The 67090-nt window shown below is 40.2% G+C and overlaps 4 protein-coding genes across 4 annotated transcripts in view; 2 read left to right on the top strand and 2 right to left on the bottom strand.

Moving 5' to 3' along the window:
• slc18a2 (solute carrier family 18 member 2) overlaps positions 1-1033 on the bottom strand; it is a 41948-nt gene extending 40915 nt beyond the window's left edge. The window contains exons 1-2 of the mRNA XM_023430555.2: positions 960-1033; positions 662-844 (exon numbers count right to left, since the gene is read on the bottom strand). Of these exons, the coding sequence (XP_023286323.1) occupies positions 662-794 (133 nt within the window). The 5' untranslated portion in view covers positions 795-844; positions 960-1033. The remainder of the gene's footprint in view (positions 1-661; positions 845-959) is intronic.
• A 6808-nt stretch (positions 1034-7841) lies between these two features.
• On the bottom strand, positions 7842-17602 carry kcnk18 (potassium channel, subfamily K, member 18). The gene is made up of 3 exons (XM_023430546.2): positions 17186-17602; positions 16828-16974; positions 7842-10666 (listed from the first exon to the last, which is right to left on the bottom strand). The coding sequence occupies exons 1-3, from the start codon at positions 17412-17414 to the stop codon at positions 9831-9833; spliced, it is 1212 nt and encodes a 403-aa protein (XP_023286314.1). The 5' UTR covers positions 17415-17602; the 3' UTR covers positions 7842-9830.
• Positions 17603-49756: 32154 nt separating this feature from the next.
• vax1 (ventral anterior homeobox 1) lies at positions 49757-57929 on the top strand. The gene is made up of 3 exons (XM_023430549.2): positions 49757-51041; positions 52770-52957; positions 55889-57929. Exons 1-3 carry the CDS (start codon positions 50828-50830, stop codon positions 56426-56428), a joined length of 942 nt encoding a protein of 313 aa, XP_023286317.1. The 5' UTR covers positions 49757-50827; the 3' UTR covers positions 56429-57929.
• A 7448-nt stretch (positions 57930-65377) lies between these two features.
• The window catches only part of atp6v1ba (ATPase, H+ transporting, lysosomal, V1 subunit B, member a), a 34936-nt gene continuing 33223 nt past the window's right edge, over positions 65378-67090 (top strand). The window contains exon 1 of the mRNA XM_023430587.2: positions 65378-65563. Coding sequence (XP_023286355.1) covers positions 65455-65563 — 109 coding nt within the window. The 5' untranslated portion in view covers positions 65378-65454. The remainder of the gene's footprint in view (positions 65564-67090) is intronic.

Genomic DNA, 67090 nt, shown 5'->3' with positions numbered 1-67090 from the left:
GAAAACAAAAGAAGCTCAGTAACTAATGAGATATGAGGCTTAACAGTACAGAAACGTGTGGGCTCACTATTTGGCAAGCAACAGGTCACTGTTGCCCTTTTTATCTAATGTGTTACAACAGCGTATAAATGATTTATAAAGTGTTAAAAAGCTAATTAATAAACTATTTATAAACCATAAATCCTTTATAAGGATAGTCTTATTGTAAAGAGGTACCCTTATATTATTTTAATAAGGAGCTAAAACCAGATGTGGTAGTATGATAGTCATTGTAAGGCAGAGCAGATGTGAAGCAGAGATTATGGGATTTTAAAAGTAAATGCAATAAATGAAAAAGTGAAAAATCTGTGTTTCTTCATCTAGACTTTGTAGCGCAGTTTAGCAGAAACTCTGATATTAGTGTTGATCTTGTCAGTTGACTTCAAGGTTGTTACTAATCATTGACCCGGGGCGAGCTCCAACCGCCCACTGAGCATCAGACAACAAGCGTCAAACAAAACAAAACAAAACAAAACAAAACAAAACAAAACAAAACAAAACAAAACAAAACAAAACAAAACAAAACACAACAAAATAAAACACAACAACAAAACAAAACAAAACAAAACAAAACAATACAAAACAAAACAAACAGAGGTGAGAGAAGCAGTAGTGCACCTACCGACTACAGTCAGCAACATGTTGTCCAGCAGCAGAGCGACGAAAACGATGAAGAGAATCAGTTTCCTCGACTGTCGCTCCTCTCTGAGCCATTTGATCAAATTAAACTGCCGAAGCTCGTCTAACCTTCCCATGATGTTAGTCCCGATCACAGCAACAGGGGCGACAGCGGGCGGATGTGCTCCTGCAGAGGGAGAGGTGGCATCAACGGATCAGTAACTTTTAAAAATCTCCCTGTCTGAGTGAGAAACGATCCACTAACTGTTCACACTGCGGCCGCTGCGGTTGGGAAACCTTACCTTGGACGCACAGGGTTCAACAGCAGCAGCAGAGATGGGAGGAGGAGATGCTGTGTGTTTCTACTGACTGGACCCACTGCTGACGTCATTCAGCCTGGCTCCCTGTCAGACCTGCCTTCAAACAGTCAAACCAGAACCAGTGGATTAGAGAACATCATCAGTGTTGCACCAGTAGACCTGAGGTAGTAAACAGGATCAAAATTGGCCTTTAATGATGATATGAAGAAAAATACTGACCTCAATTAATATTTCATAGATCACCGACTTTACTGGAGATGACCACCTCAAAATAAATCTGCTGTCACGGGTATTCATTCATGATTTACCTCCTGCCAGGGTTCATTAGAGAAATGTCTTACAAATTCCTGTTTCTTTGCTTATTGACATAACGACAGATACCTAGGATAATAAATAACATAAAAGACAAAACAGTTCAACACATCAGTTATTCATAATCTTTCATAAAAATGTAGCTGAATTGAAACACTGAAAACCTGCAAGAAAATAGTTAAAACCCAATCAATAACTGCATAACAATGACAGGTTTAAAAGTAAAAGTAATGGCAGAGGTTGAATATAGATTATTGTATGTATTTCACAGCTGAACATCATTCCTGCTGCAGAGTTCACTGACTGTATACCAGTCTGGTACACAGAACCATCAGGATTTACTGGGGCATAGTAATATATAGTAACATATAGAAACTATCAACAGTTGATATTAATATCATCCATTATCTCCAGTATTTTATATTGTGAATGCCCCTTTCCTGTGTCCAGAGACTGGATAAGTGTCTCTTTGTCTCAGAGCTACAGGGAGCTGCATCAGTGATGAGGGAGACGAAGCAGTAGTGCTGTAAATGGTGTGAGTGACGTCATTATTGATAGTTTGTCCAAAAGTTAGAATGAAATCACTTTTAAACAGAGTTGATGCATTTACAGTAAATATCATTATATATAATATCAGACTGACAAACACATCCTGTGTCTGATGAGGCATCAACACTCAAGATGGAAATTATTATTATCACTTTGCTAATTAGATTTTTATTTCTGTGTAGTTCAGAGATTTTTTTGTCATTTTTTCTAAACTAATCAACTGCATCAAACACATCACCTCCTGCTCCTACATGAGGGAGAGGACCTCATCTTTGATGACAGCAGAGGACTGTCTTCAGTTCAGTAGCAGGTCTGGTTTACACTGTTCTAAAGCTAGGCCTGTACATCAGCCATGTACTGACGAGTTGGAACAGGATTGTTTCTGGTAGCGATGTGCTGTATGGACACCACGGATGAGAGATCCACAAGTAAAAACTCCTAATGTGTTTGATGACAGTGATTCAGTTCAGTGAATTCAGGTGTTGTTCGTACATGTGGCCTGCTGAACAGGCTGACACTGAGGATGATGAGGGTGGGGAGTAAAAAACACTGACTTCAAACAGGTTATAACATGGAGTGAAATTGCAGAGTTTCTGTGGGTTTGTCACTTCAACACATCACAGGATGTTATTCGATCCACTGCACCAACAGTGCAGCTTTAAGGTATCAGAGTGGTCTTCTCCCAAAGACGGCAAAGGAAAAGAAAATGAAGGCATACGACTGAACTGATGTAATGGAAACCAAAAGTAGTTGGCACAGATTAAGAGATGATCAAGTCAAGTAGCAATCAAGTGTTTCCTTACTCTTTTTGTTTGGATTCGGGTCATGGATAGATCTGAAGGAGACCAGTTTCGGGCTGAATTTATTGGGATTTGAACATTAGCTAAATCACATGGAAAAGGTCATAATAATATTCAGGAGAAAGATTGCAGTAGATTATTCCAGCTTCATGATTCTGGTGTCATAAAGGAATTTTTTTTATCTAATTATATGTGCTTGCTTTCATGGTTTTTCTTCAATAACGATGTTTTACTTAAATTTCCCCCTGAAAGCTTCAAACAGCAGCAGATCCCTCTGCCTGTGAAGCAGATGTAAATCTGAGGTCGATACAGTCTGGCAGCAGCTGCGAGTCGCCGCTCTCACTTCCTCATGCTTTTACAGCAGCACCATCTTGTGCTCTGTGAACACTACTACAACAGGGCTCTCACTTACTGGGGGCCTCATATAGTAAACAGCCTAGGATCCAGACTGAACATGTATGTGTGCACAAAAGCCAAAAATGTTGTTCACAATGCCCCCATGAAATCTCCCTTTATGAATCACAATCAACTTGAAAATGTGTGCACTTTGATGAGCCACATGCTCTGCCCACAACACACCCACAATATAACATAAATAGTCAGATCCCTCATGAAACTGATCTACTTGTTGTTCCTGTGAGAATGGAGTTTGAGGCTGATGCTGCAGCAGCAACAAACAGAACAATTTACAAGATGAAACAGTGATCAGACATGGAGGAGGACGTCAGAATGTGGACCTACTAGCAGAGACACAGAGACACAGAAGCTCAACTCTTGCTATAACTTTAAACTTATAATCTGTAACTTTTCCACATTAAGATGTCTAAAAACAATGTTTCCATCAATTCTCAAACCAGAGAAATCTGTGACTTTAATCATGCTCGACACTCTATTTCATTTGTTGTCTGTCAATGACATCATATCCTGTGCATGTGTCAGTCATATGATTCTGCGTCACCCAAGACTCCCTTGTGTGGAAAAGGGTTTATCCATATCTTGTACCAGAATAGAAAATTTGATGGAATTTTCATGTGCGTCAAAAAATATTTTATTTTTTGATTTTTATTATGAAATTTTATAAGGGTTAACCTTTGAGAACAGTGGAAACTAGCTGAGATGTCATCAACTTCTTTTTCAGGACAGTCAACCCAGGTTGACAACAAAACCCTCTTACGTCTTCTGTCAACTTCTAAACCAGAGAGATGGAGACTGAGGCGAGAGAGGGACCAGTACTGTGGACAGATTTATCTAGCAATAGTCTTACTTGTACACTAAACTCAAGATATAGATTAATTCAATTTTCTACATCTCTTCTTTATCTCGCCCCTTCCAACCTACATGGATTTAACGGCAATTTCCCATTCCCATTGTTTTGGATGTGTTTTAGTAAAGGGCAGGTTCTTGGGATGGGATCTGTGGCACTTCATCCTAACTCATGGAGCTTCTCCTCCATTACACCCTGAGATATGTCTAAGAGCAATCTCTCCAAATCTAATCCGGTCATATCTGCCCCTGTTAGTGAATCTTTATTTGGATTCTGTTTATTATTTCCTATTTTATTTTTATATTATTTACCTTTTGTATCTGTTGATTGTTTTACTTCCTGACATCTATTTTCTTCCTGATTTAGCTCCTTTGTTTTCCTTGTGTTTATTTCTGTTATCTGACCTCATGGACTCCTTGCTGCCAATATCCACTTGTACAATTCTTTTTCTCATATCTCATCCCTCATTTAAGAGCAACTTCACTTATCCAACTTGCCTCTGCATCTTTCTGCAATTGGGTCCTTTTCCCTGCAAACCATAACAGTACAAATTGACCAGCTATGACCAGCAGACTTCTGAGGGTGATATTAGTAAAGTTATTCGCTGCTTCCGATGACTTCACAGCTTAGTGTGGGGGAGCGGTTTTTTGCTTGTAGTGTTATGTATGAGTCGGATTACAGTGGGTATTTGAACCAAAGATCTTTATATCAATCTAACATATTGCAAATGTCAGAACTATTGGATTCTTTCGAACACTTCCAGCCTGACAGTCGTCCTATGCTTCAGTGCTCCGATTCCTCCAGTACCATCAGGCCCAGTCAGATTTGAGGAATCCTCTATTTGTGGGTCAGAAACACAAGAGAGAGCAACCCAGTGAACCCTAGAGGGTGCAGAGCACCATCAGCTCTGAGACATCCTCACCCACTAAGTGTTTAAAAAGTAGAATTAATTTATTCAGTATGAAGCATTTGCAGTGAGACACAGTTTGCCCTAAAAGTAACTTTTTCTTTAATTACTGTACTTATGTATTTCCATTTTAAGCTTTCTACTTTTACTCCATTTATTTGACAGCTCTTTTACTTTAACTACGTTTTGCTGCTAATACTCTGAACTTTTACTTTACTAGGTTTCTATTTGTATTGAAGGCTTGTTACATCTGTATGCATACTTTTTATTAAAGTGAAGGATCTGATTACTTCCTCCACCACTGCCTACATATACTATACCAATGGCCACCCAGCAGATGTCACCATCTCTAGTCACACACAAACTCTCTCTCTTTTTCAATTTTGTGTTCTTCGATTGATAGATTTTTTTTAATGCATGAAACATTCAGATGATTGTGATTCATTGATGGAAGAAGCTAAAGAAGCAATAGATACTGTTACAGGCTTTATCAGACAGAGTAACAGGTGTTGCAGCACAAAACACCACAGGTAAGACTGTAATGACTTATTCGCAGGAATGAGGATGAGCAGCAGTATAGCTCAGGTTAATAAACAGATGAGTAGTCGCTTGTGGTCTGGGGTGGGCCCCGGGGAGAGCCGTGGGTCAAGTGAGTAAAGCACGCACGCACGCACGCACACACACACACACACACACACACACACACACACACACACACACACACACACACAACCACGAAAGTTCGTGGGGAAGCAACAGGACCATTAGGGAGCAGGCTGGAGACATGGTTGAGCGAGCAGGAGGATCAGAACCAGGTGAGCAGTCAGTGGGGGTGGACGAATGTATTAGGAAAATACAGCACATTCCTAATACCATCTTTGGGGGTCATAAAACTCTATCTCACTCCTACAGAACTTGTGGCGCCTACACTTCTGTATGTGCATTCGCATTTTTCTGTTCATGTCTACTTTAACTTGGCATAGTGCCATACAAGGTAGTCATGTCAAGAGTGATGGCATTTGTCAGCTGGCCCATACAGCAATCTGTTGAGTTAATACAGTTAAGGGGGAAATGCAGATTAAAATACCAATCACAATTCTTCCCCTCCGGGAACAGTGTCATGAAGAAGATTTCCCATAGATGTCAAATGTCAAACAGCTGGAGTTGACAGAGGAGTAACTGCGTAGTAATGTGGTGGTGTTGACACAGATTTGTTTGGTTTTAAGGAGCTCCCGCTCCGCATTGAACAATCCAATGTCTGTTATGGCAGAAGGTGAGCTACAAATAATTGAGCAGGTGATCTGTAACCTTCAAGTCAGAGTTAACAAAAGAAACTGTGAAAAAATGGTGAACAAAGAAAAAAAACGTTTCACCATCAATTTGCTTCGAGCATCAATCTCCAAGCTGAAGCATGAAGCCAACACAGAAGAACCAAAACCTGCAGTTCCTCTAATGACCACTAGAGTCTGGCTCCAACAGTGAGTCAATCCCCATAGACTCCCATGTTAAAATGCCCAACTTTAATTTACTTTATATAACTCACCTGTTTTATTAAAGCTTAAAGTTCTGCATAATTGAGGGCGTCACATACTGTAACAAACTCCTCCTAGTGAATTCATCAGATCGACATGATGGTTGCTGAGTGTCATCTTAAGACCTTTGTGAAGGTAATTGCGAAGCTTTGAATTTTAGCTGTAGAACCCCCTGATGACGTGGCGAATTTCGATCCCTCGTCATGAAAAATCAACTCGCTCTCATTCCAACACAAATTGTCCGAACTGCCTCAAACTTTCTGTGTTTGATAAAAGTCCCACCCTGAACACACTCGTATGCTCATATTCAGTGATACTCATAGCGCCCCCTTTTGGAAACAGGAAGTGCCATGTTTCACACTTTGATATAGTGCTCTCAGCAGGTTGAACATATCTTGACCCAACCATGGTCAGGAAATGCTTAACAACTTGATTATGCACTGTGGTCAAACAGTGACTTTTCTTGGAACAGCCTGCCTGTGGCGGTACGGTGAATTTTGATCCTTCGCCATGAAAATTCAAATCGCTATAACTCCAGCATTTGATAAGAGTCCTGCCCTAAACAGACCTATATGTCCATATTTAGTAATTCATAGCACCACCTCATTTCAACATGTGATATTGATTTCTTGTTCATTTATTATTCCTAGAGAGTTGACCTGGCCCAAAAAAAAAGGATCAGAAAAAAATTTGTTGCAGATGCTGATACTTCATGGATGTCAATTTTAAATTTTCACTGAAGGGCGTGGCTCTAGCGGCGAGTTAAATACGAAACAGGAAGTGGCTTTATGTCTGTGACATATTGTGCAATTCCAAGATCATTGTTGGTTCATTCTCCAACAATGCAATTGTACATTGCAGAGCTTTTGAGTTTTCGTCAAATGACCTGCCCGTGGCGGCGTGGAGAATTTCAATCTTTCGCCATGAAACAGGAAGTTGCTATAACTCCAGCATGCAGGCTGAAACAGGCAGAAATTTTAAGGGTTTGATGAGACTCCCGCCGTGAATACACCTGCATGCTCATATTTAGTAATACTCATAGCGCCACCTAATGGAAATATAGGAAGTGGTTATAACTCTATGATACTTTGTCCAATCTTCCCCAAATTTCACGTTTGATGACAGTCTCGCACTGAAGACATCTACATACTAATATTACACTATAGTAACAGAACCACCTGCTGAAAATAGGACATAACTGTAATGTGACAGTCATATCATTGACATATCATGACATTTTCAGTATAGGATCTGATACAGAGCCTCATGTGTGCCTATTATGTGGTCTCTGGCTCCACCTAGTGGTCACAATTGAGAATACATATAAAAACCCTTTTAATCTTTTCTGCTGCCACACAGTCTGTCTTAACCCATGAGCGCAGTGTCCAGTGGTCGTTTTTTGAGACTTGTAACTTTGCTATTGCTGTGGAGACCTGTGATCTCTGTATGCTTCAGTCCATTTGCAAATGCTATGTTGAATAAAAACCACAAAGACAGCCCTGAGTTTATATCTTTATTAAGATTTCAACAACACTTTCCATGTGCTTTACCTCCATGCTGACAGGCTTTGTTGATTAAACAAAGGGACGGTTTCAGCTCCAAAGCCCATTTGAAGTACAAGGGGCTCTACCCGTTGCTTAATGTTTACGCCATCAACTGCATCACTACAGTGGAAAAGAGGGTTGGTACTAGACAGTGTGTAGGGGTGCATTTGTACACTGTTCAGGAAAGGGTATATTGAAGAGACAAGCGTGGACCCTTTCAGCTGCACCACCAGTGTCTACTTTCTGAAAGGCTAGTAATACTTTCGATTACAGGCATCATTTCAGAACAAATTCAAAGACATCTTCATTCAACACGCTTTAAATGAAACAGTTGGTGCGGTCTTTTGTAGATGGTTTTGCCAAGATTAAAGGTTTGAAATATGTGTGGCACTTTCTAGGTTGTCCATCTTGTTCTCAACCTCATGACACCTTTCCTCTGACTGGTACCACCTTTAAGGAGTTGAAAGTGACCTGTAAGGATAAATGACAGATGTTACAGTCTGATCAGGGGGTCAAATCGATCGTCATACGTGGGTGGAGATGAAAAAATCCCATCAGGGGTTGAATCACATTCCCCAGGCTCTGTCACCCTGCAATGATTTGTTAGGTGGTAGGATGTGCACCGTGAGGTTGAGCTATATTTTCCTGTTTGACCTTACGGAGCATCTGCAGGTAAGCTCCCACCCTCTGTTGTCTGAACGCCAAACTAAATTTTCAAGAGGGTCACATCTGGGCACAGTGATGGGGTCAGAGCATTGACGGAGGTTTTGGTCACTACTGAATTGAACAAGATCTTGGAGATGGGTTATTGGGTAACAAAGATCATGTCATGCGTGTGTGTGGCACTTTGATAGAAAAAGCAATTCAATATTCAACTACATGCACACAAGGGGGGCCCCATCTGAGTAAAAGGATCAAAAAAGCAGGGAGAAGTAAATCAGTATCATACTAAAAGGAGAATTTGCTTGGACGCCATCAAAACCCAGATAAAATGTCTAGATTGTGTCTCCACAGCTTTTCGGGTAAGTTTGTGCAGAGAAGTATCAGACCCAAACCAAACTAGAAACTTTGGAAGTTTTGAAGTGGAGTTACAGCAATCAATGTATTGCAAACGAGGTGGATGTCGTCTTCATAGCAGCTACAGAGTCTACAGGCATACAGTTATTTGGAACACTTTTCTATTCAGCCTGGTCGATGTCACCACAGATGGGGGTCTTGACTCAAATTGGGAAATATACTTGTGGGAACTGATGGATGAGTTGGGGGGTGACAGCATACAGGAATTCATGGTGGCAGGTCCCAAAGGTTAGGCATATCAGTGGGTGTTAAAGGGAATGGCATTCCAGCACCTTCAATTAATAAGCACCGTTGCACCTACATACCATGGAGGGACTTGCCATTGAGATAATGCAGCCCTGAGCCCCTTTCTCTAACCATAACCATCTGAACTGAATGCCTAACCCTCACCATAACTTGAGGGTTAATATTACAGTCTAGAAAATGTAATGATGTTAGTTTGACACTATGTTATAATGTGAATTTAAAAAAACCAACAAAGCTGAACTTAAAAGGCATTTTATTGAATTTTTCTAGCAGGTGGTAAGAAATCCAGAGTAAACACTAAACTACTGTGTCCGTCCACTGTAGTACTTTAAAGCAGTACAATTGCTGCAGCACAACTAATAGTCATTCCTTGGCAAGATACTGTACCTAGATATGCAGAATTTGAAGTTCCTTTTGACAGGAATCATTTTGAATATTGCACTGTACTGGGCAAAAGCGTTTGGCACATGCACATTTTTTATTTTGCTCATGCTTGTAACCGAACAACCAGCACAAAGAGTGCACTGGACAAGTTCCTTCAGACTCCGGTCTGGGCCTGTTTCAAAGCCAGGACTGTGAGCTTGCACAACTCTTGGACATGAGGCAGAGATTCTCTGGTCATTTAGTCATTCTCTTCATTTTTGAAAGTTTCCACGTTTCCCCTGCTGATGAACTTGATGCACTGGCGGTAGCAGCTAACAATTCGTGTTTGGCTCAGCTTAAAAGCCATGGACATGATGGCCATGCCAACAATGATGAAGAGTGAAGTAAGCATGAAGTACTTGGGGTGATTTGGCACAATGTCACCAAAACCTATGGTAGTGAGCGTGATGAAGCAGAAGTAGTAGGGGTCAAATCCCTTGAATTCTGTTTCCCACAACGGCAGAATCAAACCGAAAAAGAAAATGTAGGCAAACACAATGAAAAGGATCAGCACAAAAGGGACATCCAACATTTCCATTCCATCCCCTAACCCTGTGAAGTCCCATATGGTGTATCCTTTGGGTGGTGGTGGCAGCCGGTCAAGCTCTGGGCAGGAGAGGGTCCTGAGCAGTGGGCCCTTTCTGAGTAAATTCTCCCTGGCCAGAATCTTCTCAAAGATCTCCTTGTTGTCCTGGAGCTGGATGGACTTGTGCCGTACGTCTGCCTGGCTGTGCATCACCTGCCGGATGTCGAGCGGTTCACGGATCACAACATCATGACTGAAAACAAAGGTACCATCGTTTAGGGCCCAGTGGCTCGACTCCACCGTCCTCTTATGAGCCTTCCACGGTGAACGGGTGCGGGAGAGGAGGATTTTGCAGAGGGTGTGAATGTGGACGTAGGCTCTGGACATAAGCCGAGCAAGGAAGTCTCCTACATCGAGGATGACCAGAAGCATGAGGGGGATGCCCACCATGGCATAGAAGACACACACCACCTTACCAGGCAGGGTAACCGGATAAATCTCCCCATACCCTGCAACAATATTAGAGAAAATGGACACTTTAGTAAATGTAGGATTTAAAGACAAAGCCATGTTAATCTAACCTCAGCAATCACATCAAAGACTATTGAACAGATCTGCAAATATGAATTTTACTTTTAATTTCATGAACCAAAATTCTAACAAGACATATTCGTCAACAACCAAGACGAAACTGATGTCTGTGTTTAAATCCCTGAACAATATTGTTGAAAAGCTACAAAGTCTCTGGGAAGAATATCACAAACTTGACACCTTAAAGTTCAGGTTATCTGGCGTGGGGTTGTGTGAGGTACTTACGTACAGTCAGTGTATTACCTGCAGTATATTCAGTTCAGAGAAGCAGCAGGAGCACTGATACAGAAGCTAAGTGATGAGCTGCTGTGGACAGGGTCAGCAGAAAAACGTATTGTAGCCACTTAAAAAATACCCACAGAAAAAGACTAATATCAGTTTAACTGTTCAATGTATTTTGAATATTTTCACCACTATCAGTTGATTTCAACAGTTTTTTTTCTGTGGGTATTTTTTAAGTGGCTAAGATAAGATTTTCTGCTGAACCTGTCCACAGCAGCTCATCACTCAGCTTCTGTACTGCTGCTGCTGCTTCTCTAAACTGAATCTACTGCAGGTAATACACTGACTGTAGATCGGTACCTCACACAACACCACGTCATATAACCTGAACGATCACTTTATGGTGCACCACACAGATATTGAGGTAATGTGAAGACTTTAAATGGTACATTCATTTTAAAGCTGAATTAAGCCAAATACTAAGGATGGTAATGTTATGTATTAGCATCTCACAACAATGGGGCATTGCTACATTGCCTGCACATGGAGAATTAACTTAATTGAAAAGTTAATAGCCTACCCAGCTAAGTTGGCTAACCTTTACCTAGATAAGTTTGTTTATTTTGCAGTGTTAAACATGCTATCGTGCTGAAATGAAGAGCATATTATATGAAGTTTGTGTTGTACAACCTATAATAAACACTAACTGTATGAGAATAACGCAGTCCAGTGCAACACTAGCACTAAGGCCTACAACATTACAGAATAAAATCACAGTCAAACAAATCAGAAAGTTATCAGAGTAGAACTTATTGCAGCGCTGTTGTACAGGGATTGCATTGGATTTGCTAATGTTGTTGCATCTTTTACAGACTTAATTGTTTAAACCTCTTTCATGTATGTAATTGCTTGAATTAATCGCAGAAACCCTCTCTGCAATACATACTGACGTCTTGTTTGATGGCTGTTTGCAGATTTTAAAACTAGACTAAAATGTTCACAAAATTATTGTCAACTAATCTTCCAATAAATAAAAATACAGATAGATAGTAAAGAATTTGAGGCATCCAATGTATTCAAGGTTCCAATGTACATGCATGGTAATGAATTAAGAAATGCTGGATTTTTTTAAACGACGAATTGTTTCCCATTGGAACTTAAATGATCAATTTCATTTTTCAAAAGTAACTAACAAGACAACACAGAGGAGAGTGGCTCTAACCTCTAACAACTTCTAATGAGCTTTTTGTGGTGATGTAAACATTATTCTCCTCTGAGAGAGGACAACGCCTCCTGTTGCTGCTAAGCCATTAGCCATTAGCTGGCTTCCCTTAACCACTAACCATGTATATGTAGTATGTAGGTAGCAGACTGACTAATGTATCTTCACAAGGCTTCTCCACATTAAATCATTTCGGAAAAATCAACTCCAGATAGTAGACGTAAATAGATAAATTAACAAAGTATTTAAAACATAGAGAAGAATTCTTTACAGAAGAAATTTCAGTCTAAACCAAAGTGATGGAACAACTGAAAATACTGTATTATATATAAGTCATTTTTTGCAAGTCCAAGTCCAAGTTAAGTCTCTTATGGTTATAATAGGTGTACTATCATCTGCTGCTAACTGTCTGCTTAGACACACTGCATCATCATTGCTGCTTTATTTTTTAATGTTATGCAAGAAAATCAGGGAGGGAATGACATTCAGCTCTTCAGATATTTGCTTAATATAAATGCGCCACATATGTAAAAAAAAAACCAAAAAAAAACTAGAAGATGTGTTCAGTAGAGTGCAGAGCAGAGAACAACAGACACCAGGGAAGGAGCAGAAGTAACAACCAGCCCGGGACTTTGGACTTGGACTGACCCACCAAAAGTCGTCTGGAGACACCATCACATACGGCCAGTGTCACACTTTATAAGAATCATGTAGTAAACAGAGGATAAACAACAAAGAAAATAGAACAACGGCACATTAAACTAGTTCTTTTTTCACTTTACTGTGAATAAGTTTGCAGCTATAGAGAGTGTGAGGTCAGAGTTCAGACTGAACAGTACAATAGTAAATACAACATCAGACATATTGAATTTTAGTAGTTGTTCTCCTTCTTTAAGTTCTGTAGATCTGAGACTGTACACTGAGGACTTTAATTAAAGTATTAGAATAACTGATGAAACCAGAGCAGAAAACAAAGCTGTACAACATTATCCTGCTAAATAAACTAAGAATAGATTCCTGTTGTCTTCTGCTTAACGCTTACTCTATGAAACTCTGCTGCTCTGCCCGTCTGTTCCTGTGTGGGACTGAACTGAATCACCACGACACAGCGCTATCCATCTCTCTCCTTCTCTCTCTCTCTTGCTCCAGCGCGGCCCACCAGGAATCTTCTAGATTACCAACTCAGTGTCCGACATACACCAAGCTTAATAGAAAAAAACTCAAAGTCATAGTAAATGAACTTCATCTTCCCCAGAATTGACTGGGTTCTTCCCTGGCCCATGTCCCATCCCTCCACCAAGTTCAGTGCATTCGGTTCAGTAATTATTGTGTAATCTTGCTGACAAATAAAGACACATGGGTGAACACATAACCTCCATGGTAGTAATAAAATAAAGATTATTCCCAGATCTGGAGTTGCCATCGAGTCTCACTATGTGCAACTTCACTGCGAATGTGTGGAGTCTAAGTCCCAAACTCCAGTCCTCATCTCTGGTCTATACTTGTTCTTATCTATGTTTTTAACTAGTGCCTCTAGGTCTCTGCTTAGGGCCCCTAGAGGCCCACAATGCTGAACTATGGAACTATGGAAGTGCCTGTACTTTGTTGAGATCTCTTGCTCTGGAACAAAGTGTTTAACACAAAGGTGTTAATGCTGTCACCTGCTCATATGAAGAAGGTGAGGCAATGATTTTATTTCAGGAATGTCAATCAACCAATGGGTCATCATCCTGCAGTGAAACATGTCTGAACTGCAAATTCACCAAAGACTGGGTTTTAGAGGAAATTAGTTTGTTTTGTTTTATTTGTCATAAGGCTTTTACGCATTATGAAGGATCCTGAAATAGATTTATATCATTTTAGCCTTTTGCAGTCACAAAAAATCTTTAAAAAATGCACAAAGACAATATAGTTTCAAAATTACTACAATGACAAATCATGTTTGTCCGCAGGTCTGCAGCAGAATCAGTTCCTTCCACTGGTAAAATCCACAACCATGTGTTGAAGCTCCCTGCTGATTACTACTGGTCAATGGTCAGCTGACAGCAGAGCACAGACCCTGGTTCATCTGAATCCCAGATGTGGAGGTAAATACATTCTGAAGTCTGTCTACACAAGCACATTACTACAGATCCTTAGATCCTGTTCACACCTAGTATTAAAATGCAGTCAGGTGTAAAGACACTGTGATCAAAATGTTATTGGATCTGCCTGAACACTAGCGGCTTGCATTGTGTTTGGATCTTAACAAGGTGTTAATGCAATCTTTGACACCTACAGCTGATTTGCCACCACCTGAAATGACTCAGGTACAGTTTTTGCTCTGGAGGACAAAGATCTGACGTCAGTGAGGACAATGAAACCTCATTAAAAACACCAGGTGTAAACTCAAAGGTGAGATCAGATCATTTATAATCTGGATACAGATCCCATTTTAACACCAGGTGTAAACAGGGTGTTAGATACCTGATGAACGGCCAGTTGCAGCTGAATGGCTGTGGGAACTCATTATTTTTAGATTGTTCCAATGAGTTAAATACCTGAGCACTTCCAGACAATGCCAACAAGATGTGTCTTCTAATAAACTGTGAATGGGGCATTGGCCCCACAGGGACTGACAGGCAGTGGCCAGAGGCCTGTTGATCCTCAGTTATTCCAGCTATCCACAAACAGCAGCTGCCATCTGATCATGAGACACAGACAGACCAGGAACGAAGGCAGCGTCAACTTTTTTTAGGATCTCAGCTCGTTAGTCAGTAAGTAATGCGATAATGATGTGTCTGTACTGTGTGCAGTGGAAATATGCTCCATTTCCGGAGAAAAGCATCTCAACAATTACTGAGCAGACTGTCATGAAACTGTATGGATTCTTAGAGATGTGAAGGAGGTCCAAAGATCATGTTTCCACAAAATATTCTGTCAATATTCATCAATAATTCATAACGTATCAGACAAATGTCCATATATTTCCTAACGAGTTAGCCAAACACTTCAATTCAGTAAAGTTTAATTTTACTGCTGAGATTCAAACATATCACATCATCTAAACATCATTGCTATTATGGCTGTAATTCCTTGTTTTCAATTTGCTGCACCGCCCACATTTAGCATCATTCCACACTAAATTTATCACAAAAGGTTTGAATAGAAGTTTATTTTTCCGCTGCTGCAAACTCTGAATGGGTTCAGACTGGTTCAGTCATTCAGCCCTCTTCACAGGCTGTGTGACGGCTTGTGTTTTGTTCATGCTATATGCATGTAAACAGCATGAACGAAGCATATTTTTACACTTTTCCTTTTGTTTTGTACACAGCTGACCTACGTTCTGTACTGTGCCTGAACACATCCTTGTATACACAGAGGGAGGACTGAAGCTAATGTGCTGCTCACGCTACATCTCCTGAGTAGACATGATAACTAAAAGAGGCTAGAGAAGTACATCATTCTGACAACCATCTTCTTTTCTAAGTCACCTTGATAAATATTGATACAACACTGAAGCCCTTTCTCACTCTGCATTCTTCTCTCTGCTTATGTTCTTGTGGACTTGTGAAAAGTCATCAGTCTCAGCCAGAGTACTGTTCCAGTTCAAAGTCTGCATCTACTCATGTATAGATCAAATATCAGGACATGTCCTCGCTCCGCCCGTTTTATCCAGGATGCATTGGTACATGACTTGTTTGGACTTGGAGCATTTCACACCAAATAACGACAATGGCAGATATTCTGAGCCTTGGGCTTAAAGTTCTGCATAATTGAGGGCGGAGTCAGGAACTGGCAAGATGGTGACGATGGAATGGCTCACGCTGAGCTTCAAAACCGCTCTTCAGAAACCTATGGGTGACATCACAAAGGCTGTGTCCATCTTTATTTACAGTCTATGGTTAAAACACTAGTGGTACCTAAAACTGTCAAGCCCACAGAAAAATGATCTGTCCTGAACTTATGACAACTTTGTTTATACCATCTCACCCTAACACACACAACTCAGCTTCCAGCCGCTGCTTCTGGTTTTAGTGACATAGAAACCGGATCCAATTCTTACTGGCTTGTAAAGCAATCTTGCAACTTCATATTTTCACAGCTTTTATTTTACACAACTGAGTAAATAAAAATCCCAAAAGTAATTTTCACGATATGGGACCTTTAAAGTACCAGAGAACCAAAGTTAGGTTAGAGTCTCCAATGAGCTGAAAGGACATGTTACATTATTACATTGTTACATTATACACACAGTCATCTGATCCACAAATATAACAATAGTTCAGTAGTATAGTTCAGGCTGTGCTGCCCCGCAACTGGGGCAACTGGACGTTTACTAGCAAAGTAAACACAGGTTCCAGTGGTTGTTGTATAAAGTACAGTATTACAATGAGAAACACCAGATCTCCTCTCATGTATACACACTGCCGACTGCTTTGTACGCACCGACTAGGCCTCAGTAATACAAGGCAAGCATTTTTACTCAATACATGGAGCCGAGCTCATAGTCATTAGCACTAAAGTGCACCAAACCACAAGTCACAGACCACAACAGAGCAATATAAAAACCCTCTGAGAGAAGAATGGCAAATAAATAATGACTTGTATGGGAAGGTGGAGCCCACTGAATGAATGATCATCCCTCTGACTTACCAATTGTTGTGAACACAGTGCAGCAGAAGAACATGGAGCCAAAGAAATTCCACCTGTCAGGCCTCTGGAGCCAGATCGACTTGAAGCTGGCACTCATCTTTTTCTCCACCTCCTGCAGTATGTGCTGATGCGTGAGGGAGGCGTTATCTGGAAATACAGAGGAAACACTGATGCATGGCACATGCATTAGGGAGTACTGAGCCGTTATTAATATTTATATATGGGCTTGTTGTTTGTGGTAAGGAAGGAAGGATGCCTTAGTCCAAACTCATCTTCAGTGTTAGCTCAAAAGAAAAGTCCACACATGTCGACATAAATGAACTATTAAAGTTTTACTTTAATATCTGTGGCCATTTACCGGAGAGGTTCTGGACGGTGCGAACGATCTGACCCAGGAACTCATGGTACTCCGTCTGGGTGGTGGAATTGCTGCTTCCTTCCACGTACTGGAACATGAGCGCGCCCAGCGCAGCGTAAGCGACCAGAGACAGACACAGCAGAAGGTGCGGGAAGAGCCTCCAGAGACGCGCAGCGCATTTTCTGGACTCGGCTTTGGCGCTTATTCCTTTCTTCACTGCCAGTGACATCTTCTTCTCCTTTTTCTTCTTCTTCTTCTTCTAATACTTCTTCTTCTCCCGCGTCCACTTGTTCCACTGCAGCTCCAACAGTGTGTGTAGAGAGCGGATGTGTGTCCGTCAGCTCAGTGTGCGCAATGAGTGCGGAGGCAGCTGAGGCAGGACCACACCACATACACAGTCTATGCACGCATTACAGAAACTGGGCTGAGGCCTCCGGGGACATCCTTTATTGACTCTACAGTCTATCACTCCCCCTCTGACTACTTGAGGTCCTGGGGAAGCCTGACAGAGGCTCTGACAGCCTCCACAAACATTTACCAGCATCAGACCAACACTGATGTGATCAGTTTGAAGGCTTTATGAAAACACTGACTTATTTGTCAATACTAAATTGAAGTGAAGCTGAATACATATACAGCTAGAATAAAACCATTTATTATGAATACAGCAGATTCCACATAAAGCTGTATTTTTACTTTTATTCATGGGAATAAGATCCCATTCTCCCAGCTTATCCCATCCATCAACATGCAGACTGGCAACAGGTGCAGGAACTAAGATCAATCAATACAACTGTGTAAGAATACAATAATATTTCCCTCTGAAATGTGGTTAAAATATAAAGTAGCATAAATGGAAACACCCAATAGAAACACCAAAAAATTGTACTGAAGTAAAAGTAATAACACCCCCTTCATCTCGAAAAACAAACGATCTTGTCCTCCATAAAACACCAGGGGGCAACAGGTGCTGCAGGATGTCTATATTTAGTGAATCATGTGAGGGCCAGTTGCGGGTCAGAGTCAGACAACAACTGGGGCCTCCTGTAAATACCTCAAGAATATGAAACACTCCGACGCATTATATTTGGGGTGCCAGCCTTTAACATGTGATTGACTGTATGTGAAATTATTCAGTTTACTATGGAGACAAAGATTCACACTGAGTTTAACAAATATTCTTATAGAATGTGGATGTCTATTGAGTTGATCATTTAAACGGCCTCACACCACGTTAGAGAAGAGTTATTAGAAAACTGACACTTTCAGAGACACTAGCTGAAAGCACTGGAGGGACTGATGTAATACAACAGCCCAACTAGTTCCCAGCACAGCAGCTCGGCTTCTTACTGGTTTCAAAAGACATCCCATTTCCCCAGTACTGGCTTCTCCTCATTGGCTCCCTGTCCGTTTACATTGATTTTAAGATTTTACTGATCACTTTTAAAGCTTGGCCTGGCCCAGAGCTACGTAACAGAAATGTTAAAGCTCCATATAGTCTAAAGGTCTCTGTCCATATGTTCTTTGATTATACAGCAGGTCTGGGTTCTATATTAATACTGTGAAAGTATCAAAGCCTCAGTCCACAGAGAAATGCACACGGCCTGTATTCACAAACTGAGCCTTAAAACCAGCCGTCAGGACTTCTGGAACTTTGTGATGTCACAACAAAGCAGTCACCGCCCTCAGCCACGCCCAAAGCCCTGCCCACCTAGATCCATCATTCAACCTCCAAAGTTCCAAAGTTGAGGCTTGAATCTAAAGGTGACTGACTCTTGCAATCAGGAAGAAATAAAGCAGAATCAGTGACTTGTTTTAAATCACTTCTTAAAACCCAGTTTTGCTTGTATGATGTCATCTTTTTGTCATCCTTTTATTGTTTTTTACTGGTTCTACTTTCCTCAGTTGTTTTTATTTCTATTGAAGTCTATTTTATTGTTAGTCTCTTTCCTCTAACTTTACCTCATGTCTGTCCTGCTTTTGTTTGGCCGCACTGTGAACTTTCACTGCACTGCTTTGCCTGATCTGCTTCACTTATTAAATAGATGTAGTACTGAACTTAGTCCTTATACCAAGGTCTCCTACTGCTCTGAAGCTTTACTGGTGTCCCTCACCGGTAAGTCTCTTTGGATAAACACATCTAACAAATGATTAAATGTAAACGTAAAAGTAAAAGTAATGTGTATTTCACACAGTTACAATGAACACTTGTCAATACAATAGATTAATAGCGATAGTTATCTCAGAAGGAAAATTAGAGAAACATATCAAATCCATCTTTGCGGCCAAATTCTTTGGCATTTGAAAGACAAAACAATTAACGGTACAACTGTTAAAATCAAGGGCCTTAAAACATCAAGTTTTTTCGAAAAAAAAGTTACGTGTTGTCAAGGTTGCCAGGCGACAGGAGCTGAGCTTTGTGACGCAACGGTAAGGTAACGGTAATCCTCCATAGACCAGACTGTTTCATTTTGGTTCAACCTTTGCGGTCTATACGACGATGGAGGACCACACCTTTGTAGACCGAAGGATGCAGCCCATGAATTGGGACACAGCTCATGCTACCATAAACCTGATGGATTTGACCCAAAGAATTCAGAAGAAAATTCAACAAGAGCCTACAGCAAACATGAACACATGTACAAATGCTCCCATCTACCAGCTTTACACAAAAAGCGGTGTGGTTGATGTTACTCAGTATTTAGTCATAGACCAAAGTACTGGGTGTTTATTAAAAGTTAGAGAATCATCAACATGAACTTTTATTGAATCAACTCTGAGGAAAACAGTGATGTAGACTCCATTTTGAAGGTATTTTAGTGTAATTAATGGGTGAACAGGTAAAAAAAACTATGTATAAGACATTAATTGATCAATGATATTATAGAGTCACAGCTTATAACTTAATAATTGTGATCAGATTCAGATGTCAGTAATTATTATAATTATTATCCATTATTATCTATTATTTCTAATGGAGCTGAAGGTTATTAATATTTATATATTCAATATTTATTTATTTAAACTGATGATAAAGTCTGTAGTGTCCCTCTCACTCAAATTCATTCATAATGACCATAATTGGTGTAACAGAGGTAAAATCCAGCACAGGGAGGTCCAGAGACTTCTGGCGTCTCCATCTAAAACGCTCCACTTGAACAACCCTAATGTCTGCTCAGCGTCAGTGGAATAAACATTCTGCTGGAGTTGTGTTTAAAGTAAACAGCCATCAAAGTCACGCTGCTCTGGCCTCTGCTCATCACGTTATTTAACACTGACACCATACCAAAGCAGCGAGTCATCAGTGATGTTGGTCCTGGCCCTCGACTCCATGTCTCAGACAAAGCTTTTAAAGGCACGCTCAGTCATCTCTGTTTGTATTAGTGTGAACTTGGAGGAAATCTCACACAGGCTGATAAATCATTTTTGACTGTGTGTATATTTTAGGCTAATTTTAAGGACAACACCACATGACAGTTTGAGCATGGCACACATGGACCATGCTGAAAGCCAAGTGCTGGTGGTCTTACACCAGCACAGTGTGGGTGGAGATGTGTCTTAAGTTCCCTCATCACATTGAAGCACCAAGATAAAGGTTTGTAATGAAACAGTAAATGAATGGGGCAGTTTCGCAAACATCCAGAGTTAAGTTAGGAACTTAAAGGCAGATGTATAGTTGTGTGTTGATGGGTCAACGGCTGCACCTGCTACAGGTGTACTCTCCACAGCTAAACTGTAGCTGATGTACATATAACCACACATCAAAGCTTCCCAGGAAAAGAAGGACACATTTGAACGAGCCTCTGAAATGGGACAGTCTGTCTGTTTTTGTTCCAGCCATGTTTCCCCTGTGTTTCCTAGAGCTTCAGTTTTTCCTTCCATTGCGCTAAAAGTAGCACCTTAGTCTGGGAGAAGTTAAAGTTAGTGGAGAGGACTCCTAACTCACTAAGACCAAATCACAAAGAATCTTAAAGGCCTGCTGTCATTCTACGTCACAGTGTTTTGGAAACCTTACATTGAATTACTTAAAAGATACGACTCAATCATGAGGGAATAATGATGGTTGTGGAGTTTGGGTGAAATAAGTGTTTGGAAAAGCTGCGTTACTTGGCAACAGAGAAAAGCCAATCTATTCACCAAACAATAAATGCACTCTGACATCATAGGACAATTCATACAATTTCTTTTAGATGTTCAACAACTTCAGAGAAGCAGCTTCATGGCAATTGCCAATCTACCCAGTGTGATCGGTGCCAGAGATGGAACACATCTAAAAAATGATTGCACCATCTCAAGACGAGGAGGTATTTTGTAAACAGGAAAAGAAAATCACACCATCAACACACAGGTTGTATTGGATGCTGCCTGTATAGTTCTAGACGTTGTTGTACAGTGTCCAGGATCTACACACGATTCATGGATCTTAATGGAGAGTGACCTGAGGCAGCTGTTTGAAAGGATCATATTCCAGCTGGATGTCACCTGGTGGGGGACAGTGGGAATCTTCTCATACCTCGACCCACAGCTGGGACCACAGCTACATTACAACAGGTACAGCTACAGCAGGCTGTGGCTAATAGGCTACAAGTTAGCTTTGGGTGGTCGTCTAGGACAGGTGAGTTTTTTTTTTCTTTCAATTGAGAGACTTAAATGTAAGTTTTTATATTAAAATCAAATTCCCCCGGGTCGACACAAACCTTATCATACAGATACATTTTGGAGAATGTACTACTTTTTTAAAGAGCATCTAATCTGTTATTATTTCATTTGTAATTGTTTATTTGTCTGTGTTTTTTTATTATTATTGCGGGATGTTGCGCATGCGGAGAGGCTTGTCCTTCCAGCAGCTTCTCCATCTCTTCTGAAGCTACTCTCTGAAACAGGTCCTTCTCACCTGGTCCCTCAGTTTGTCTAGAAAGGTCCAGGTCTTAGACTTTTTCATAGATTAAAAGAGTCTTATGTGGGGACATGTGTTGGATTTTCTATGCACTTTAGGAGAAATGTAATTTTAAAGAGCATTCACCCATTTTCCATCTTCAGTTTACTGCTTCTTAATCATATAAAAGAGTCTTAACAATTCAAGCTATTAGGATGTATATTAAAACAATACATTACGAGGCGTCGAGTGGTGCAGTTGGTTGAGCAGGTGCCCCATATGTAGAGGCTACAGTCCTCGCTGCAGTTGACCCCGGTTTGAATCCCGCATCGGACGGCCCTTTACTTCATGTCATTCCCCCTCTCTCTGCCTCCCCATTTCCTGTCTCTCTCTACTGTACTATCAATAAAGGCATAAAAAAAGCCCCCCCCAAAAAAACAACAGATTATTTATTATCTCAACAAATAGCAAACTGGTCGTTTTAAAAGACCTGAGACCACTCACATGACTTAGATTTACATAATGTCCAATAATCCACAGAGTGATCTAAAGTTTCTAGAAGCACAGTTCACCAAGAAACTTTATGAAGAAAAATGAAATTATGATAAGATGTAATTCAATTCCATTTGGACCCAGATGGCACTGATAGCATTTAAAGCATTATGTCACACCCTAAAGCCATTAACAGGATCTAATTGTCAGTCTGAAGGCGCTCCCTTCCCTCCAGTGAGGGTTTTTCCACTGATAATGTTCTCTCTCTTTTACCACCCAGAGCCTGGGTTTGAACTGGGACCGAGTCTTAATACTGGGCTGTGTCTCAGATTGTCTCTTTTTTTTTTTAATTTTAGGCATTTTTGCCTTTATTGGACAGTTGATAATGAAGAGGCAGACAGGAGAGCGAGAGAAGACATGCATCAAAGGTCCCAGGTTAGACTCAGATGTACGTTGCAGTTATGTGTCATGTGCAGCAGAGTGTCTCCTCTTCTGACTTACAGATCTAAATCTGCAGCAGGCTGACAGTTTTATTTATTCTGCACATCCATTAAAGAGATACGCCTTTTGTTCACACAGATTCACCCTTGATGCAAGAAGTCAACATCAAGTAAACACTACTGAAGTGTCCATCAGTTTAATCTGCAGCTGTGCTGCACTGTAATAGAGAACTGAGAGGACAGCAAGTGGACAAATTGTACCATAACTTTAACCCAGACTCCCATATTTGGCTCATTTCTTCTCATCCAGTATAAATAGTTTTGCTTGGAATATACACATCTTTTGTACAGTTTTGTTTTCAAAATATGAGCCTGGTGTATATAAGAGATTAGTTTGTGAGAAAAATCCTTTACCTTTCTTGGTTCTAGATATTTTGTCAGATTTGGTGTTATTCTTCCAAAATGTTATTTATCTCTTAAAATGAGTTTAAGTTAAATATGCAATCCTCAAAAATAATGAAAACCAACCAAAAACAAAAAAACAAAAGCTATTCTCTGTGCACTAATGCGTATATTATTGTAATAAGGTTTATATTAACAGAACACCCTTTTATTTTTGTTTTTATTTGTTTCATTTATCTGTCTGTTTTATACTTGGGTTATTTGTAATATCCCTTACTCTCTCCCACATGCTGCCATGTGCTAAACACCATTTATACTATTGTAAGAGATGTTAATGTTGTCATTCCTTGTCTTAAAATGAAAAGTGTGCCATAGTTGTTTTTGAACAAAACTATACTTAGGGAAAAATGTTGTGGCTTGCGTTAGATGCCATTTGGAGTCCCTCATGGACCTGTGGTCGCAGGGTGCTGCCTTTCATGCTCCTGACACGGTTCCAGTCCCTGGGATTGACGGACAGCTCACTGGAAACACCACTCAACACACGCCTGCCTGTTTGCAGCTACTTCTCCCCTTAAAAGCAATCCATAGTGCAGGTTTGTTAATAATTAATCACAGTGTGAACTGAAGTAATGTAAGTTGGTAAGCATTAACTCTTGTAACATTAGGTAATGCAATAACACAGAGTGCCATCTTTTCTAACATGGGTCATAAAACTGATTAACACCTCTAATCCACTGACCTTTAGTTTTTAATGAGTGTCAGTATTATCAGGTTTTTAAATTTTGTTGTTTCCATTAATCTCTGGACACAAAAGAATCTGCAGTTAAGCTCTGGGCTGTTGGTAGTGTGACTCACTGGATGTAGGCTGTGAATATAAACCTGCCATTGGGCACCTATTTCACTCTTTCTGCTTCCCCTCCTTGTCACTGCTTTTAAAATCCCCTTCACTACGGGAAACAGCAACAACCTCTGAGCTGCAGCCTATGAATTAAAAATGGTTTTGATTAAGATTTGGATCCTGCAATGACACATGTTTTCTTGAGGGGAATTAAATAGAAATAAACTCCAAGGGGCAGTAACAACAATAGGAAATAGAGAAAAGCCAAAAGCTACCACTGGAATTACCAGGCTCGACATCAGGGTGAATATAGGAGCTTTGAATTGGAGATTCAGAGGTTTTAGTGGGAAGACAGTAGACACACAAAATATAGCAAAAGTGCTCCAAGCAAAATCATTTTAGGGGGAAGATGCTAAGCCCTTTCTCATAGATATCCTACTGCACATACCTAAGCAGTGGTCTGATTTAAGACAGAGCTAGAACTTGGACAGGGGGAACTTGTACAGGGCTGGAATCTGGACAGAGGATCCAGAAGGTCGGGAAACATCAAAGATATTATGACGACCGGGAACGTGACAGGCAGTGATGACGAAGTTGTGTGTGACTGATAAACATGTGATACTTCTCTTAAAGGCATAATATATTTTGAAAAGAGTGCCATTTATCTTTGATATGGACAAACTGATTGATTGTCTAATAGAATTTTGATGTGTTTACACGAGTGCTAAGCCTGTTCAGGTAAATGAAACTGATACTTAAACTCAAAAAACAACTTGACTGATTTGCTAGTTTCATGGGCTGTTTTTAGTTTAGTTTTAAACCTCTCTTCTTCTACGGACACTTTTAAAGTCAGGAGTTTAGATGTAAATGAGAGAGGGAGAGGGAAGGAAAAGGGCAACTGTGTATGAACAGCCAGACTCAAACATCTGGATGTTTTATTCACACAGAGACACACAGTGACTGGAACAATGAGGCAGAGTGGTGCAGACAGTTCGAAGGGGAGGCCATTTTAAGTCACAGCAGCACACTCAATGCAGGGCTGGGCATTCTGTTCTCCAGAGCTTTCACTCCAACATCAGTGAAGGTGGAGCATGTGCTTCAGGGCAGGTGTCTTTTAGTCACAGCTGCTTTTGATCATTTTACTGTTGTTTTTATGAATTTTTATGCTCCCAACAACAGTTCAGAGAGGAAGCTCTTTCTAGAGAAAATTTATCAGAAGCTAAAGTGACTGTGGGTCATGTGATTGTTTTTAGATGGGGATTTTAATTGTAATGAGAGTGAGATTTTAGACCGTAACCATGCAGAGCCTCATCCAGTCTCCCAGCAGGCTCTGAAGCAGCTGGTCTACCCACAAGGCCTGGTGGACATGTGGAGAAGGATGCACACAAGCTGACGGTACACATGGTCCCACATTAGAGACAACAGGATCTCCTTGGCTCACCTCGACCGCTTTTATTGTTTTAAACACCATTTTAGTGTTTTTAAAAGCAGTAGGATTTTACCAGTTGGTTTTTACAGATTATTTTTTAATTGTCTGTAGTGTTTTTACTAGAAATATTTTACCTAAAAGCACCTACTGGCATTTTAATTCAGTTTTAACCGATGACCAAAGCCTCACGGCCGGTTCACTGCCGCTGTCCTGCCGCAGAGCGGTCATTGCACTCCTGCCTAAAAAGGGAAACCTGCTGGACATTAAAAACTGTCACCCTCTGTCTCTCCTCTGCTGTCTCTCGACTACAAGATCCTCTCCAATGCCTTGACCATTTGTCTGAGAGGAGCTGTGGAGCAGGTCATCCACCGAGACCAGAAGTACTGTGTGCCTGGCGGGTCTATGGTAGATAACATCTACCTCATTCAGGACAGTTTTGAGGTCTGCAGTTCTTTGGTTGTAAACACTGGATTAATGTCATTAGGTCAAGAAAAGGCATTTGACCGTGTTGAACACTGAGCAGGAACCTCCAATGGAGGATTTTGCATCAGTTATTGTCACCAATGCCTTTGTGTCTGTTTTAAATCCCAGTGTTTTAAATGAATGTCCTTCGTGTGGTCTGTCTGAGAATGTTTTTCATATTTTTACAGAGTGCAGGAGACTTTTAGACAGGACTTTTTAACTGGTGTTTTTAATCTTTTTGGTGTTGTGTTCTCTGTCCCTGTTTCTATAGGTGGAGTTAAACAAAACAACAAAGACAAATTCAAGTGCCAACTGCTAAACTTTTTAATATGAGAAGCAAAGCTAGTTATCTACCTGATACGCCGAGGCAGACTGCAGGCTGAGCCCAGCTGTGATGCCTTGACCTTGTGGAAGCACAACTTTAAAGCCAGACTGAGGCCGGAGTTCTGCTTCCACAGGGTCACCAGGGATGTAGAGGCTTTTCTTGAGAGGTGGGGGTGTCAGGAGGTTTTATGACTGATCGCAATGAAGTGTGCTGCTTGTCTTAGCTGAGAGCGATTGTCTGACTGTGTGTTTGTGAATATAATGTAAATAACATATATATATATAATATACATTTAACAAATCAAAAAATCGCTCTCTCTCAGCACCAGTGAACACCTTCTGTCAATTATGCTTGACAATAAAAGGAGAGACCTGATTGGAGGGAGAGCCTGCTGTCACATTTGCCACCTACCTGCCAAGTGCTTGGGAGTGGGGGAGCGTGTCTATGTTCCCACAGCCCTATATTCCCACAGCTCTAACTCTAACCCTAATTTTCAAAAATTTCTGTGTAAAAAAAGTTCTAAGAAATGTGGGAACATAGGGCTGACCCCGGGAGTGGAATCTCTGCCCAACCTGGTTCTTGTTCTCCAGCATGTTCCAGAGTGCTGGTTTTTATTTCTTATTTTATGTATTAGGTTGGCACTCACTGGTAGTTCAGTTATCGGTTTTTGTTTTGGTTCAGATGAGTTTTGAGTTAGGCAGTTTAGAGGGGAGTTGCTGAGTGCGAGAGCCCATTGTGAGGGTGGCTCAGTGGCCTCCCCTTCTTTTATTCTTTTTGGCCAGGATCTCCACCCTCTCTTTTCTTTCCTTTATTTTTGTTGTTGGATAGGTGACTGATTATCTGTGTACACCACACATTTTTTCCAGCAGGTAATCTCAGAATTTTTCAGTCATGGCCCATTTGAGGGTTACTACTTTTAAGGCCCTTGAAGCTCTGTTAACACTCCTCCATCCATGCAGCAGAAAGACTCTTTCCTGATGGTTCCTGGGATTTCATGCCAGCCATTTATGCAACCAGGCGATGCAAAGGGGCCGCCAGCTTGGCAAACCCCTCAATGAAGCGCCGGTAATAGCTTGAAAATCCTAGGAAGGAACGCAACTCGAACACATGGTTAGCCCACTGTCACTTTGAAACCACTTCTATTTAGCTAACCACTACTTTAAGCAAGTGCAGCTATGGGTGTTTATACTTTTACAGTCGTGTTTTGCCTCTTGCTATTTTTTGAACTTTTTGATGCAACGTCGGGAGACTCACTCTACCACGGACCCATTGTTTACACTCGGGACCAGCTGTTAGCTATATCCCACACACCCCTTCACTATGCTGGACGGCCGGAGATCCCTGCGGAGATCCGGAGAAAGAGGAGAGGCTGTAGAGCTGGAGTGAAGCGCAGACAACGGAAAAAACGGTATAAACCATGTTTACCGTCTGTCGTCATGGGGAACGTAAGATCACTCCCAAACAAGATGAAAGAGCTTACTGCGCTTACCCGGCTTCAAAGAGAGTTTCGTGAGCGTAGCATCATGTGCTTCACGGAGACGTGGCTGAGTGAACTTTCTCCCGACTCACATGTCACACTGGACGGATTTCAACTGGTACGGGCGGACAGGAAAACCATGGAGTGTGGTAAGAAGAAGGGAGGAGGGGTTGCTGTGTTCGTTAATGAGAGATGGTGCCACCCTGTACACATCAGTGTCCAGGAACAACTCTGCACTAGAGACTTGGAGCTGTTAGCGTTTAGCATGCGGCCGTACTATCTCCCGAGAAAGTTTTCACATGTCATTGCGGTGACTGTGTACATCCCCCCCTCGGCCGTCGCAGCTGCAGCCACAGAACAGATCCATAGTGTTGTCTCTCAAATCCTAAACCAGCAACCCCATTCCCTCCTCCTCATCTCTGGAGACTTCAACCATACATCCCTGTCCTCTGCTCTTCCTACCTTCACCCAGTATGTGGATTGTCACACCAGAGACAATAAAACTTTGGACTTGTTGTATGCTAATATCAGGAATGCATACACTTCATCCCCCCTCCCCCCGCTGGGACGCTCAGATCACAACCTTGTCCATCTGATCACAGACTACACCCCTCTGGTGAATAAACAACCACCTAAGAAGAGGTTTGTGAAGGTGTGGTCCGAGGAGACCAGTGCCAGACTCAGAGATTGCTTTGAAATAACAGACTGGGAAGCACTCTGCAGCCCCCATGGTGGCGACATCGACACCATGACCCACTGCATCACAGACTATATTAACTTCTGTGTGGAGAACACTGTGCCCTCCAAGTCAGTACGCTGTTTCGCCAACAATAAACCCTGGGTGACCTCCGAGATTAAGGCCCTGCTGAACGAGAAGAAGAGGGTGTTTAGGTCGGGGGACAAGGAGGAGCTGCGCAGAGTCCAGAAGGAACTCAAACAGAAAATCAGGAAAAGGAAGGACTGTTACAGACAGAAACTGGAAGAGCGGCTAGTGCAGAATAACACCAGAGATGTCTGGAGTGGACTGCAGAACATCTCTGGCCACGGAAAAGGAGTGAGGAGAGACCTGAGCTGCGGCGACAAGAACTGGGCCAATGAACTAGGGACTGGACATCGAGGTGGTGGAGAACTACAAGTTCATGGGGGTTCACCTAAACAACAAACTGGACTGCTCCACCAACACCCACGCTCTCTACAAGAAGGGTCAGAGTCGCCTTCACCTGCTGAGGAGACTGAGGTCCTTTGGCGTGTGTGGGGCTCTCCTCAGGACCTTCTACGACTCTGTGGTGGCCTCAGCCATCTACTTCGCTGTGGTCTGCTGGAGAGGGGGCAGCACTAACAGGGAAAGGCAGAGGCTCAACAAACTGATCCGGAAAGCGAGTTCTGTCCTGGGCTGCCCCCTAGACTCCATTGAGGAAGTAGGTGACAGGAGGATGTTAGCTAAGCTGACATCCATCATGAACAATACCTCTCACCCTCTGCATGACACTGTAGGGTCTCTGAGTAGCTTCTTCAGCAGCAGACTTTTACATCCTCGCTGTAAGAAGGAGAGGTTCCGCAGGTCCTTCATTCCAACAGCTGTCAGACTCCACAACTCCTGCTCTTCCTGACTATGTGCAAACTTGCACTTTTTCATGTACATATCGTGTGTATTGTGTATATTGTATTTATCAGTGTATATTTGGTGTATTTTTGATGTATATTTCCATAGATGTTTATTCTATAGATGTTTATTTTTCTGCTGTGGTAAATTAATTTCCCAGTTGTTGGATTAATAAAGTTAATCTAATCTAATCTAATCTAAAGAACGAGCACTTTTACAACATTGCAAAGACCAAATGGCATCCGGTTCAACTCGAACAGCCCAAAAGGGGTGCAGAATGCAGTCTTCATTTTGGCTTTTCTGTGATGGGTACTTGGTTGTACCCAGCAGCCAGGTCCAAGGTTGAGAACCAGTGAGCCCCTGACAAGACATAGAGGGACCCTTCAGTATGGGGCAGGGGAGATGCATCGTTGCGGGGTCTTGCTGTAGCCCACACACAACCGCCTGCCATCTGGCATGTTGTTCCTCACCAGCACAATGGGAGAGGCAAAGGGGCAACTACTTTCCTTGATAACCTGTGCCTCAAGGAGTTGGCGGATATGGACCTTTGCTGCCTCATACCCTGAGGGGGGGATACACCAATATCCTCATCCACTAATGGAATATCATGGGAAATGAGATTAGTGCATCCTATATCTCCCTCATGAGTAGAAGAGTAACCACTGTACTTTTGCAGTAAAGACCTAACCTGACATTGCTCCTCCTCAGTGAGTGCTGTTAAATAAACTGCCGCGCTCTTGTCTTGCACTGAACTGGTTACAGTCCGGAAAGAGAATGTAACTGCTACCCCTTTCTCCTCAAGGCCTGTGGGTGAGCCAACAAGGTGTGCATGTACCTAGTACCTAGGACTGTGCGAGAGTACAGTACAACATCCTGGGTCCCTACGTTGACAATGGGAATGTACATAGTACCTCCAGTCATGTAGACCAGAACTGGGGATGGTAGTAGTCCTGCAGCTAAATCGATGCTTAGGGGCTCAAACAAAACATCATTTTTCAGATGTTGGGAACATGTGGCCATATTTTCCATGGTACACCCAGGGACTCCGCAAACCCTCCCCCCTTTTACCATAACACAACCTGAACGTTCAGGAGGGGCCTTAGCCTGGACCTGGTGACACTGCCAGAGAGCCTGCTGAATTGGGGTGGGTGCCTGCAACACGGAAGGTAAGTTAAAGAGGGCAGGGCCATGCTGTACAAACAACTCCCAGTAACATTCCTTGATAATGTTCATTTGTAATACACCAGGAAGTGAGGGCACACTATGTGGGGGATCCCTAACCACCAACACCCCCAATTACCTTACCACAAAGATGCAACTCCAAGTAGCCTACATATGATATTGCTAACCCATTAGCAGCCCTAGCCTCAACCAGTTACAAGAACTGAGCTTTTCTGGGCCTCAAGATTCAAAATGCTGCACAAAGAAACTCTGTTATTGTGGACACCATTGACCCAGTGTCAACCATACATGGGACATGGAACCCACCCAATAAAATGGTAATATTTGGGCAAGCTTACAAGCAAATCTTCATGACTTGCAGCCAAATCTGAGCCTGAGGAGCCCCACCTAAAATTTGGCTCAATGGTTCATGGGGTGCAAGTTTCCCTTGTTTTAGGGGCAGTACCTATCATTAGAGCTGGGCTGCATTTCTACAGAAGAGGGCTGGGGCTGTGTAGCTACATAGTCATTCTTACACTCCCTAGCAAAGTGACCAGGCTTTTGGCACCTCCTACACATCGGTTGATTCTCACCTTGCAGCCGTGTGACCAAGTCTCTTAATTGTGTTCCTCTTAATAAGTTCCTCCTCCATGAGGAAACAGAGTAGAATAGCAGTTCCTGGATCCATCCAGGACCTGCTGCTGTTTTGCCAACACACCCAAGTCTTCAATACAAATCAAATAAGTCAAGTAGGCTGTAAAAAAAAAAAAGAAAAGTAAATAAACTACACATCTCTGTCTTCAGTACCCTGCTGACAAAGGCAAGTGTGGAGCTGAGTGTAGAGTAAGGGAAAGGATGTAATAAGGGGGGCCAACAATGCCACCTGGGGAATCACACCCTATTTCTAAAGCTCTAAGCTATTTCTAAGCTCTAACTGTTAACTGGATATCAGGACACAGGCTTGTTAACTGATGAGACAGAAATGTGTTTTTGAATTTAACAAAATATTTTGTTAGGAAAAAAATATGAAGAAGCAGGGACTGAAGCTGCTGAAAAGAAGAATTATAATACAGGCAAATGAGAAACCAAATCAAAACAAATATAAGGAATAAATTAAGTTTGAGATTAAAATTTACAAAAAAAGTTTACTAAAGATTATCAGTACTAAAATGCCTAAAACCAGTCGAACATAAACTAAGCAAAATAAGAAGAGGAAAAGTGAGCTGAGGCCACTAATAAAGAAGCAGACTGTTCCAAATATACATGTGTCCCAGTGCTCATGCATAAAGTGTGGGGGATGTCACCCGGGGTGTCTAGCCTCCCAACCTGGCAACACTCAGTGACACTGCAAAAGAAAGGCTAATACAAAAGCAATTAATCACCAGTAAATAAAAAAAAGTAACAAATAACAAAATAACAAAACAACCTAAAAACAAAAAACAACCCAGTACACTAAAAAAATGAACCCAATAAAGTCAAATAAACCAAGCAAAACTACAAATACAAAAGAACAGCAGGTGAACAATACTACCTGGCACGACAGACAGGGACCAGCAAGAAACTGAAAGAAGCCAGAAGGTAATCTTTATAACTTGGCCTTGATGAGGAGGTTGGCTGGGGAAGGAATCACCCCAGGGCTGAGTCCACGGGCCCTACAGTACCTGAAAGCATTCACCACTACGCTTGCAATGCTGAGCAAACCATGAACAGCTCTGTAGACCCCACAACATAAGGCAATTTATATGATTTCCTGTAAATGTTTGCCAACTACAGAGAAATTAAGCAGCTTCATGGCCGATCGACCCAGTGTGATCAGTGCAACAGATGGAACGCATGTAAAGATCATTGCCCCATCACAAAACGAGGAGGTATTTGTAAACAGGAAGAAAGATCACACCATCAACACACAAGTTGTATTTCAATCAGGAAAGACATATTTTCTTAACGAATAAACTTGTATTGTCTTGTGCAAAGCAAGATAGGAAAAGTGAGAGATATGAGCATCATTGGTTAGACCCCATCGTGATGTCATCATATGTGATAAGGGGGTGAGGCTGTGCAACATATTAGAAAGAATGACAGACCACAGAGATATATCGATCCTTATCTTACTGCAGCAGAGGACTTCTAGTAAAATAGGTAACAAAAAGGTTACACAGAGAAATGCATGCTGAAATGAGTATGAAATGGTAACATAAATTATAAGGAAGTCCCCCCCCCAAAAAAAAAAGAAAACAAAAAACAAAAAACAAACAAAAAACAAACAAAACAAAACAAAACAAAACAAAACAATGGATGGAGGCATCCATGGAAAAAGCAAAAAACAGGGAATGCACCAGCTTGTGTTAAAGGGAAGTGAACCATTCAGAGATAAACAGATGATTTTCTTTTTGTATATGTATCTATAAGCATATATAGTCTGACAGGGGATGAAGGGCACCTAAAACATGTATCATTAAGGAAAGATGAGCCTGAGCTGAAATAAGGAGGATCTATCGGAAGGAATGGTAGCATTGTGGCCGATGAATGAAGGGATCTCGATCTCTGATTACAGAATCCAAACACTTTTTGAAAACATGTGGGTCATATTACAGCCTGTCAGTCTGGCACATTGTGAGTACCCTACCACTGAATCACTTAGTGCTGAAGATTACCTAAGATTGGCAAATTGGGACAATTGCTCATACAAAAATGTGAAATAAGACAAATAACCCCATGTAAGAATGATGTGCAATATGTGCTCCTATAGGGCCATAATTATCACAAGGAAGAGTTCCTGTTCTGTGACCGACTGGACACAACAACAAGGGGAGAGGATATTTTCAGAGTGGTGGACACAAATTTGAGAGATCTCGAATTGGAATGGACTCGCTGTATTGGAATTTGCACTGATGGTGCCAAGAACATGACTGGGTGCAGGTCTGGTTTTGTGGGTCTATGTACGAGTGGTCGCAAATTTGAAGCTGGCACATTGTATAGGACACAGGGAAGCTTTGGCCAGCGAAGCATTACAGCGTGACCTAGGTGACGTTTTGGATATGGTAGCGAGAGTAATGATTCTAATCAAAAAGTGACTACTACAATCAAGGCTCTTCACAGAGTTACGCAAGGAAATTCACTGTGAGTCGAGGTGGCTCTCCACGGGAAGGGTTCTGCACAGATTGAGGGAGCTGAGTCAAGAGGCCATGGCCTACCTCAAGAAGTCAAACTGAGTTAGAGGAACTGGTCACACTGCAGGTCAACAATGGCAGTAAGATGCTGTTTGAGACAATCGCTCTCTCCAAGTTTTGGATTGCTCATCTCTAGCAGGTGGTGTTCTCCTGCTTGGCTAGGAAAGCTGTAGAAGGATTGATTCAGTTTGGCACCACATATTTATGTGAATCTGGATTTTCCACTCTAGCTTCCCTCAAAAACAAATACAAAAACAGACTAAATGCTCAGCATGACCTCAGAAAAAACCCAGCCCAGAATAGATCTACCGTTTGAAAACTTCAACTAACCACATACCTCTCATTAGGGTTCAGAAAGGGGTGACAAAGGGGGGTAGGGACATGTGGAACATGTTCATTTAAGTGTTAAACACTGGTTGTGTTACAAACAAAACATGTACATATATTTGAGGTGGTGAGAAAAGAAAGAACCAGTGCAATGATGTTATTCAGTCAGAATAAGCTTATTATGGAATGTTAATGCCAGGAATGTAATTTTTTCAGCTTAAGATGTATCTTTATTTATTTGTTTGTTTATTTGTACACCCCTGCGACTTTATCATTTGTTAATATATGTAAATGTTATGGCATGATATGTTTTTATAAGTTTGGGTCCCGGGGAGAGACAAAATTTCTCATTTGGGGCTTGAGCTGAAAAGGTTTGGGACCCCTGTAGTGTTGAGTGATGCAGGGGAAAATGGCAAATATTGATGCAAGGGAGATAGCGATATTTCATAGTTGAAAACCCGGCAGTGCTGCAAGGGAAATAGATGAGCAATGATGCAGGGGAAATAAGTATTTTCTTAATGATGCAGGGGAAATTGGCTGATGATGCAGGGATATAGCCATGGCAATGATGCAGGGGAAATGGCAATTTTTAATTTATTTTTTTTAACAATGATGAAATAATGCAAGGGAGATGCCATTCATGTTAGAGAAAGCTGGCAACATCTATGGGAGAAATGTGGCATTGATGCAGTGGAAATTGCAAAAAAAACATTTAATGTCAAATGATGCAGGGGAGAAAGCCATTAATGTGTGAGTATAAAGCTGACACTGAAGCAGGGGGAAATAACAGCTATGATGCAGGAAATTTTATATATTCTAAATGAATGACCTGAGTAATGCTGAGATGATAAATTACATTTCAGGAGAACTTTTTTTAAATGATGAGTAAACCAGAACTTTGACATGGCATTATTGCCTGGGGTTATAAAAAGCGGCGATAGTGAAATAGTGGAGGATCTGAGTTTAATATAATTTACCATGGCTTTAAAAGGACAAAAGGGGGACTTGATGCGAGCTTAACAATAGAACAACCCCATTTCATTTTAGAATGCTAAAGGAATAAGCCATAGTGACTACGGTGAAACACTAGGTCAGAAAAAGAGCTATCTCTATTGGGATTGAATAAATTCGATGGGGAAGTGAATTCTCCAATTCTAAGAAACCCATAAAATGCCAGTAAAAATGCACAAACACGAAGGACTGAAATCATGTTATGCAGAATAGGCAGTGTGGCGGGGTGTCTAATGTCAGGAACAGAAGGGAAGCATTTGGAAATACCTTTCAGTAGCAATTTTTTTGCTGGATTGGCAAAAAAAAGCTTGGACAAGTGGGATCAAAACACCTAACATTAAATTGGATGGCGAACATTGGTGCAATAGCAGATGAAGGCACATATGGTATCAATAAGTACGGGTTTCAGAGGAATGTTAATTGAATGACAAAATAAAGCAAAAGTGACCCAAGCAAAATCGTATGATTTTAGAGTGGAAGCTGCGAGACCTTTCCTCATGCAAAACCTGGCTGAATCTGTATACTTCTCATATGGCTCCCTGCCTAATACACAGCTAGAAGGTTGAGAGGTGGGACAGGCATAGGAATTGGACTGGCATCCGGACAAAGTCCGGAACACCTGAAAATTGAAACAAGATGAGTCAACAATAATGTTGGAGTGGCCAGGCACGTGATGGGCAGTGATGAGGAAGTTGTGTGTAACGGCAAGCCAGGTGATGCATTTCATGAAAGGCATGATGTCTCTTGCGGAGGAGCAGCCTTTATTAATGATATCGACAACAGCTTCGTTGTTGCATAACACTGCTATTCTTTTGCGTTGCCATCACATGGCAGGTGACTGCAATGGGATAGGTGACTGCAATGGGATAGATCTTGTACAGTGCTGAGGAATAATGTGATTGCAGAAATGAAATAGGCCAGGTACTGGTGAACCACTGACCTTGAAAATACCCCCCAAAACCCACAGATGGAGCCGCATCTGTGAAAACCTGAATGGAATCGGAGTGTACTACTTAGTCATAGAAAAAGGAGATGCCATTCCACTGATCTAGCAACACTGACCAGAATTTTAGATTGGAACGGCAGCCCTCATCCAGTGAGATTTGGTCGTGCAAATTTGAGACTGAGGGGCCAGATCAAGGAGTCTAGAAATGAACGAGTAGCCTTGTGGGATTATTAAAGTCCTCGAGCAGATGAAGCACGGATGGCAGTCTATGAATCTTATGTTGTATTCTATTCACCTTCTGTCTGAAACACTTTGTTAGAGCTCAGGGCTCTTTAAGGCCCCCTCCCTCCTCGGGCAGCTGTAAACAAACGGTTTTGGCCGTTACAGTCTTCCTTATCAGTTTGAGCCAGAGTCCCATCCTGAACCAGAAGATGACAGACCCGACCCACCTTCACAAGCTGGACTGAAGCAGGAAACAATCATACCCACTGTCAGGCAGCTAGAAAGAGGGACATGGCAAATGTAGAAAGAAGTGCTGCGAGTAAAGTCTCTCAACAGCCTGATGGACTTCACATGATGATATTCATAACCTAGAATCCATCACAAATCCACAATAATAATGCAGACTTACACTTTGTGAGTCTCATGGTGGGCCACATGAAGTGGGCACTGCCCAGTCCTTCAGAAATAACGTTGTGAAAATCCAAATTCGAACTGTGCATGGTTTTTGAAGGACTCCTCCTTGAAGTGGTAGGCTCACCGTGAAATGTTTCAACAGTGGAGGGAACCGTGGTAAACATGAATTCAGACACTAAAATCTTTGTGGTTCTGATTTTTCCAGGCATAGTGTCTTTTCAGCATGGTTACAAAATATAAAAACTTTTCCTTGCCTTCATTTTAGGTAGTTGTGCGCTGTGCTGGTGGACTAGATGCCACATGGCAAATTCCTGCCTCTCACAGGTTGTGATCAGATTGCTGTTTAGAGCGACAAGAAGAGAATTCAAGGACTGCTTTCACAACTGAGTGCTGATTCTCGATGGGATTCAGCAAGCTCTTCCTTGTAACAGTTTTTATGTGTGATTAGGGCTGGGTATAGGAACTGATTCCAATTTGTTTCGATATGAATGAGATTCTCAGAGAACTAAATTGTTCCTCTAAATTGGAGCCCTGTCTGCCATGTTTTTGTCTCTCAGGTGCAGAGGTGTAGGGCTCTTTGTTTACGTGCCAGATTGCACCTATTGTTCACCCACATTGTTAAATTGGGGCTCGTTTGTAACCACTGTTCGTACGTTGACAAGTTTACATTGATCAGTCAACTATGATCACATGATCAGATGTTAGACTGACTTAATGAATGAATTTCATCATGTTGAGAATATGACACAGCATCAGACAAACATCCAGCTCAGTAATATAAGACCATACCACAGTAGGTACCATATCATGTGTGATGTAGCAGGTTGTAATTAGTGTAGCATTAAACAGTAGGTGACGGAACACATGTAGTTTGTGTTTTGAATGATTTCATTTACTGACTTGTGTTGAGCAAATGAAGCCAATCAGAGCCGACCCAAGCCTTTATGGGCCTGTAAACAGAATTTGACACAAAAAATAACAATCCAATAAATCTCTGAGCGAACACGGGCTCTTGGCATGAGAGTGCCAAGATGTTTGTGCCAAGTGATGTTTTTATTGTTTCTTTGTTGATCATTTTTATTCTGCAGTGAATGCAGAACAGCTTGGGAGCCCAAACAATGTGATTAATTATAGGTGATGGTCTATGTGACAGACCATTAGAATATTGGTGGTCCTAGTGTTTAAAATAAATAAATAAATAAATAAATTTTTTATATATATAAAGATCTCATGGGGCATTTCAAGCACTCTTGGGGGCCCTAAGCAGCCACTTAGTTCGCTTATGCCTTGGGCCGGCTTTGAGCCACATTGGTAACAGCCATTCAGAGGAGAAGCTGCAGTGCAGGCAGAGGTCAAGCTAACAGGCTGGCCTATACTAAGCTGTCCAACAGTAACAGACTTTGTCATGTTTCTGTGTAAATACATCACAGATAAAGAAACTGTTAGAGGAGTGAATGATGAATGAGAGGATGTTTTCTGTCTTTTTATCTTTAATAATTAACCATTTAATTCAATTTCCAGCTCAGAGGCTATTGGTTGCTTTAAAGGTGGAATGTTTTTTTGTATGTTACTCAATACTTGATTGACATTTTAAAATCAATCAATACACCTTAAATGTAAATATGACAACTTTGACCATTCTATTTGTTTTATCTGCTCTCTACATGACACATGCTTTAATGATGATGGGATCTTCAAGTGCTTAAAAATGTTTAATACTATGTTAACTTTGGATATTTTATTTAATTAGTTGGAGAAAATCGTTTTTTGTGTAAAATCACAAATATTTTCAAAATTGTAAAGGCTACAGATATGAAACTTGACAGATGTAGCCCACAATGAAATGCTTCACACGGTCAAAAATAGCGCAATAGTGTTGCAATAGCACCACCATGTGGACAGCTATTGATATTTTATTTGAATAATACTTTTATTTTTATATTTTTTCTCATATGTTCATGTGTTCATGTGTGCTATGACTTTCATCTGTAATAGTTGATTTTATATAATTTTCTTAAGGACTTATTTTGAATGGTTTTCCATTGGGAGTGAACAAAATATGATGAAACCTGATGGAATATGATGATTTTGCAAAAACTACAGAAGCTACAACACTGAAACTTGGCGAACAGATCCTCATACTTCAGTGCCTTACCTACTCAATAATGTTAGCGATAGCGCCACCTTTTGGTGAGATTGAGCTTTCAAATATTGCAAAATGTTTTGGCTAATATCTTTTTTCTACGCCTTGCGGTTCGCAAAAAAACTCTGGTGTCTATGGATTCAGTGGATGATGCTGAAGAGAATACTATAAGCCACACTCACTGGTGTCATAACATTTTCAGTTTGCTTTAGACATAATTTTGACTCCCTCTCCGGTATCTTTTATCCAAGCGTCACCAACCACAAACACTGTACACATGTTTGATTTGAGATAAGACATATTGCTTTTCCATGATTGGCTGACAAATCTTTGTAGGTGTGGCCAAATGAATTCAAACTGCTGTAACTCTTGTGTCTGTGTCATCTAATTGCAACCAAATTTGGTGCATGCATACATTGAGATGACAGATAAGACTGCTGAGTTTCATTTGCTCCCTAAGGGGCACTATGGAAAAAAACAAACAAAATAAAAACAAATTGCTTAATACAAATCAGTACTACTGCCATATAGTGATGGGTAGAAAGGTGGTTCCACTTTTAATATGTCAATCAACACAATGCCATATTAGCTTTTAAACAGCTTGCGGATATCTCTTATAGCTCATGAGTTATTAATTTTCTAACTAGGAGTGTGTGAAATCATTAATCTCAAAAATTGTAAATGCTACAGAATTGAAACTCGACAGGTGAAATGTGTCACATAGTTAAAAGTTGTTGAAATAGCACCAACATGTGGCCAGTTATTGATTATTTATTATTGTTTATTTGACTAATACTTTTATAGTTATAGTTTTCCTATATGTTGACTACAATAACATCCTTTTTTATGCCGCAAATGTTCCAGTTTTACATTAACTGTTCTATAAAAACACATCCAGGAAACACACACACACACACACACACACACACACACACACACATGCACTAAAGTTAACCTATTTTACCTCTTAAAATGCTTCTACACCCCTCTCCAATACCATTTGCTGAAATAAGAGAGGTAAAACTCACATACTGTAATTACACACACTTGCATATCAGATGCATGCATTCACGTCTGTGCGTTTCAGGGTGTGTGCTTTATGTATTTCTTATGAATCATACAGAAAATCAACCCACTACCTCACTGATTGATTGAAGCCAGTTTTTGCCAGCCAGTGTTTGCAGGTTTACTGCATGTTGTTCTCCATGTTCTGTGCCTTCGATGAAGCTGGGGCGTAGTACCTTAAGAGGCCACATGAGGGCCTCAGAGGTCTGATAGTCACACATCCAAACTGGTGCTGAAATATTACAAATCTTTCCAGCTCTCCAGCTATCTGAATCTGTGGCCCACAAACTCCTGTCTAATGGCCCCTGGCACAGGAACCCAGCCCTCATATGCAAATTTGTGACAGTGTAGTCCAGCATCATAATTTATGGTGGTGATTTAGCCTTCCAATTATGGACTGGAATAATAGCTATGTATATGTAAATCAAACAAGATGTTTGTAGATCTGGCAGATTAGAGGTAGCAGGGGGTAAAGGTTCAGTCCTGTCACAAAGTTCCAGGTTTTTGTTTCAGGTGAGTAAATATTTTAACTTGTACAATGTTGTGATCAGAGCTACGTGTCTAATTTTAAGTAACATACTGACACATTTGATGTGTGTCAGGGTCGGACGTAGCTACAGCTGAGATCACAGATTTCATGTCCTCAGTGATATTTTCTTTAAAGCTAAATGTCTTCAAATGTTATTGCTCTCAGGCCAAACTATTAATTTAAATCAAAACTTAATAAAAAGATTTAGTATTCTTCTTCCCAGCGTTATATCCAATGCGGCTCAGCATTAAGGGAATTAATAATGTACAGAAATTTTAATTGAAAATATAATTGGAAAGTTACAATGCATTAATGAATACAAATTTTAAAAGGTTTATTAATTAATCTTATTAATGTCATTATCTAAACACAACTTAACATCCTAAATAACAACTTCCATGTTGGTAAAATACACTTGTGTTGTTAATACTATGACACATGTCACATGGTTTCCTGCCCACTGCCGTATGTCAGAGCTCAGGTTAATGCTGAGCTCACTGCTGAGAGAGCAGATAGTCTTAATGACAACAATGTTATGCTTAAAACGTTTTCTTGACACTAACTACATTTACTTACAGATTAATCAAACAGTCTTGTAGACTATCACCATTAAATGGATCCACAGATTTTGACTTGTTAATGATGTAAAACAGAGAAAATAAGCAAATTGTCACATTGCAGAGGCTGAAACCAAAAAGTGAATTTTTGCTTGATAAATGATTTTCATGGCTAAACATTAAAAAAAAATGTTTGTTTGATTTTCTGTCTATTGACTAATTGATTAATCAGTTGTTTTTTTTTTTGTTTTTTTTACAAACTTTCAAAACAGTCATTTTCATTTTAGCTTCATCCTCACAAAGTGTAAACATACTGTACATTGCTGAATATTCACAAGTGTATTTACACAAGTTCAGTCTAATGAGAAAAGGAACAGGATTTTTAATGTATGTAATATGAAATTGTGTTTTTGTTGTTTTACTCATTGATCCCCAGCTGTTTACATTTCACTCACTCTATTGAGTTGGATGGGAAGCAAACAAAGGCTTTAGTGAGGATTGTTGTGATGCATCAGTAATAAAATGTGACCATCTCTGGCTGCACGGACACTGTTTGTATGACTGATGACAAATTAGCATTTTCTTACAACAAATATTACAACAGTTGCTGGAAAAGTAATCATCGATTAATTTAGTTATTTATACTTTCATCTTCTTTGTTATTCAATTAGTTAAAAAAAAACAAAAAAAAAACATGTAATCAACTGACCTGAGAATCACAATGGTGTTTACTAGCTGAACTAATGAAAAATAAACTGAAGCATCATCATTTACAGGAAACACACCAGGAACTCACACACACCTCAGACTCTTAATTATGGCCTCTAAAACCGTTATTAGATAGAGCAGCTTTTAGATTGGGTGATAGTTATTTAGATCATAAGGATGACCACCTACATGAAGAGGAAGAACATGAGCTACCATCAAAACTTTTGGGTTCATACCTTCATGCATAGTCTTAATGAAAAATATGTGTCAAGAGTTCAGCAATAAGAGGTACTTAGACTTTGTACACACTTTATCACTTTGAATGTCTGCAAAAACAGATTTTTTTTAAATACTGAAAGTTAATGAAGCTCCAAGGACATCTTTTATACGGCAGGAGTGAAATGAAAAGGATGGCTTGATTAGATGAGACATTATCAGATTGAATCACTTTCCTTTGTTTAGCATGTACGAGAATGTGTCAGCACTTACTTTTAGGTAAATGATGGACTGGTATAAAGGATTATAAAAAGCCATATATGTTTTAGTCCCATAGTCAACAACAGCTACAATCATTGACTGTAACTGTTTCCACCTATGGATCTGACCTTGGAGCTGACCTGAAGATATAGTTGTAGTAAATCCTGCTGATTGATGAAAACCAAATCCCAGAGGAGATGTGAAGGGCTTCCGCTTCTCTCCTGCCTCATTTGTTCATCTAGATATTCAATGTTGCTTGTAGTGACTTCTCTGTTTGCTCTGTGACGGCTGGTAGCTGTGTGCCAGCATCGATTTTCCTGCGTTCTACAGGAAAATGATTGACCACAAGTGAGACCAATTGTATGACAGTGAAAATATGATCACGTTCTCAAGCACTTATGACTGTACTCAGCTCTTTGAATTGTTCTGTAAAGAGACACTGCAGCATTGTTTGAGTAAAATCTGAATCTCTCTCTCTTGCCCTGAGGAGTAAACAGGGCTGAGCCAGCATGGATTTTACTTTGTCTTTGTTATGATCACTGGGTTGCTGCCATTACTTGTATTTGCCCCGTGCAGCTGTGTTTGTCTCAGTCATACAACACCTCCTCATTAGTTGACTTGAAGTGTGCAGCACATGCTCCTAAGGCATATATAGACCCACTGTATGTGTGTGTGTGTGTGTGTGTGTACAGTCCTTCAACAAATGCAGACAGTCCAAGTCCAGTTTTGGGGTCCAGGTATTAACAGTTCTTGGCGCTGTCTGCTACTGAAATTTGTGATTTGTGGTTATACAAAACAACAAGTCCTCCAACTTAAACTATATAGTTGCTTGTGGTTAACTCGAGGAGTGTACCAGTGGTAGGCGCACCTTACCTTGGTTGTTATGGTAATAATAATCAGTTTAAAGGACGCTTCCTTCAGTTTAAAGGACCTTCCTCGTCATGGTTACAATGATAAACACATGGTTATGGTTGTGTGAAACAATGTTGACTTTCGTAGTCTGATCAAGCTATCCACCCTCCTTCATCCTGCCATCCTCCATTTAGGAGGATGGCAGGATGAAGGAGGGTGGATGACTTCTTCCATTGCTCCCATCACAATTGCTATGGCCACTAGAGGGCACCTAACAATAAAGCATCACTATAGATTGGATTAACCTGCTTGAACACACGACCAATGGGCTCGTTTTTTTTTTTTTTTTACAGGCAAACAGTAACTTGACAAACTTCTACTGCCTCATGCAGCCAGGACATCCTCAGCTCTGTGTGTTCATCTCTTGATGAGAGCTGGTCATTTTACAGCTGATATCATCTTTTATTCCACTGTGTTTGCAACTACAGCTCAGAACCATAACTGACTCTAGTAATATATACTAAACCCTGTATTAAACACATTTACTGCATGCAATCACTAATGAATTATTAAAATTGATTCATGCCTGGAAGTTTCATGTTAACTGTAGCCAACCAACCTTTATCTACCCGTAACCTCTTAACGTAACACACTGTAGGAGTTAACCTCACTCAATCCCACACATACCACCCTGCTGCTGGAAATACTCACCAGAGCACCAAATGTGGATTCATCCACAGCAGAAAATAGTCCCTCAAAAAATGCAAACATCTCTTGTCTGTCTGACTAATGTTTGCTAAAAAATACAGTGGCCATCTGTTTTAGGACACTAAAAACGAAATCTATTTTATATATATTGACCCGTTTCTAATGATATGTCTTCATTATAGGAACCAATGGGGTTGGGACTGAGAGCCACAGACAGAGTAGGGAGTAAAATACTGCGAGACACCGTTGGTTCAGTCGTTTCATGAGAATTGTTGACAAAAATAAGAAACATTTATCCTTTAATTGTTAATGTGTGTTTATTTTCCATAAATTATGAAACAGTTTGCCCAAATTTTACTGTACCCTTGTAAATACATGGTAAATACATGCACCCATATTGTGCTTTTCTAGTCTTCTCGCCCCTCAAAGCGCTTTACAGTATAAGCCACAATCACTCACACATTCATACAGCACTTTGTTCTCTATACATACTGTGCCTTTTTATCACACACACACTCACACACCGATGATACATTTGGGGTTCAATATCCTGCCCGAGGACATTTTGAAATGCCGACTGGAGGAGCCGGGCATCAGCCCAGCGATTAGTGGATGACCTGTGTTACCTCCTGAGCCACAGCCGCTCCAGAACGCTGTAGAACTGAACCGTTTCGTGCACGCCTTCTGTTGCAGGGACAGAGGGAGAAATCATTTGAGAGGGGCCTAGTGCCAACATACAGGTCCTCACTCCCAACACGCTGGTTCCCTCAGAGGTTACTGTTCACCAGCTTTATGCTTATTTAATCACTACAGCTCGCAGCAGGAATAATTTGCTGTAATTCTTAATCACCCAATACAGTTAAGATGAGGTTAAACAGAGAATCACAGTCATGCCTGCCGTGTTTCCAAACACTGCTAAAAGATTTTCCCAGAAAAAAAAATCTGTCTGTGTTCTGACAAATGGTGGGCTGAGTGGTGAGAGAGGGGAAGAAAAAAAAACATGATTTATTTTCAAGGCTTTTATGATGCTTTCCATTGTTTCCCTCTTGCTTTAGTCTTGATGCATACTACGACTGCCAATGGGGCCGTAACTGTTGCAGAGATACAAAGGAACTGCTCAAATTACACCTGTGACAATTACTACAGCTAGGCGCTGTCTGCGGGACAAAAGAGTGTTATCTAAAACTACTCACAGAGAATGTACAGAAAAAATCAATTACTGCTGAGGCTTTGTTGCAGGTTTTAGGCTGTCTGGTATGTCACACTTAAAATATTGTATTGTCAACAGCAGATTAGTACAACAGCACTGTGGTATTTTCTGTCTTTAAAATGACAAAATTACATGTAGTACCATAAATACAAATGGCCTCCGAGCTAGTCAACCTTCTATCTACATTCATAAAATGTCTTTATTCCATACCATCATGTAATAACATAAGACAATTTGCTTAGGCCTTGATGAATCCCAGCAACCTTTCAGAGGCTGCCTAAACCTTAAAACCTTTGGAGATTTAAAGAAGGAAAACGTGCGCTGAGATGTGGTTAAGCCCAGCTACTCAGGGTCAGGTCTGTCAGGAAGCAAGATGATGACGTGTCTCTCTACAAACTCCAGAACCTTGTCAGCTCAACAGTTCAGGGAATGGTATCAGCCAAAGATCCATCATGTGGTGGACAGCTTGTTTGAGCCTAAACAAACCAAAGAGAATGGAGGAAAGAGTTAAGGCAAAGTGTTGAAGTACAGTGATGTAAATGAAAACAACATTAGTTTCCCTCGGTATAATCAGAGCCAATACAGTCACTGTGGTTATATATCATCCAGACAGATGTGATATTTATTTCTTTTATTTTTCTTATTTATTTATTTATTCATTTATTTATTTGGATCCCCATTAACCACTACCAAGGAAGCGACTACTCTTCCTGGGGTCAAGTGAACATTACATCATAATGCCAAACAATAATATAAATTAAAATCAAAGACAACACGCACTGTTTTCACAGCCCTGACATTATCACACCAATATACAATCTTTAAACGCGATTTCATTTTTTAAAAAGGGCTCAATAATTTTGTAATACAGTCGGCCAGTGTAGTTTATAGCAAACATTTTTTCATCTGCATTAATCCACATTCGGTGCAGCAGGGACTGTTTCCACCAGCAGGACAAAGCTTGTGGGATTAAGTCATGATGAGCTGCAGTGTGTGTTTTTGGACAACAATGGAGGAATAAAATACATCAGGCTTTAGATGCACACACACACACACACACACACACACACACACAACACTTTTGGAGACATTTATTGTTTGTTTTTTCATTAGATTCATTGACAATAAAACAATTTATGAAAAACACTAGCACTTTCCTTTAAAGGAGCTAATTGTCATTTTTGCTATTACTACATAGCTAGCATTAGCATTAACAGCTGTTTGCTCACCAGTCTAGAGGGAGTTGTGAGTTCAGCATCAAACTTCATTCATTTACTCACAAACAGTGTTGGGAAACCAACTAGCTTGTTTTGCCTTTATTTCTATCACTTCTCTTATTCTACCAAAGTTAGCAGGCTAACCAACCAACCCTGGTCCAGTTGGACCGTCTCATCACCTTCCCATACTGAGTCACTGAAGAAGCAGCTGCTCAGACGTTTTATAACCTACTGTGTCGTTAACACCATAGCTGGAGCTCTTTGCAAGACTGGTAAGTAAACAGCTGTTAATGCTAACCTATATAGCAATAACAAAACTTACAAATAGGTTCTTTAAGGCTTCTCAGATGAACCTTTTTCTCTGTTTCTCCTGCACTTGTTCCAGCACTGTAACACTGGCTGTGCCTTCACTACTACAAATTAGCTGAGCACATATCTGGAAGCTCTCAGTGCCCGTTAACAATAGAGCTGTCACTGGCCTGAGAACATAGTGTTCCTACACCAGAAACCAACACACACAACAATTAATCCCACTTATTAGCTCAGTTGTCAAAACTACTCAGAGTTGAAATCAAACGTGTAAACTTCAACAGCTCTAATGAAGCTTAATTGCTCGGGAAGTTTGTTTTCACAACACCGTCAGTAACTACAAGCACTCAGTGTTTATGAGCTACCAAGGATTTTCAAGCAAAGGGAAAAGAAGCTAGATATAAATTCCATGCTTACACTGAAAACCATCAGCGCTCAACAATTTTTGAGCTCAGCTGCGAGCGCAGCCCTCTGCCATAGATGGAAACAAGCTCTTTATTTAGAGGGTTCAAGAACAGCTTGCTCTCTTACTGTGGAACATAATCACCACATTTGTAAACGTAAAGCAGGGCTTTGAATGTAACCATTCATCTTGAGTTACCATGTTGTCGATCAGACATCAAGGCTCTCCAAGGCCTGCGCTCTCCACAGCAACCTACCTTGTATTAGAGAGCCTAAAAAGCTTTGCCACAAAGTGCCAAGGAGCCCTGGGTCCTAATAACAGCACCATAAAGAGCCAACTTATAGCAATTACAGTAAGTATTAATACAACATTAGGCACATGGTCATTTCTGTAGTTTGCTTTGACTGTGTTAACTGACTATTTATGTGTGGCACAGTCACAGTTGTGGAGAAGGCACTACAAATAAACATGCTGGCATCTCAGCAGGTTTTTTTTTTTAACAAAAGTAACCATTTCCTCTGCAGAAATAACTTGAAATTTCACACCCTCATTCTGTCCAGCTGCTCCAGCAGTTTGGGGTTTGATTTGATTTCCTGGGACACAGTTCTTTATAACCAGACATTAAATGTGTCCGTAGAACAGCTCTAATTTCCGGTGTTGAAATAATGAAAACCGGTTTGAGCCGGGTCAAATTACAGCACAGCACATTGTCCAGTATTTTAAAGAATGTCACTGAAGCCTTGCTGTGTTAAAATGATGACTGTAATAGTGATGATAATGCTGGTGATTCACTGCTGGCCTGTGGTGATTGGACCGTTGCAGAGCTCTGAGTGTGTGAGCGTGTGTGGGAGGGTACTTGTCTCCAAAGTTGGATGCTTCCAGTATAAATACACATGAAGAAATATATATTCAAACCCTGTGGATTCACCTTTTGCATTTCTTTTATATCAGACTCTGTGATGTGACTGAGGGACGGCTGAAGGCCAATTGGAGGGAACCCTTGTGTTAAATTGGATTGTATGAACGATAAGGACTGTGGCCCAAATCTACCATATTCACCAAGGATAAGGTTCAGTGAAATGCTGCTGTGCTGGTATAATTTTCTTCAATAATATTATATTATACAGGCTTTTTTTGCACTGCTGAAATTCTACAATAATATTGAACATATTATAGTAGAACATGTAGTTATCCTTTCAGAGGGGATAGAACAAAATCTGAAGCAGTAATACTTTCACATCTACTCTGTTGCAGGTGACGTGTATCATTTGTACATGAGCTCATTCATTATGAACAGTAATATAGTTTTTGAACAGGGTTCCTTTTATGGCAGTAATGGAATATCAACAGAAAATAATGAATGCACAGTATGTCTTGATCCTTGGTGCCACTGGCTGTGTCTAACTACTGGATCATTTAGACAAATGTGGCGTTAGAAAGGTTAAACACTCCTGACATGTTCATATACATGACTTTAATTTAAAATAATTGAAATTTACTTATGTGTAAAACTAAAACAATTGTATACATTGTATGTAGTGAAGTTATTGTCTCTACATTCTCTCCATAGAGCTATTTAAGTAAACAAAATGAACGGGGTCACACAAACCCAGCGGAGCAGCTTATTACTAGATGAATGCTGTAGGTTTCATATTCAGTCTGCCGACTGACACTTGAACACACCTCCCCGAAGACTGCTCAGCATGGCTGCTCATGGTGTTAGCCCACAAATATAATAGTTTTCCCTTTCTATACAGCTAATATAAAGCAGTTACAAAACTGGAAGCTTTGTGTTTACAGCACCAAAAGGCTTCTACTGTGAGACAGATCATTGTAATGAGTGTATTGCAGATCATTATATTAGTGATCAGAAGTGAGGCCCGGAACACTATTCATATTTTCCAGGAGCCATGCGCTGCAGTGTATGTGTTGGCATCATAGATTTAGAAATTTGCTTTTAAATTTTACTGATCCAACAATTGAGGTTCCTAAATAGTTTGAATCAAATCACATGAATTTCAGTGCTGGCAGTTTACACCTGTGAGATGTGTGTTTTTTTTGTTTGGTTTTTTTGTGTTTTTTTTTTTTTTGCTGTATTCTGTGCACACTGAGTGTCTGATGTAGAAACTGAACACATTAGTGTTTTCTCCTCCTCAGCCATTGTGTGTCACTGAGAGGCCAAGACGCTGCATCCTCAACCTATTTCCCAGGCTGGGGCTCCGCACCACAGCTTGAGAAGCCCAAGTCCCCTTTAGTCGTTCCCTTTTTAGCCTCCTTTTTACCTCTTTCAAACAATGGATCCTGCCCCACATCAAGCAGTAGCCCCCCAAACAGTCAGTGAATAAAGTTAGTCCAACATGCAGCCCTTAAACCCACCCCAAGACTGCTGCCGGGCAGCCACACTCGCAGAATTGTTTGTTAATAGTCCAATTAGATAATTGCCATCTTTCACTCCTTTTCCTCTCTGTTTCCCATAAAAGCATGAATGGCACTCAAGGAGGGGGGCAGCTTGAAGAGGGCTTCTGGCCAGCTGAGGTGACAAGAAGGGCCAGAGAATGTTCCTTGCACTAGGCCACTGGTTTGAATTGAATCATTGTGGCCTAATCAATGGTCTTATTGGATTACTGGCCACTGCTGTGTTCAGAGATATTGTTGCAGTGACAATGAAAATAGCTAAGAGTTGGTGGTTGGGTGGGTGGGTAGTGGGCTGGAAGGCGAGCGGTGAGAGAGGTAGGGGCCATTCCAGGGGCATGCATGTGTGAGAGTGTAGGCAGTCTAAGCACTAATGACAAGTTTTGTTCTCCTGTTTTGTCTTTTTCAAATGTGTAGGTTAGGATTATGAGAACTGAGGATGGTGCAATCATCTTAATCCTGCAGGATGTGGTGTTAGTGGCCAGGACCCTGCTCTCTGAATCCACGCAGGACGACTCAGGAAACTTTCACACAATCCCTGTCAAACCAGAGCTGCGTTGTTAGCTGAAGCTGGCTCGCTCGTCACTGCCTTCATAAATTTTGATTGACATGGATTTGTTCACTATGCTTTTTTTCCACCTATCTCTCTCGTTCCCTCTCTGGCTCTTTCCCAGTTCCTCTTGCCTACAGTAGCATAGTGGTGAGATCTGCACATTGCAAAAACCTGGTGATTGGCGAGAGTGCCAAGAAAAAGACGGAATCAAAGTTCGCTGACATGCTGCAGCAATCAGGTGCACTGTGAAAAGTCTCGGGGAAAAATGCCTGGCCGTGGTCTGTGGATGGAAGAATGAAGCACCCGGGAACTTTTTTCAGGTCTGGAAGAGTCATACCCCTGTGATTGTGTGCGTTCATGTGGGGTTCAGGGAGGCTTGGTTGCGAGACAAGACTAATCATTTGTCTTGATTCCCTGGGCTGAGAGCAGGAAAACAGAGGGGGACGGGACGAGCAAACCCCTCTATCAAGACCTGATCTATTTCCCCAAACAATTTAGTGTATTCATGAGGTTACGCAAATGTGGAGGCAGCAAAATTACCGTAATCAATTGAAACAGCGAGTGCGCATCCATGGCTCTGATTATTTGAAGATCATCTATCAGCCTGATGTCTATGTAACGAGGAAAGGGGGGCACTGAATTACTGTTGAGTTTCACTGAGAAGTCCATGATCATTGGGCAAAGGGAGTTTGGTCAGTGATAATAGGGCTCCTTAGTCTGGCGACAGAAATATTTCACCAAGCATTAGATAGCTGACTGTGCCGTGCTGAAAGGTGCTGTTTTGAAACTAAAACCCACACTGTCCGGACGAGCTGCTGCTCCGTGCTCTCCGTAATCTCCTTTTTTTTTTCACCTGACAAAGGAAAAAAAAGACAAACCGCAGGTCCAAAAGGATAAACTGAGAATGGAGGTCAGATACAACCAAGAGACGGACGGGATGGTGTTGAAGAATGGACTAAAGGAGGGGAAGGATAGCAAGGACTCCCAGGGCAGCTTGTCCAAAAGCTTCCTCAAGGAGCAGCAGGACTCCTTTTCCCCCTCTGGGACTCTAGACAACTGCGAGAAGAACAGAGGGAGCACAGGGGACCCAGACTACTGTCGGAGAATACTAGTCCGAGGTAAGGCTGGTTTTTTTCGATTGTTTCTTTGTTTGTTTTTAACAAACTTGCAGTTCGGTACTGAAGGAATCGTCCAGATGAACAGTGTGACCTGCTGTTAGATTCCCATGTATTTTACAATCAGAGAATCTTACAGAACCAAGTTGTAAAATGAGGCCTTGGTAATATCAGACATTGGTTGTTGATGCATAGAGAGAAAAAAGACAAATCACCTGTTTTAGTTATGAGGATTTTACTTAATTTTAAAATTTAAGTTAATAGCAAAAATATCCCCTTAAACTAAAAATCGTTTTTTTTAATTTACATTTATGGAGCCTATTTAAATGAAGAGGCATCTGGATTTGTTTTTTTTTTCTTTCTTTCTTTCTTCTGTTTGTGTAACTTTATTATTGGTCATGAAATGTACTCAATTGTTATGAAAAAACAATAATGTATCTTTAATTTTATGCCAATCTTTCTGCATAACCGTAGTGATTTTGTTTCATTTTTATTACATTTTTATAAAGACTGAGATGAACTACATCTTTCTTCATATGTCATACTTATATAATACATGCTGTTAGATTATTCAAAAGTGTTTAATTTTAATTATCAAAATTACATTTTCATGTGTATTTACCTGTTTAATTCAAATATGTGCAAGGTCATGTATTTAAGGAAAAATGCCTGCGGGGTTTTACACTGTAGGTTTGCATTTCACTTCCAGAGAGATACATATTGAAATGATAAATATTCAATCACACAAAAAAATAAAGAAATGTGAATTTCTTTGTACAGATATTTAATGTTAACAAACCATACGTGGATTTGTGTTTATGTCTGTCAGGGGCTCAGAGAGTCAGTTGTGTGATTTCCATCATAATAAAATAGGATTAATTACACAAGATATAACAAGACAGAGCCGCCTCAAAATATAGAGAAAAGTTTTGTATTGAAATATATTTTCAGACAATCATGTAATATATATGTTTTAATATTCATTCATTTATTTGTTTGTTATTTGTTATTAATTAAATGATTGTAAATTGATTTTTTTGAAACACTGCAACAACTTTTTATTTTGAAAGGATGTAAAAATTTTACACATATTTGTTAAGCAGAGATTGGTAACATTACTTTAATATACTTCTGATGACAACACACATTGTTGTAATTTCTCTTTTGTGGTAACATAGGTTTGAGTTAAATGAGTGAATGGAAATAGAACCGCATCATGTTTCAGTCATTTTTATTTCATGTTTTTTCTGTTGTTAGTTGCACAAATTTGTCAGCACCTGATATAAATGTGTCTTAATACATGTAAATTAAATTCCTATCAAATAACACAACAACAACATTATGGAGTTTTCTGTCACTTATGACACTTCATCTGGATTTATATTTTCCAATTTTATAATTTAAAACATAGTGAATCGTCTGTGATAATACATTATAATAAATAATTTAAACAAACAGTATTTGTCTCATCATGCACATCGTGAACATATACTTAAATTCAATAAATAAAATCACAATTTGACATATTATTATGAATTCTCAGTATTTCCACATTGGAGCTCCCTATAGTAGTAGTAGTAATGGTAGTAGTAGTAATAATAATAATAATAATAATAATAATAATAATAATAATATTGTTTCAGGTAAACCTGGGAATAAATTGTATGTATCTGTTTTAATTGCCTCTGTATTTGCCTGAACATTGTTGATTCAAAGAGCTTCTTGTTGCAGATGCTAAAGGCTCCATCAGAGAGATAATTCTGCCGAAGGGTCTGGATCTGGACCGGCCCAAACGGACCCGCACCTCCTTCACTGCAGAGCAGCTCTACCGGTTAGAGATGGAGTTTCAGAGGTGCCAGTATGTGGTTGGGAGGGAAAGGACTGAACTGGCCCGCCAGCTCAATCTGTCTGAAACTCAGGTAGGTATGCATCATACTTGTACCTACTAAACCTAAAAATTATGACCTGATTCTGTGTAAACAGGAAAATTTACTGAGTAACAGACATAATGGATCCTTTTACTTTTAATTGATTCAATGTAATTTTCTTTTTTTTTCCTCTTTACACCTACTCACTGCATCTGTCCTGACTTTAAATAGTCATGTTCCAGTCTGTGAGGAGTCAAAGTCATTTCATTTCCCTCTAATCCCTGTTTGTCTATATCATATAAAGTAATATGATCAGATACATACAGTCCAAAGATAAAAGAAGAGTTTAGTGCATCACAGCTGATCATATTCATGAATACAAACATTACTGATGTTAACAAACATTTAACAGCACCAGTAACGAAACTAGCTGTTGTGGAGTGCTGCTGGTTGTATTCACAGACTCATCAGAGCTCACACAGTCTCACTGTCTTCATTCTTTGTTTGAGGATTTCACACGGACATATATTAAACTGTATGAACTTTATGGTAAATGTAATTGATCTTGATTTATAGAGCGTTTGACGTTGCCAAACACTGTCATTAGAGAAAATCTCAGACTTCCTCCTCACGTGGTGCATATTGGATCAACAGCGGGCCCTGCAGTGTCCGCTGTGGGTGAACTGCGTTTGACACCAGATTCACCCGGTCACCCTGTGACTTGGACTGAAGGGAACCCCCGGCTGTCAGCATCAAAGCTCTGCTGTGTTTTCAGCCACAGTTTCGTTCATCTATTTTATTCCTGTTTTAAATGTGCGAAGCGGCTAACGGTGCCATCAGCTTGGTGTTCGGTGTTGATGTGCTGAGGCTTTCAGAGCGGCTGAAGGAGGTTGACCCATAGTGGAGGTCTGTGAGGGGTCGACCTGTTCTCACAAAACGACGGCACAACCAACAACAAACACACGCATCCTTTTATTAACAGCTGTGTCGATTTTACTTTTTATATTTTAAAATTTTTCATTTGGCTGCTTTTCTGTTTTTTTTTGTTTTTTTTACAAAAACTGAAAATTGAAGACGTTATTTTGCTCACATAAAGATAGTATAGATTTGAGGCAGGACAAAGGCTCCAGGGTTTTTCTTCAAGTGATGAAAAAATGCTTTTTAATGATAGCGTGGTGAAATGAACATGTAGCCCTGTCACTCCCAGCTAGTCACTGTGTGTGCACCTCATCTTTGTTTGAGCGACCAGCTCCACCTTATTGTTTTATGTGCCTCTAAAATGAACCAGATGTTCTGAGCAAACAGAAAACACATTGAATTCTCCTCTGGACATGAAATGGTTGTTAACAGCTACTGAGGAGTTAAACCTCCTATTGGAGTGAAGGAAAAAAATATTCAAATGTGATTGGACTACCAACAGAATTGAGCTAGAGGCTTGCTGCTGATTGGTACATGCAAATGTTGTTCTATATTAAAGCAATCAGGTGTGATTACACAAGACTTAAAGGTACAATACATAGAAAAGCCTGTATTTATTTCAGTTTTGACATTTATTCAATTTAGACGACTGTGTGGAAGAACACAATGGATGTGTCAAAATAACATCATCAACAAGAATGTCCTCTTTTTTCCATCATTGTGGAAATAAAGTGAGTTTTTTCTCTTCAGGTTAATGCAACAGAAGCTGCTGCACACAGTCTGTCAGAAATATTTGAAGCTAAACCTTTTGGTTGTGACAATGATATATTTATTCCGGTAAGGGGAGATTTGTAGATCTTTACATTTTCAGAAATTAAAGGAGGTGTAACTATGGCAACCGCTTTTGATTTTTAAAAAGGCCAGGTTCACATTTAGAGTATCTCAGATTCTGTCTGAAATGTGTAACCTATATTTGCAGAGCCAGGGCCGATACAGGTCACTGAAGTCACAGGTGGCCATTTACAATTTGGAGGAATTTGGAAATTTGCAGTAAAAAAAGTAGAACAACTTTTATATAAATGTGTTGTGTTTTTCTGTCTTTAAAATGTGTTCTTTATCTCAGAACATCTACTGTACACAAACAAAAGGAGGGCTGCAATTTACAGTAACACAGTCAGTTAATGTGTCGTTTAGATTTCCAGTGAAACAATTTATCATTTAGTCCATGAAATGTCAGAAAATAGTGAAATAAAAAACTATCCCCAGTTCTCACAGCTTGATAATTGTTGTTTTCACTATCCAAATATATTCAATTTAAAATCAATAAATAAATGAATAAACTTAGACAGTCCTCATGTCTAAGTCCAACAAACGTTTGGCTGTTTTGTTTGATAATTGACTTTAACAATCCAGCCATAACTAAAATTATCCACAGTTCATTTTTGTCAATCTCGACTGATAATTTCAGCTTTAAATAAATCGTCATTATACTGCAATTAGACGACATCGTCATGACAATCAACAAATTCAGTCAAACCAGCAAACAGTAAAATGATTGTATCTGTTTTTCTGAGAACTGAGTGAGTGATTTCAGCTTCTTCAGTGTAACAGACTCAGAATCTCTGAGCGGCTTCACAAAGTTTTAGTTGTTGGTGTTTCTGAGTGAGTGTGTGTGTTTGTGTGTGTGCGTGTGTGTGTGTGTAAGCTTGCCTGTATATATAGCTACGATACATTAAAGAGTATCTGAACATGTGTGTGGTGGGAACACACAGGCGCTTTGTAACTTTTACTGCACGAACAAAAGCTTTAGTAAAATCAATGAACTTCATCTGTGTTGTTGTTGTGTTATTGAGTTGTATAGTTCATGCTGCCATAATCACTACTGAGATGATCAGATTATTGCTGCACTTTAATCACAGCCAGTTTTTTTTACTGCTGCCACTAACAATAGAAAAGCTTTTAATTAAATTCATATTTTTTCAATCTGTTATATCTGGCATAAATAATATAAGAACTATATATGATACATTCTCTAAACCCTCTTTCCTCTGTGCTCCTCTCCAGGTGAAGGTCTGGTTCCAGAACCGGCGCACTAAGCAGAAGAAGGACCAGGGGAAGGACTCGGAGCTGCGCTCAGTGGTTTCAGAAACAGCAGCGACCTGCAGCGTGCTCAGACTGCTGGAGCAGGGGCGGCTGCTGACACCTCCGGGCATGCCGGGCCTCCTGCCCCACTGCAGCAGTGGCACCCTGGGCTCCGCCCTGCGCCCTCCCTCCATGGCCATGGCCAGCAATGGCAGCAATGGCAGCAGCGGCGGCAGCAGCACAGGCACAGCGGGCGGCAGCCCACCTCTACCCACCGTTACCAGCTCAGGGACAGTTGCGGGCCTGCAGAGCTCACCTGCGGCTCACAGCCTCTTCAGCTTCCCCATGCCGTCCTTACTCAGTGGCGTCGCCACCCGCATTTCCTCCAATCCCCTGTCCATGGCCGGCTCGCTGGCTGGCAACCTGCAGGAACTCTCAGCCCGCTACCTGAGCTCCTCTGCGTTTGAGCCTTACTCGCGGACCAATGGCAAAGAATCCATGGACAAGAAAATTCTGGAATGATGCTTTGTTTTTACAGAGATGGATTCCTGTTTCCTCTGGACGTGTTTGGTTGTTTTCTTGGCTTTCACTGTCTTTGTTTGGTTTTGCTCAGTCTCTTTCATCTCTCTGTGTCAAGTTCTGTAGCAGTTCATGTGTTCTAGTTGCACATCTGGAGCCTTGTAAAAGGAAGAAAACAAAAACCTGTACAAGCTCATCTGATGGGACCGGGTGGAGGTGGGAGGATTTTGCACAAAATATTCACAACAGGACTTTGTTACGGAAATTTAGAGAGAAACACTCTGAGGTGATCACTGAGGGCTCTTTCAGGTTTCTGATTAACTGATCATTAGTCCTATCTGTTCTAATAACCAGAGAATATGGCTGCTTCATACCACACTGCAGGAGTGGTACATAGTGTATAGCAGGAAGTGAAGGTGACAGAAAGTGTAAAGTGATGGTACCTTTTTGAGTTTTGTTTTATTTTTTGATTGTGTTGGGTAGATGCATGTCACAGTAAGTGGAGGAGGAGTTGTCAAACACCAGCAGCAGCAGTTTGTGAGATCCAATCAGCCGATTTGAATGTTTCAAATTTAAAATGCAGCGTTATGAATGAACAAGCAAGGTCGATTTTTCAACATAGAATTGGGGAAGAAAAAAAAGTGCCTGTTTCTGAAGGTCACTGCAAGGCCAGTGTGAGCGCAGAGCCCAGTGCATTAGATATGCTTTTGCAGATGCCCTGCAAAAATTTATCTCACAAAAAGATCTTTTGTACATCTGTTTGTATTAAGTTTCGACCAAGCCAAAACATAATCCAGAGACGGTGTTGTCATACAGTTTGATGGTTCAATTGTTCAGTGTTGTTTTCTCTATGGTTTGGTGAGGATTTGAACATTTTACAACAGAAGTCTTCACTTTGTGGAATTTTCCTCTTTGAGGTGCAGTACCTGACTTCGTTTGCCTGTGATTTTAATACCACTGTGAGTTCTCAGAGTTTTGTGTACAGTTTCTACTCCATGCAGGAACTAATCACAGGAATGAGCTGCTGAGCAGGAGGGTCTTAAAATTGGCTTTTCAGCATTAGTGAGCTGCTTGCTTTGTTGAACACGGCAGCAGGTAACAGGTTTTTCAATCATTCAGATACAGTGAGTTTTACAGTTAGTCCACAGGCAGACTGATACATGTGAAGACTGAGTGACATTATTGTTGTATAAAAGTACTGGAAATAAGAAAAGTACCTTAAATTGTTATTTTATTGTAAATTATTCACTTCTGTAATTAATAGATTATTAGTATCTGGAAAATAATGAATGAATGTATTTGCAGGGTTGAGGAATCAATCAAAAGCTCTTTGGTGCTGTTGTTGTGAAATATCTTGAAATTTGTGAAACGTGTGGTACAAATGTGCATATATATGATGTATCTGGATACAGACAAAGTGTGTTTTCCATTTTTCTTTCATACATGTTGCTATGAATCAAGTTATGATAAATTTCATGACTATTATACCTCTTATATACACTGACCCAATGTGTGTGTGCTCCTGAGAGTTTTTTACACTATTTCTGGTCATGTGACATGCTGGTGTTTTTACTATTCATCCATATTCAACATTTACAACCTGTGGTTATAAACCTGTGATAACAGCAGGATTATAAATTGGCGTGAGAGGTTTTAAAAAGCAATGACAATACGTTTCAGGACTACACCTAATTATTTCCATCAATCAATTTGCCAATTATTGTATTATTTATTTATTGTACGGTCTATAAAATGTCAGAAAACAGTTTCATCCACGGTGATGTCCTCAGATATCTTGTCTGGTCTGACCAACAGTCAGTTTACAATGATCTACAACAACGAGAAGCAGCAAAAGTCATTGTATCTTAACGAGGGAGCTTCAGGGAGCTTCAGGCACCTCTCAGGGCGGAAAGTGGTCAAATATAATTTAGTTACTATTCTCCTAAAATACACTAGAATTAAACATCAAAGACAAGGAAGTAAAGGTTGGTGTTCTTTCTAGTTTAAAATATCTATGATTAAGTATCAACTCTGTGTCATTGAAACAAAATGTCATGTTTATCTGTCTTTTTTTGGAAAACCATTTTTATGTCATCAGAATATGTCATTTACCAGATTAACATATATTTGTGTATATTCAAGATATAGCATTCAAATAAGTTGACCAAATGAAGGTCACTTACCAGCCTAACCAGAGCTTTCAACAGCACCTTACTGTCTTAATCATTAGCCTCTCAGAACTGATGAAAACAGTGTGGTGTGGTTGAAAGTTAAACTAATGTTTTCCAAGGTTATCAATGAACTTCCTTGTTTGGCATTGACACAGTGCAGGTTTTTTTTTTTTTTTGGTGGTAATGAAAACACTTCACCTTCCCCCGCACGCTGTGTGGTGGCTGAGGTATACAGCAGGAGAATTTTACTGGTTCCACCATTAACAAGACCAGGTCAAAACCTAGAACATGGCTGCACCATGTGTGATTAGTGACTGAGGATGTGGTTGAAAACTGTTGTGGGGCTGCTGTAAATAACTGACATCATCATGTCATATTTGCATTCAGTCTAGTATCAGCTGGTTTCAGTCTAGTGTCAGCTGGTTTCAATCTAGTATCAGCTGGTTTCAGTCTAGTGTCAGCAGGGTTTCAGTGTAGTGTTAGCTGGTTTCAGTCTAGTGTCATCTGGTTTCAGTCTAGTGTCATCTGGTTTCAGTGTAATGTCAGCTTGTTTCAGTGTAATGTCAGCTTGTTTCAGTCTACTGTGAGCTGGTTTCCGTCTAGTATCAGCTGGTTTCAGTCTAGTGTCAGCTGGTTGCAGTCAGTCACTCAGTCACTCAGTCAGTCAGTCACACACATTCGCGTTTATAGGGCTGACCTTGTTGTTGTGGTCCAGCCAAAAAAGCAAAAGCTCTACTGGACTGGTAGAGACAGAGAGAGAAAGAGAGAAAACAAATGTTTAAGTAATTTACATAAATTATAAATTGTGAGAAATATGCTGAAAGAAGTGGCAGAAGATACAGACCACAAGCATCTGTTCAGCAGTGTGCCAAGTTAAACAGCAGTGTGGTGTGTAAGTAATTATATGAATTTACTGAAGGACGGTACTTAAATGTGAACAGGGTTTATTTTTAAATATTAAATTAATTTACAGTTTGTAACGTAGTTAAAATTAGCACTAATTTGACCAGGATAACATTAATATGCTGTTTACATATTGATGCATCATTACTAACAGTCAAAATATAATAATACAGCACTCTGTGCTGTTAACAATTGTACTTTTTCTGATCACACTTTTGCGTTTTTATGACAGTACAGAAAGTAAAAGGGCTTTTACTTGTAGAGTGTAGTACTGCAACTTTTATTTAAGACAGGATCTAGGTACTTTGTCCACCACTTTCTGTGAAGAAACTGACCTAAGAGCAACATATGCACTTGGTGAGAACACAGTGGTTTGCAAAGATGCTACTGCAAGTTTAAGGTTGTTTGTAATATTCAGACAATTCTGTGTTCTGGTCTGAGTTTAGTTCTGCTTCTTATTGTAGCACAGCAGAAATGTAGGGACTGTCCAGTAACAGAGAAAACTGAGGCTCTTTTGTGAGCAGAGTCAAAGAAACCAGTCCTCCCCACTGTGTCTTGGGAAACTCCCTAGAGGAAAAAAAGGTCACTCTTATGCCTCCTACACCCTCTCAGCCCCCCCACCCCCACCCACCCATTCTCTCCCTTCACCAGAAAGTCCAATTAGAAGGAAGGTCTGGGAGGTTTTTGTAAGTGGGGGGTTTTGGGGGGAATGTGCATATGTCTGCAGGCACAGGGCTGTCAGTGCTGCAGACCACCAACATATTCTCTCCCATCACATGGCCCTGTCTTTAAGCTCAAGTTTTAGGAGGTGAAAGAAGGGCTACATCCCGTTTTGTTTTAGTATGTTTTTGTCACACAGTAGATCTCAGGATTAACATGCTAACAAGTCTAAAAAAACAACCCTTTAATAATAGTACACTGATCTAGTTACATTAAGGTCTGCAGTGCAATAAATCTACAGGATTCCTTCCAGGCATCCCAGTGAAAAACCTGCACATCTTAGTTACTCTGCTTCCTCAGAATAATTAATCCCATTAAGTAATCAAAGGAGTGAGGGGAGTGGAAACCCCCTGAAAGCATAGTTTTTTACTTGTGTATTCTCTAAAACACTTTGCATAAAGCCATGAAATAACCATCATTTTCAGATGAGTTGAAACACAGTAGTTATTTTAATATCACTTTCACAAGTACACCAGTGCTATTAGTGGGTACACAGAAGGAGAACAAAATCCTGGTACATAGTAAAATAGGCTATAGTATTATTTGCTACGTGTGAAAGAGTTGTGGTGATTAGCGTACAGAGAATTATTATCTGCTTCTATGCTTTTCCTCAACAGTCAACTGCTTTGGTTCAGCTAGCTGCAGCTAATCTTGCTGATGAACATATTGGACAATTTAACAGCTAACGAGCCAGATATTTTTCCCAAGAGCAAACTAGCTAAAAGGAGATTGAATACTGGACTGTCATCAGATAAACATAAACAAAACTAATATTGCTCCTGCTAGTTGTGGAAACAGGCAATTGTTTGCTTCAGCAATTACAACTTATGAGTTGTCAATGTTGCATTTATAGCTGTGTCACCCCCCCCCCCCAAAAAAAAAGAGAAAAAGAAATCAAGTAATTTAGCTTTAATGGAAAGTGTATACCAGAAAAGATCAGTTTTATCTATAATAATAATAATAATAATAACAATAATAATAATAGTCTTATTATTGTATTGTGTTATGTTTTAAGAGGTGATTTGATAGATGTTACTGATTCTGCAAATCTCTGATAGTCAGACAGGGAGCTCCAAAGCTGATAGGCCTTGACAGCAAAAGTTGTCATCTGCATATAAATGATAATGAGTGTTGTATTTGCTAATAATATGACCTAGCGTAAACATATAGAAAACAACAGAGGGCTGAGGGTGGAGCCTTGGGGAACACCACAGGTCAGAGGGGCTGAGCAGGTGATGAAAACACCTTGTTTGACAAGTATGATCTAGAGCAGTCTACTGCTGTGGTATCAAATGCAGTGCAACCATCTCTTCTGTTCTGAAATCTGGTTTAAAATGTTTCAGTCCTGCCACTGGTTCTCAAACTGTCATGTTGTGACTACCTTTCATTTATAAATGGAAAACTGAACTGTTTCACTATGGGAAACTGAGCTGGTTTAGTCCTTAAAGTAAAAACAGTCACCTTTAAATTATCTGAAGGAAAAATGTGAGATGAAGAAGATATGCTTATAAAGACATTGAGCACAGTCTGATCCTGTTGCATTAATATTCTTTAATAGTATATGGTGTTTTCAACTACCACAGAGTACTTTCCATAGGACATAAAAGCCATGGGCATAGATATATAAAAGCACATACTCGCCAACCTTAATTAACTCAAAAAATAAACCTGGCTTCATCTGCAAAAATAGTTAATGGTACATTGTTTGGTACATTGTTTTTTTATTTTCTGTACCGACAGGCCTTTTAATAAAACTACTTTGTTTAAAGGTCAGGCTTCTAACTTTGAATAATCAGAGTGGACAAACCAACAAACAAACACATTTGCTAATGTGTTGGCTGAAGCACCAACAGAATCATTTACTAAGTAAGGGACAAAGTATGACTTTAGTGTAACATAATTTTTATCCATTAATTGCACACTGACCAACAGGACAGTCTACTAAATACTATTTCAACTGCAGTCTTTAGGAATTACACGTAGGACACTCTGCAATGCTAAGTTGCTCTGAGCATTTGATTACACCCTTAAAGACTCTGTGAACAGACAACACAATAATCCAACTAATAAAATAAAATAAGTCTGTCCGTCACTCAACATTCAATTGAGGACAGCAATGTCCACATTTAGTCTTCAGAGGAGTAAAAGAAAACATGTATCTCAAACTGGAACGACCATCAATAAACAGAGGAGGTGGTTTATGAAACAACTTCAGTCAGTCACATAGATGCAGTCTTGAGATCACTGTGAGTCATCACTGGGTTTGGGGGGGGGGGGTATCAGTAATTCACATGGGATCTCAATGACTCTCCAGGTGTTAATGACTCAATAAGATGTTAAATAAAATTAAATTTGACTAAAACTAACAAACCTTATTGTCAATAGACTAAAACTAAATCAACAGTGGTGCTTTTCAGAGCCTATTCACTGAACCAGCTGCCTGCTCAGAAACACCGTTGATGAGAGCAGTGAATGTGAACCAAAACTCCATGTGGGGGCAAGTTAAGCAAACAATAAGTTGAAAGAGGCTAAAAAGCTCTGTAGAGCTGAGAGGATAATTCTCTGTGTCTTTGTCCCTATGAGCAACATTATTTATAATCATTTTCCTCTTCCATTCATATTAAAAAATATTGATTTGTGCAGCTTTAAAGTGATTGAAAGATTGTGGTCATTTTTAAATAGAAAGAGATCAAAATCTCCACATCACCATCTTTCGACTTTTCTAAATAACACACCTCCAGCGATGGCAGTGAAGGGTTGTGTGTTGCAGAATCTCCCAAAGATGAATGTGGTTCCTGTGGTTATCACAGGAATTAGTTTTATACTGTACATCAGGGCTTTGTGTGAGACCTTTAACAACAAAAGCAGCAGACATACAAGATAAATGCATGAATATTATGATATCTATTTTGCCCAAATGGTTGGCTCTGAGGAGTTTGAGGGAAGTCACATCCCTTTGAACTCATCATAAAAGACTCAGGGGAAAAAACAGGTTTTGCTAAAATGAGGGCACTGCTCCTGTAGGAAGAAGCCCTTCACTTGCATTAATTTGCTATTTTTTGCATGCAGCCTGAAACGTTTGGATGAGCTCTCTAGGGGCGGCCATCAGCCTCACCATGGCAGTGCTTACCACTTCAATCTGTAGTGCTTTTTTACCATCAGAGAGCTGTGCGTGTCTGTACGTGATTTGTGACTGCCGGTGTGCTGGTTGTGCAGGGGGCATGGTTCAAAATCATCTTCAAACACTCGCTTACAAGCTATTGTGCAGAACATGCTGCGTCAAATGAGAATGGATCAGAGCCTCAAAAATGAGAAAACAGCAAACCAAGAGTTTTTAAGGGGAAAATGTGTGCAATCATTTCATTTTACCTGTCACTCAACAATTCACTCACCAGGACATTGTGTTGGTCAATGTTTGCGTGTGTGTGTGTGTGTGTGTTTGAGTGAGGGAGGGAGGGAGGGGCAGACACAGAGAGAGCACATACTGTATACATTAGGTACAGCAGAGGTATCTAGTTCTTCAGGCTAAAAATCACTAAACATTTCAGTCATATTTTCAATTTCTTATTAATAATTGTTAAATACTGACCAGAGAAAGAGAACCAGACTTTATTTCTTGTTTCTCATTTTATGGGTTTATTTTTGTCATATTTTTGTGAGAAGCCTCCCTGTTTTCAGCTCCTATTTTAATAAGCTGTTGATGCTGCCAGCAGTTAATGCACATGCTCTGTGCACCTGTTGTGACAAGCATCATGTACATTTACATAATTTTCCCCATTAGAACAACAGAGTCGGGACATATTGACTGATCTGCTGCTTAGAGTTTCTCTTCTGAAAATAATTTCCAATAAGTTCTGCTTCTTTTTCCTGTCTGTGCTAAGCCACTCTCCTTGAAACTCAACGGCCCCTGCAGGAGATTTCCAGAGCAAACCAAAGTGGAGAGCATGGAATGATGTGACAGCCATTATAATAAATCAATCAATCAATCAATCAGAATACTTTATTGATCCGAAGGGGGAAATTAGGTTACGTTATAGTTGTTCCCTCAGGAATGGAAGTGTAACAGCAAAGAATAGAGAATATGGAATAATATTATAAAGATAAACATAAAAAGACAAAAATAAAATGTAATTGTCCTTATACTATGATATATGACCACTAAAGATATAAGAAAAAGGTGATAGTTAATATAAATATAAATATAGCAGTATATGGTGTAATTGCACAGTTGAAATTTGCACTTGTCTGAAACAACAGTGGAATAATTGCACTTTGTATTGCACCGAGAATAGAAGTATTGAAATATTGCACTTGTTTGTACTGTTATGTCAGAATTGAACAGTAAGGATAGTATTATAAGTATAAATAATTAGGGTTAGGGTCAGATGAGATGTGTGGAAAAAACATGTGATTAGTGAAATGTTACCTTGAGTTTATAGTTAACACTGACACCACGTTCATCTGCGGCATTATCTCTTTTCCACACAGTGCAGTATTAGACTAATATGGCATTTGCATGGTGTGGGTGATGGTTGGTGTTACTTCTTATCTATCACAGATACTGGACAACTACAGCATGTTTGAAGTGTCATTAGGTGTGCCATGGAGGGCATTTTGATAAGTCACAGCAGGAAAATCACAGGTATTAAAAACAATAATGATTCAAATAATTTTAGCTGCTTCAGTTTAGTTGTTTACTTGGGCACATGACTGGAATGGAGTCATTGCTAAGGTTAGGATTAGTTAACACCTGTGCTTTTCTTACCATGACAAAATCTCAAAATGTCTGGTGTGAAAAGGCCTATTTAGATCTCAACTGAAGAAAATACAATAAGAAACAAATTAATAACATGTCATATCTAACCAAATATTCACTTCTCAAAAGTCCCAGACAGGAAAAACTAACATAGACTAGTTTCTGCATGTCATAAACAAAACCAGCTTACAGCTTTTGATACTATTTAGCAACCTATAGGTGAGTGCTTATTCTTCTATCTGCTTTTATATTTACTATGATTTGTCAATGTATTATGATTTAAAATTATGCCAAAAGCTCTTCTGAACCCCATTTTGCGTGTATGTACAGTGCTCCTCGCTCGGGTCCATCCCTCGCCATAACACATCCGGTTCCTCAGAGTCATATGACCAGCGCTGTGCTGTCATATCTGTTATTCTGCGTCAGTTAGCAAAGCACCTCGACCAACGTTACCTCGGGTTTTCCTCCTTTATCCGGCGATGGCAACACTTGTGGCAAACAGGGCGATGGACGTCAACGGCTTGGCAGCTGCTGCGAGGACACACAGTCAGGCTGTGTCAAGAAATTACATCTCTCAGCCCAGGCTAAGTATGTAACGTTAACAAGCTGTTGGATATAGCTGCAGCTATAGCTAGTGGCTAACAAGGTTGTTGTGCTGCGTTCAAGGACAAATGAACGGTGGGGAATGCGGCAATATTTGTCAGAGTATATAGTTAATCTCATTTTAAAGGGAAAACTGTGTTGCCAGAATGTTATTATTGTCGCACTTGAGTTGGAAAATACGTATTAGGAACTTATAAGGGAAGATATAGGTCAGTAACACTCTGTGTTGACATGCACGGTCCAAGATCAGGGACCTTCATCCAGCTAGATGAGATTGATGTAATCAGCGTCATGAATTCTGTGAATATTTTATTTCCAGCAATACTTAAATTCCACTGCGGTTAGAATTAGTTTACAAATTCATGTAAGATGTTGGTTGAGTTGGAACTTGTAGATGAAGAAAGTACAAATCTTGCATCCTGGCTTTCGATACAATGATTGTTATTCCCATTAAAAATGAACGCAGCATACGGGGGCAGCAAGCTGCTAGCTACCTAACAATCCATGAAACTACATATCAAACGGGAGTTAGTGTTATAATTTAGTCATACAATTGACACCACCATTTGTTCTACATGTATTTTTTAAACTACTTACAATCGCATCTATCGCGTCAAACAGCAAACCAGCTAAGCTAGCAGGCTAAGTAGCTATAGCTAATAGTGACAAGTCCTAAGTAGAATCGTAGTCAACCATTTTAGCTACACGTAACTTGAATTGTATTCTGATGTTTTACCAAGAATACTATGAATACCAGTCATATTTTAATTTCATATCTGAACAAATACACCATTGTCACTTCTGTTATGAGTGCGTACAAGCTCAGGGTTTCTACAATCCGACACGTAAATGTCACAAGCCTAATGGATTGGTTAGCACAGCAGCTAACAGTTAGCTGATTCTGGTGGTAGCCTCACGAATGAATGAGACACATTGCAAGTGTTGTTTTTCGATGTGCTGAGCTGAGATTTAAACATCTAACATTAGCGCTACTGCATCTGAAGCGTAATGTTACTGCGAGTGTGTTCTGTAATAAACGGCCAGTTTCGACATTTTGGCAGCTTCAGCATGTTGAAGAACATCCTGGTGACAGATGGATGATCTCTCATGTGACTGGGTCACATGAGCGGTGCAGTCATGAGACATGAGAACCTGCAGTTTCTTGGCTAGTGGAAAGACAGATGGGTTTTTTTTGTAATTTATAGCTACAATTGTTTACACAATTTAGCAAAGCTTACACATGAAATATTACAGAAATACAAAAATACACCGTTTTATTTTAGTCATTTTATGCTGTAAAATGACAAGTTGCTTCAAAGGTAATTCAAAGGTTAATTTGTGCTGACAAGAACAGAACTATAAGGAAATCATCAAAATCAACATTTCTTTTCATAAGTCATATTTCATAATGATACAGTATGGTGTATTCATCTGTCTGAAGTTTTACTGGTTTAACTAAATAACTGTAACACTGAAAATAGTTTTGCCGTGTTATAGTTTACACCTAAATAT

Source organism: Seriola lalandi, unplaced genomic scaffold (genome assembly GCF_002814215.2).
Source record: "Seriola lalandi dorsalis isolate HSWRI2012SDOR001 ecotype SW California unplaced genomic scaffold, Sedor1 jcf7180002054907, whole genome shotgun sequence".
Lineage (NCBI taxonomy): Eukaryota > Metazoa > Chordata > Actinopteri > Carangiformes > Carangidae > Seriola > Seriola lalandi.
This window is presented reverse-complemented; position numbering and strand designations above follow the sequence as displayed.

Bases quoted from the DNA above. Each gene is read 5' to 3' on its own strand.
- kcnk18 (XM_023430546.2), bottom strand. From the start codon at position 17,414: ATGTCACTGGCAGTGAAGAAAGGAATAAGCGCCAAAGCCGAGTCCAGA. The intron at 16,975-17,185 runs GTAAATGGCCAC...CTGTATTTCCAG, and splicing joins CACCGTCCAGAACCTCTCCG to ATAACGCCTCCCTCACGCAT. The intron at 10,667-16,827 runs GTAAGTCAGAGG...ATATTGTTGCAG, and splicing joins CACTGTGTTCACAACAATTG to GGTATGGGGAGATTTATCCG.
- vax1 (XM_023430549.2), top strand. From the start codon at position 50,828: ATGGAGGTCAGATACAACCAAGAGACGGACGGGATGGTGTTGAAGAAT. The intron at 51,042-52,769 runs GTAAGGCTGGTT...TTCTTGTTGCAG, and splicing joins TCGGAGAATACTAGTCCGAG to ATGCTAAAGGCTCCATCAGA. The intron at 52,958-55,888 runs GTAGGTATGCAT...GCTCCTCTCCAG, and splicing joins TCAATCTGTCTGAAACTCAG to GTGAAGGTCTGGTTCCAGAA.